General features: G+C 43.5%; 1 protein-coding gene and 1 pseudogene across 1 annotated transcript; one reads left to right on the top strand and one right to left on the bottom strand.

Moving 5' to 3' along the window:
* The first annotated feature begins 18,345 nt into the window (after positions 1 to 18,345).
* Positions 18,346 to 47,089, top strand: LOC136460728 (transcription termination factor MTERF2, chloroplastic-like; annotated as a pseudogene).
* An 11,974-nt stretch (positions 47,090 to 59,063) lies between these two features.
* Positions 59,064 to 63,535, bottom strand: LOC136458418 (glycerophosphocholine acyltransferase 1-like). The gene is made up of 8 exons (XM_066458356.1): positions 63,303 to 63,535; positions 63,102 to 63,185; positions 62,664 to 62,721; positions 62,477 to 62,577; positions 61,589 to 61,684; positions 61,425 to 61,518; positions 60,630 to 60,867; positions 59,064 to 59,690 (listed from the first exon to the last, which is right to left on the bottom strand). The coding sequence occupies exons 1-8, from the start codon at positions 63,381 to 63,383 to the stop codon at positions 59,315 to 59,317; spliced, it is 1,128 nt and encodes a 375-aa protein (XP_066314453.1). The 5' UTR covers positions 63,384 to 63,535; the 3' UTR covers positions 59,064 to 59,314.
* Between the last annotated feature and the right edge of the window lie 8,554 nt (positions 63,536 to 72,089).

Below are 72,089 nucleotides of genomic sequence, written 5' to 3'. Positions count from 1 at the left end.
ACTAACTAATCTCCTGATCAGACCATGAGGGATCGCGTAGACATCTAGGCTAGATAAGAAACACCACAAATATTGCTAGAAAAAATATGCATCATTTTTGTTGCAGAAGTCTCTCATATGAAATATAAGCCATCTAATTACAGAGCAAAATAGACTAGTACAAAATTAAATAACTAAGAATACTTAAAAGGGCCACAAAACAATATTAATCAAGAATGGATCACGTACCATACTAGCACATCAGAATCTTCTTGACTGTCAGCCGTAGGCCAAGAATGCCTTGAGCCACCGATACCAGCAATAGCAGGTGTCCACCAAGCCCTTGAGTTGACGTACCAGCCATGCCTGGTTGCTGAGCTGATGAACCTGCCATGCCTGGTTGTTGTATGCCACCACCGAACCAGTATGGTGCGGATGAAGGAGGCAAACACTACGGCGGGCGAGGCGGACACCATATGCTGGGTCTGAACATGGAAGGGATGGATGCTGGTTGAACGGGCTGAGTGCCCGGGGAATCTCCATAGGAGCTGGCGTAGAGGTTCTCTTCGATTTCTTACTCATCTCGCACAGGCAACGGCGGCGGCCGGTCAGTGTGGTGTCTAGGGTTTGGGAGAGAGGTCGATTGGGGAGGAATTGAGGCTTAAATCGTTCGATTTGGCACGCAAACAACCAATCTGGTGCGTGGGGAAGCAATTTGGCGGGAGAGCATGCCGATTTGGCACCAAGAGAGATGGTGTGGAGCACGGGATCAGGAAGGGGAGAGACGGGAGAGCAAAGCGTTGGCTTCTCGCTGATAGCGAGCTGGTAGATGGCTGCGAGAAATAAATTTTTTCTCAGACCATGAGCTGCAGGCGGGCGAGATGGGAAACGCTCACTCTGTAATCTATCTCCGACGTGGCCCTTTTCCGTGTCGATGTGGACTCCTCCTAGCCGGCTAAAAAATGTTATTATACTTGCTCTAATACCAATCGATCTGTGATTATGGTGGTGGCTAAGGAAGGAACTGTCTGGTGTGCTGCCAAGGCCAGGGATCTCAAGAACTTGGTCATGGGGCTAATCTAGGTCTCTCTCCCAGGTTTAATGTCTATGTGTGTTTATTATAATTACCTAGCATATGTAGCGCATAGTGTTTGGATGGTTTTCTCTGTATCCTTTCTCTTCCTTCTTTAAATGATGACACACACAGCTCTCTTGCGTGTTTGAGAAAAAAAAGGAAATACAACTTCACCTGTTAACTAAATTAATTAATGCAAATATGTGCCTGAACCATGACTTGGGCCTCTTGGTGGGTTTCAACTCTAGCTTGTCCCAACTTACTTGGGACTGAAAGGCTATGTTGTTATTGTTGTTGTTGTTGTTGATGATGTTGTGGACACTTTTGTCGGCAAGACATACACACCGCAAAAAGACCAAGCCAGCGTTGACAGCACCAAGTAGTTGAACAGCCACGCACTCTAGTTGGCAAGTTTGTTAATGTGGCAGAACTGCCCTAAATAACCCACTTACGGAAGAGCTCGTCTTTCACCAGACACTAAGCACCCCGTAAGCAAGCTACATCAGGCGATATCCGTCGGGCACACCCCAAGGGAGAGCCCAAAAGATCCACATTTTTCTCGAGGATCCAATAACGAGAACGAGTTACAATACTTATCCATTTCATACATCAGCAGTTCTTAAAAATTATATTATTATATTACCAAATGTCAGAGTGCGGAATAATAAACAGCGGAATGAAGATAAGCATCGAGAAAACAGCTAGCGATAGTAAGCAAGGATTCCATCTATGCCCACTAGAAGAATCCTCCACACAAAGGTACTCCTCATGTATTACCTGCAACAAGGGTAAATAAACCCTGAGTACACAATGTACTCGCAAGACTTATCCATCTGTGCCGATTAAGGACCGTACCATTGTTGGCACTTCTGACAAGATTGAATGCATGCCTATCACTTAGCTGGTCGGATAACTCATTCCGACCACGAAGCCGAGTAGCTCAACTCAGGCTGAGCCCCGTTCTGTTGTGCGCTCCTTGCGGGGGGCAATCAGACTGAGCCCAAGGGCAGGCTAGGCCTGAATGTCCTGGCATTTGGTGTCCCAGATTGTGCGGCGCTGTACGGACCCACAAAATGTGTACCTGAGTTATACCAAAGGTGACCTAAGGCGACTAATGATCTGGTCTGTCGGGGTTTGTGTTAGTAATAAATTCCCAGCTGGTTGAAATCGATTCGAATCGCCGCCTCTCCCAGATAGTGAGAAACTTGGCTAGTCCCAACATCGTAGTAATTGGATTATGGAATGTGATGGTTCGGATAAACATGGAATTACTATACCTGCTATGGTTACTATTGTATGCTATTAAAATGATATACCACATGTTTGGTAAAGGATAGTTGCTAATCTAGAGATGGATAGTTCTAATTAACTTGATGACAGAATTATAATTGTATAATTGAGTTAATCGCTTTTTATGCAAAATGTTGTCAAGCTACCTCCACTTATAAAGCCTTGCATACTCCTTGGAGTCAATTTTATTTCTGGTTTATGATAGGTAAGTCTAGCTGAGTACATTCGAGTACTTAGGGTTTATCCCACCATGTTGCAGGTAAGGTTTTGGCCTGCTGAAGATGGTGGTTAACCGCCGGTGGGCTCAGTAACTCTATATTTATTCTCATCTATATGCTTTTATCTAAGGATGTCACTTATGCTAGCAACATATTTGGAGCTTATATTAATGTAATCATTTGAAAGTTATGTTGTTTTCACTAATCGGTTTTGAAATCCAAACTTATACTATTATTTGTGAAACAATTTGTAATATTATTCCCGCTGCGACTCTACGTATGTAATGTGTATTTGCTTAATCACACGATCTTGGTTGTGATGTTGATTTACTGAGGTCCTGCGTGACACTCGGCGGACTACTGGGTTTATATAAGTGAGAGTATGCGCGTGTCAACGTGTTAGCGGGGACAGCCGTACTTGATCTTGTATAAATTAGGCGGTTCTGTCACAGCTGGTATCAGAGCGAGATTAAGCATAATACTGTCATGTACTTAGTTTTCAAAACAAAGTTTTGTTTTAAAAAGCCTATTTTGACTAAAATTTTAGCTACAGGCAAATTTGTCAAAACTAATTTACAACACTATGCTAGCGACATCCTCCTTTATGCCCAGTTAAGGACTATTAGGTGGCTATCTAAGTACTAACTTTGGGGGATGTACTTTATTGCAATTTTTACTTTCATCGTCCATACGGCGTGCTATAGTATGGATGCGCGTGTCAATGTGTTAGCGAGGACAGCCATACTTGATCTTGTATAAATTGGGCGGTTCTATCATACCGCAAAAAGACCAAGCCAGCGTCCACAGCACCAAGTAGCTGAACAGCCACGCACTCTAGTTGGCAAGTTTGTTAATGTGGCAGAACCGCCCTAAATAACCCACTTACGGAAGAGTCCGTCTTTCACCAGACACTAAGCACCCCGTAAGCAAGCTACATCAGGCGATATCCGTCGGGCACACCCCAAGGGAGAGCCCAAAAGATCCACATTTTTCTCGAGGATCCAATAACGAGAACGAGTTATAATACTTATCCATTTCATATATCAGCAGTTCTTAAAAATTACATTATTACATTACCAAATGTCAGAGTGTGGAATAATAAACAGCGGAATGAAGATAAACATCGAGAAAACAGCTAGCGATAGTAAGCAAGGATTCCATCTATGCCCACTAGAAGAATCCTCCACACAAAGGTACTCCTCATGTATTACCTACAACAAGGGTAAATAAACCCTGAGTACACAATGTACTCGCAAGACTTATCCGTCTAGTGGGAATAATTTCTCGACTCCAAGGGATATGCAAAGCTTCATGGTTTGCTGGTTTTCTTTTTGCAGAAAGCAATGCTAATAGTGAGTCCTTATTTATGTTATTATTACCAGCCGTATTAATTTATTATCTAGCCAGTCTATATTAGCACCTGTTCTACTTTTAAGCAAGAGTTGAGCAATCAGTTCCATTTCATCACCTTCATCTTTCAGTTCTTACTACGCTGCTAGAGTTAAGACAAGTCGTACTGACTCAGCGATGATTCACAAACCAATGTGCCCAGCTGGGTACCCCAAAAACACACGCCCCGCTTATACCCCTAGGCACAAGCAGGACTAACCTATCACCCTCTTGTCCTGGGTGTTCAGGTCTCCATTCAAACTTGGACTCCAAGGCCCCACTCCTGAGTCCTAGACTTAGTGCAGTGCAAGGACCTCCACCATCCCCACCTCCAATCAGTCGGTCCGGAAAGAGCTAGATACAAGACAAGAGAGCAACAAGTCTTCCCTACGCCCATACCCAAGTATGTGCTCGGGATAATAGATCTGTGACTTGCCTAGTGTCCATTGCAATGGCTAGTCCTTAAATGACACAGACAGGGAAAAAGTGTAACCAAGCTATGCCTCGTTGGCCACAGGACACAACCTCATATATATATTTAGTGATCACAAAATATGGGTTATGCACTAGGGCTTGCCTTGGGTAGGCGGTGGGTCAGCAAAGTCAGCACCAAAAGGCTCTGGCCTCCCTCCAGTATGAGGATCTCCTCCTCGTACTCCTCAATGACCTCTTCATAATCCTGTTCATCCATGGGCACGAACTCTATCAACTCATGATCTATATACATGAATAATGATGCAACACTTAGTAATACGGCAACAACAACTCTTAAAATAAAAATACATCTATCTAACTACTTGAAAGCTCTAGTTTGGTTTTGGTCAATTGATGAAACCCTAAGTGCTAACCTAGTTTATCAAGTGATCATGAGATAGGTAGCACACTCCAAGTGGTGAAGCAAATAAAGATCATAGCATGATGATGATGATACCATGATGATGATCAAGTGCTTGGACTTGGAAAGAAGAAAGAGAAAAACAAAAAGCTCAAGGCAAAGGTATAAACCATAGGAGCTATTTTGTTTTGGTGATCAAGACACTTAGAGAGTGTGATCACATTTAGGTTTGATAGCCATACTATTAAGAGGGGTGAAACTCGTATCGAAATGTGGTTATCAAAGTGCCACTAGATGCTCTAACTCATCGCATATGCATTTAGAATCTAGTGGAATGCTAACACCCTTGTGAAAATATGCTAACACATGTGCACAAGATGATACACTTGGTGGTTGGCACATTCAAGCAAGGGTGAAGAAGTTAGAAGTGAAAAGGAGTTAGTCTTGCTGGTCACAAGGTGACCAAACGCTGGTCTCTGAGGAACCAATGTGTCCGGTCAGTTGTAACAGCAAAGACGCTGGCGTCGGTCAAACAACCGGACGCTGGGTCGCTCAGTGACCAAATGCTGGTAGGGTGTGTTCGGTCGTATTGTTGAGCAGCGCAGAGAAAAGTCACTGAGTGATCGGACGCTTGTAGGGTCTGGTCAAGCATGACCAGATGTGTCCGGTCGAAGAAAGTCGTCTCTAGATGCTTACTAGAAACGACCGGATGCTGGGCTCAACGTTCGATCACATTGAGCTGCTGTGTTTGGTCAACAGATGACCGTTGAAATCTGACGAATAGTATTTGAAGCAGGGGACACGTGGCGTGAATCACGTGACCGGACCCTAAGGGCCAGCGTCCGGTCGATCGGATTGGAGCGTCCGGTCACCCCGCGCTGTGCCTAGTGAAGGGGTACAACGGCTCTATTTCGTAGGGGCTTCTATTTAAGCCCCATGGCCGGTTGAAGCTCACACTTTTGGCCATTTTAATTGACATAGCAACTTTGTGAGCTTAGCCAAAGCCCTCCCACTCATCTCCATTGATTCATCATCTTTGTGAGATTGGGAGAGAATCCAAGTGCATTGCTTGAGTGATTGCATCTAGAGGCACTTGGTGTTCGTGTTTCGTTGTGGGATTCGCTTGTTACTCTTGGTGGTTGCCGCCACCTAGATGGCTTGGAGCAGTGAGGATCGTCGAGCGGAGGGTGGTGATTGTCTCCGGCTCTGATCGTGGTGATTGTGAGGGGTTCTTGACCTTTCTCCAGCGAAGCGCCAAAAAGGTACTCTAGTAAATTGCTCATGGCTTGTGTGATCCTCATCTTGTGTTGGTTGTGCGGCACCCTATTGAGGGTTTGGCGTCTGAAGCCAATTAGCGCGTAAACCTCCAAGTGAGTGAATCACCACAACAAGGAGTAGCTTGCCAACAAGCAAGTGAACCTCGGTAAAAATCATTGTGTTCATCCTTTGATTCCGAGGTGATTGGTTTTCATTGTTATTCATCCTTGTGATTGATTGGTTCCTCCATCTACATGGCGGTATAACCTTGTTGATCACTCTCTTTACATTACCGCAAACTAGTTGTCAAGCTCTTTAGTGTAGCTAGTTGTGAGAGCTTGCTTGCTAGGTTGGTGTGGCTCTTTAGTTAGCCTTTGAGAGCTCACTAACATAGTGTAGTGTCATAGCTATTGTGTGAATAGATACTATCTAAACTAGAATTGTGGTAGGTGGCTTGCATTTTGAGTAGGCTAGCGCAACTCTTGCTTCGCCTCATAATTGTCTAACCTTTTGTTAAGTGTTGTTGTAGAAATTTTTATTAGGCTATTCATCCCCCCTCTAGCCATTAGGACCTTTCAAGTGGTATCAGAGCCGAGGTCACCCAATTTGAAAGGTCCAACTATCCCCCCTCTAGCCATATAGGTTGGGGTGGCTCAAATCAACAACACAAAGAAGCCACCCCAATTTGATGGCTCCAACTATCCCTATTGGAAGGCTAAGATAACAACTTATATCAAGTCAATCAATAGGAATGTTTGGAAAGTGGTAGAGACAAAGATTGAGATTAAAATGAAGAGGCTCCCACTACCGCCGAAGAAATACTACTCCAAAATAATGACATTGCTCTTAGTGCCATCCATGATGCTTTGGATGAAAGAACATTTGAGCAAATCAAGAACATTGAGATGGCTCATGAGGCTTGGAAGAAGTTGGAAGAATCATTTGAGGGCACTCAAGCCATGAAGGGTGCAAAGGCATACATTCTTAAAGAGAAGTTTGCAAGCTTCAAGATGAAGGAGGATGAGAGTGTGCCGGAAATGTTTCATAGGCTTCAAGTGCTTATCAATGATCTCAAAATACTTGGAGAAGAGGTGAAGGACAAGGACTTCTCCCACAAGTTCTTGAGATGCTTACCTTCAAGATTTGACACATTGGTCACTATTCTAGTAAGGAGTGGTTTGAACACCATGACACCAAACTAAGTGTTGGGTGACATCATGACCAATGATACATATAGAGATGAAGATGAGAAGGAAGAAAAGAAGGAGAAGAAAGATGAGAAGAAGGATGAGAAGAAGAAGAGTATGGCATTCAAGGCCACATCATCCAAGGGCAAAGCTAGGCAAGAAACATCTAGTGAAGAAGATGATTCATAGGATGATGATGATGATGATGAGAAGATGGCTCTCTTTGTCAAGAGATTTGGCAAGTTCATGGTGAAGAAGGGCTACCAAGCTAGAAGAAAGAAGTCTTCATCCAAGAACAAAGAAGAGTCAAGAAGGTGCTTCAAGTGTGGAAGCAAAGATCATCTTGTTGCTCAATGTCCATACAATAGCGACAATGATGATGACAAGAAGAAGAACAAGAAGAAGGACAAGAAGGAAAAGAAAGAGAAGGACAAGATGACCTTCAAGAAGAAGAAGGGTGGTTCATATGTGGTCACTTGGGATAGTGATGCTTCCTCAAGTGATGATGATGATGATAGTGATGATAACAAGACCACCAAGAAGAAGGTTCTTGCAAGCATTGCTATCAATGAGAAGCCTTCTCTCTTCGACTCTTCATCATGCTTCATGGGTAAGGCCACTAAGGTACAAACTTGTGATGATGAAAGTGATGAAGAACATGATGATGATAATGAAAATGAAAATGAAAATGAAAATGAAAATGAAAATGAAAATGAAAATGATAGTGATAGTGATGATGATGAACCTACTAAGGATGAATTATTTGACATGCTAGAAGATGCTAGAGAACACTTTGATATCAAGAGAAGGGAATGCAAAAGCTTGCGTAAGGAACTAAAAGCCCTTAAGCAAGCCTTTGATGAGCTCAATGCATCTCATGAGAGGCTAGAGGAAGCCAATGAGAAGCTTGGCAAAGCTCACAAAATGCTTGAAAAGGCTCATTCCTCTTTGCTTGATGAGCAAAATAAAAAGAAGCATGTTGAAACTTGCAATGTAGGTTTAACTTGTGACATAATTAATGAATCATTATCTATGCCTATCATTGTTCCTCCCACTAACCCTTCTTGTAGTACTTCTACCTCTACCTCATCTAGTAGTGATAGTTTCACTTGTGATGCCTCACTCATGGTTGAGAATGAAAATCTCAAGAAGGAGATCAACAAGCTCACTCACACTTTGGCTAAGTCCTATGGTGGTGAGGACCGCTTGCTTATGTGCTTGGGTTGCCAAAGAGCTTCTCTCTATAAAGAGGGATTGGGCTATACCCCTAAGAAAGGCAAGGCGGCCTTTGCTCCTCACAAGACTAGTTTTGTGAAGAACAATGGTCGGTTTTACACTAGTTGCAAGCAAGTTGGTTATAAAGAGCATGAATGCAAGAACAAAAGCAAAAATGCTAATGTATCCTCCCTTAATCTTGATTCATGCTATATGCTTACTAAGGGTACAAATGGTGTGAAGGCTAAGTTCATTGGTAAACCATGGATGGGCTCAAAGAAGAAAGCTATTTGGGTACCAAAGAGCTTAGTGACTAACCTTCAAGGACCCAAGCAAGTTTGGGTACCTAAAAAGAATTGATCTTCTTTTGTAGGTCAATTATAAAGCTAGAGGAAGGCATTGGGTTCTTGATAGTGGGTGCACTCAACACATGACCGGTGATGCAAGAATGTTCAACTCAATCAACACCATTGGCAATGATGGTTATGATAGTATCACATTTGGTGATAATGGCAAGGTCAAATGGCTTGGTAAGATTGCAATATCCAATGACATGAGCATATCTAATGTATTGCTAGTAGAGAGCTTGAACTTCAATTTGCTATCCATGGCTCAATTGTGTGATCTTGGATTCAAATGCATATTTGGGGTAGATGATGTAGAGATCCTAAGTGTAGATGGCTTTAACTTGATCTTCAAAGGCTTTAGATATGAGAATCTATACTTAGTTGATTTCAATGCCAGTGAAGCTAGATTATCTAAATGCTTGTTCACTAAGTCTAGCATGGGTTGGTTATGGCATAGAAAGCTTGGTCATGTTGGAATGAAACAATTGAATAGATTGGTTAAGCATGACTTAGTTAGAGGCTTGAAAGATGTTGTGTTTGAGAAGGATAAGCTTTGTAGCTCTTGTCAAGCCAGCAAACAAGTTGGAAACACCCATCCTAAGAAAAGCATGATGAGCACTAGTAAAGCATTTGAGTTATTGCATATGGACTTGTTTGGGCCAACACAATACACTAGCATTGGTGGAAATAAATATGGTTTTGTGATAGTGGATGACTACACTAGATACACTTGGGTATTCTTTCTAGTGGACAAAAGTGATGTGTTTGCAACATTCAAATCATTTGTTAAGGGCATTCACAATGAGTTTGAAACAACCATCAAGAGAGTTAGAAGTGACAATGGTAGTGTTGGTGTGGGACCCATGGGATACCCCGTAAGGAAGGGAGAAGATCTAGTCTAACTAGGATTCTTCCCCTGTAATCTTAGTAGTAGTAGTATTCTTTAATCCTACTAGGAACTATCATTGTAAACCGACTAGGATTCTAACCTCCTGACTATATAAAGGAGGGTAGGGTTCCTAGAGAAAAAAGACAATGGTACAACACAACACTTTACAATCAATCCAACACAAAGGCTAACGCCGACTGGACGTAGGGTTATTACTCAATCAAAGATCGAGGGCCCGAACCAGGATAAATTGACTGTCTCTTGCTTTAACCATTGAGTTCTGCATACGATGAAGCCCAAACAAACTGCCCCGGGTACCCCCATGGTAGGCTATCGGTGGTAAAACATCGACTGCTGGCGCGCTAGGTAGGGGCTTTTGGTGACTTTGCATCCGAGAGCTCGACGGACCTCGACAACATGATTTTTTCAAAGGGATCAACCTTCTTCTTCGGTTCATGGATCTATGAGGTAGGTGATGATGGCAAGCTCCAAGGCCATCTCCTCGATGATTTAGAGCATCATCAAGACCTTTCCATTTCAGTGACAACGACATATCAACTTGCTAGAAGATTCGCATAGCTCGCGATGTCCGATCCAACTCAGATTTCATGGCTTCAGGCATCCAATTCAAACTCAGGCTCCGCATCTGAGACAGAGTCTTATCCGAGTTCTTTTAGAAAACCGAGTTCTTTTCTAACAAGGCTCCAAAGCATGACATCAACCTATCAAGAATATAACTCGGGGTACACTCAGAGTACCTTAAAGAAGACGGGTCCTTTTCTGTTCGGTCTTGGCAACATGGCAACGTCTTATCGGGCACAGCTCGAAACATCTCTTAATCCAGTGCTTGGAATACCACTGACAGGAGCTTAGGAAGGTCTCATACTAACCGTAACATCTCAAACACTCAGAGTACCTTAAAGAAGACGGGTCCTTTTCTGTTCGGTCTTGGCAACATGGCAACGTCTTATCGGGCACAGCTCGAAACATCTCTTAATCCAGTGCTTGGAATACCACTGACAGGAGCTTAGGAAGGTCTCATACTAACCGTAACATCTCAAGACTGCATCATCCACTGCCTAGGTTATGTTCCTAAGGATAGTAATACCCAGCTAGTTAACACAATAACGACAATAGCTCTACCCTACCAAGGAGAATTGATCTACGACCTTGAAGCCTCTACTGAAGTTATCAACAACTCTGATAGTATGGAAACCAACGCCGATGACAGAACAACTCATGCTCAAGAAGTATTAATGATTCACCGTCCTCAATCACCTTTGGTCCCCCTAGAAGCGCCCAATGTCAGGTCTTCAGATGAATCTGAGTCCAACATATCACCATTTACCCAGGGGCATAATGGTGAGACCGAGAGTCAGAGGCAAGCCAGAGAGAGAAAGAACAAATTGAAACAAGGACGTCAGTGTCGTGCTAAGCAGCGCAAGGAAGCTTGGATCAGATATGAGTCAAACCTAGCCGAGTACAATAGAAGAAAATCAGAGTGAGAGGTCGAAGAAGGATGAGCGGTGAATACACCCTTCGATAAGATCCGAGAGGCACTAGAAGAACTCAGGGTGACTTCACATCCTAGTGAAAAACAAGAATAGCTCTGGGACTTCCTTCGATCAATAGTCCTAAGGACGCACGATGGAAGGGCCCGCTCAAGATTACCTGACAGGTCAACATCTCATGAGCAGGAAGATCAAAATCAAAAGAAGTCCACTTTCAAGAGACTTGGACCAAGTGGAAGTCATAACAGAGAAAGTATAAGAAACCATAATCAAAACGACCGAGTCGAACAACCAAGAAAGGCCAGAAGCAAAGCACCTACTCAGACAGCCACATAAAACTACTCTCACCAAGATGATAGTTGGCAAGAAGGGGGCGCTGAATCAGAATACACAGAAGCCAGAACACATGATAGATTCCTCTGTTTTGCAAACAGACTTGCTTCAATACGACTGCCTCACAAGTTCAAGCCATCCAACCACTCCAAGTATGATGGCAAGACCAAACCAAGGCAGTGGCTCAGGATTTACTTGTAATCGATTGAATTGGCCGGAGGAGATGATGACCTTGTTCTTTCCCATGGCCCTAGAAACCATGCCCCTTCAATGGTTTGACAAATTGAATCCAGGATCAATCAGAAATTGGGAAGACTTGCAAAGAGCTTTCTATGAAAATTTCACGAGTATCATTACACACCCAATCACCCACGTAGAGTTAAAAGGACTCAAGCAGAAAGGAGGTGAAAGTCTCAGAAATTACTATCGATGATTTGGCGAACTACGAGCTCAAGTACACGACATCACCCAACGAGAAGTAATCGAAGTTTTCTCTCATGGAATCGTGGCTAGGTGGCAATTTCAAGACTTTTGCAAAGAAAACCCAAGAAACAATGAAGAATTCGGATGAACAGTGGAAAAGATTATTACCGCAGAGGAAAAGACACGAGAAAGATTCCTGGATAGAAACGACCTAGACAAGCAAAATCATCAAAACAACAGATATCAAGAGAGAAAACGTGGACCAGACAACACCATAGCGGTGACTGACAAATCAAGGAAGTTTTCCAAGCCTAGAAGGTATGACGATATTGAAAACATGTGTTGCATCTTGCACCCCAAAGGAAATCACACCATCGGAGATTGCTACACCTTCAAAGATCGATACACAAGAAAAGATAGTAAGGAGAATACCAAAGAAGGCAATCAGAAAAAAGAAGAAGACAACCACGAAGACAAGGGATTCCAAAAATCTAGGGGGACAGTAGCAGTAATCTTTGTCAGGGTTCTAGATTCTAGAAGCAAATATCAAGAAAAGCTAGCGCTGCGAACCATCATGGCAGCAGAACCAGCCACTCCAAGATATCTCAACTGGTCATAGTATCCAATCCAATTTTCAAGAGAAGACCAATGGACTAGCATAGGAAACATAGGCCATTACCCATTGGTTCTAGATCCAACTATTGCTGGTATGACTGTCACAAAAGTACTAAGCGACGGGGGAGCTAGAATCAACATTATTTTCTCAGAAACTCTAAGGAAGATGGGACTACAACTCGCCGGGATGATTACACCAACAAGCACGCCTTTTTATGGAATAGTACCTGGCAAGGCTGCAATGTCACTTGGACAAATCACTCTAACGGTTACTTTTGGGAATCCCTCCAACTACCATACAGAGTTCATCAAGTTTGAAGTTGTAGACTTTGATTCGTCATATCACGCAATCCTCAGGCGCCCAACACTAGCAAAATTCATGGCGATACCGCATTATCTGTACCTGTTGCTTAAGATGCCAGGGCCTAATGGTGTCCTTTCTCTTCAGAGTGATTTGAAGCGTGCTTTTGACTACAATGTTCAGGCAATCCAAATTGCAGCAAAAGCATAGGACGCCGATGGAAGAAAAGAAATAGCCACGAGAAAGATTCTCGGATAGAAACAACCCAGACAAGCAAAATCATTGAAACAACAGATATCAAGAGAGAAAACATGGACCAGACAACACCGTAGCGGTGACTGACAAATCAAGGAAGTTTTCCAAGCCTAGAAGGCATGACGATATTGAAAACATGTGTTGCATCTTGCACCCCAAAGGAAATCTAAACATGTCAATATTGATGCCAAGAAGAAGATGTGGTTTATGAGAGGCCTGAATACCAAGCTACAAACAATGATGACAACTTGTACCAATGTCACTTACCATGAGGCAGTAAATATTGCAATTGCTTCAGAGGCAAAGTATCGGCAGCATAAGGAGCTAAAAAAGAAAAAGAGTATGCCGTCTGGATCTTTTGGGGGAAATCAGAAGAGGCAGAGGGTGATTTATCATCTAGTACACCATAATCGTCCTCCTTATCATCCATCGTAGTCTCAAGATGGGCAACAGTCAAATGTCCGTCCTGCTATAACCTACCCGAATTCAAAGTCGACCAATGTTCCTGGTGGCAATGCTCCAACGTCCTAGGGTCACAACTATCCATGTTACAATTGTGGAAGGACTGGTCATTTCTCCAGGGAATGTCCATATCCCAGGTAGGCTAATCAAAATTATCATAAGGCCCCTGCCAATCAACAATAGGGTCAGGCACCAAACAAGAACCCCAATCAGAATGCTCAGAAGGGCAAAGATGAGAGGAAGATAGGACGGGTGTTCTATATTCAAGCTGGAGAAATTCTAGAAGGGGAACCAGTGATGATGGGTATGTTTCCTGTTGCTAATCACCCTGCAGTTATACTTTTTGATTTTGGTGCATCGCATTCATTCATCAATAGAACATTTGTGGTAAAGCATGAAATTTCAATTGGGGCAACAAAGGAAAGTTTCTTTATACAGTCACCTGGGGGACGTCTGTATACTAAGGAAATGGTATACCAGGTACACATAAACCTAGGTGGGCATATTTTTTCCACTACCATGATTATCCTTAAGGATCAGGATATAGATATAATCTTGGGAATGAATTGGATGTATCAGCATAAGGCTGTTATAGATGCTCTGAATAGAACTTTAAGGGTAAGTTTGCCTGATAGTACTTCTTAACTTCTCATCCAACTTCCAACCTTAAGAAGATCAGTGGGCAAGATTTGTGCAACTACTATCAAAGAAATTAGAGATATCCCGATAGTGTGTGAATTTCTAGATGTGTTTCCTAAAGATTTACTCGGTCTACCATCTGATAGGGATGTATAGTTTAACATAGAGTTGCAACCTAGAATGGCTCTGATTTCTCGGAGAGCTTATAGGATGCCACCTAAGGAATTAGCCAAGTTGAAGACTCAGTTACAAGAATTGATTGAGAAGGGGTTTATCCAACCTAGTTCATCACCTTGGGGATATCCAGCAATTTTTGTAAAAAAGAAAGATGAGACCCTAAGGTTATGTGTTGACTATCGTCCGTTGAATGAAGTGACCATCAAGAATAAGTATCCATTACCTCAGATAGATTTGCTTTTTGATCAATTGGCCAGAGCCAAAGTTTTCTCCAAGATAGATTTGAGGTCAGGATATCACCAAATCAAGATAAAGCCTGAACATATTCCCAAAACGGCATTTACCACAAGATATGGATTATATGAATACCTGGTGATGTCTTTTGGTTTGACAAATGCTTCAGCTCATTTCATGTATCTGATGAATTTAGTATTCATGCCTGAGCTAGACAAGTTTGTAGTGGTGTTTATTGATGACATTCTAGTATATTCCAAGAATAAGAAAGAACATGCAGAATATCTCAGAATTGTTCTGACCCGCTTGAGAGAACATCAACTATATGCCAAGTTCAGCAAGTGTGATTTATGGCTTAAGGAAGTACAATTTCTTGGACATGTCTTATCAGCTGAAGGTGTTGCAGTTGATCCAAGCAAAGTAAAGGATGTGCTTGATTGGAAACTGCCAACCATAGTTCATCAAGTTTGGAGTTTTCTAGGATTGGCGGGGTACTACCGTCGGTTTATTCTAGATTTCTCTAAAATATCAAAGTCCATAATGGAATTGTTGAAAAACCAAGTCAAGTTTGTCTGGTCATCTGATTGTGAAGAGGCTTTCTAGACCTTGAAGAGATTGTTGACCACTGCACCAGTATTAGCCCAACCTGATATCGAAAAGCCATTTGATGTTTATTGTGATGCTTTAGGTATTGGTATTGGATGTGTGTTGATGCAAGAAGGCCGAGTCATTGCTTATGCATCTAGGCAACTTAAGCAACACGAAGAACACTATCCAACTCATGATCTAGAGTTAGCAGCTGTGGTGCATGCTCTGAAGATTTGGTGGCATTACCTGCCTGGTAATACATGCCATATGTATACAGACCATAAGAGCTTAAAGTATATCTTTACTCAGTCAGAGTTGAACATACGACAAAGAAGATGGTTAGAACTGATTAAAGATTATGACTTGGAAGTACATTATCACCCCGGTAAAGCAAATGTGGTTGCAGATGCCCTCAGTCACAAAAGTTATTGTAATTGTCTGGCAGTAAGAACAATGGGTTTGACTTTATGTCAAGAAATGGAGAAGTTGAATGTAGAAGTAATTCAACAAGGAAGTTTGACCAACATAATTATTGAAGCCACTGTTCAAGATCAAGCTATTGCTGCTCAGAAGGAAAGCAAGGGTATAGCCCATATTAAGGAAAGAGTTAAGAATGGAAAAGTGGAATGCTTTAGCATAGATGATGAAGGTGTGCTATGGTTCAAGCATCGCCTAGTGATACCAAAAGTTCCTGAGTTGCGGCAGTCAATTCTAGAAGAGGCACATGCTACTAGGTTATCTATCCATCCGGGAAGCAACAAGATGTACCATGACTTGAAGCAAAGATTCTGGTGGACTAAAATGAAAATAGAGATTGCTAGATATATAGCAAAGTGTGATACTTGTCAACAGGTGAAAGCTATACATTTGAGGTCTGCTGGTGAATTACAACCATTACCTATTCCATCTTGGAAGTGGGAGGACATAAGTATGGACTTTATTGTTGGTCTACCCAAGACATCAAAGTGATTTGACTCAGTATGGGTTATTGTAGATCGACTCACTAAGTCAGCACATTTTCTTCCTGTCAAGACTATATATCCTACGATCCAATATGCCAAGATGTACTTAGCAAGAATCATGAGCTTACATGGAGTACCAAAGACCATAGTGTCAGATAGGGGTTCACAGTTTGTCTCTAGCTTTTGGAAACACTTACATGCTTCGTTAGGTACCAAACTTCTATACAGTATAGCTTATCATCCCCAAACTGATGGTCAGACTGAAAGAGTCAATCAAGTACTTGAAGATATGTTAAGATGTTGTGTTCTTAACTATTCCAAAAAGTGGGATGAATGTCTGCCTTTGGCCGAGTTCTCATACAACAATAGTTATCAGGAAAGCATTAGAATGGCTCCATTTGAAGCACTCTATGGTCGTAGGTGCAGAACATCGATGAGTTGGTCTGAGCCTAGAGAAAGAAGATTCTTTGGGGTTGACCTTGTCAAAGAAATAGAAGACAAGGTTAAGCAAATACAAAGTAATTTGAAGATAGCTCAATCCTGACAAAAGAGTTATGCGGATAAACAACGTAGACCCTTGGTGTTTAACAAAGGAGATTTTGTATATCTGAAAGTATCACTAATGAAGGGAGTTACCCATTTTGGTGTTAAAGGCAAGTTGGCACCTCTATATATTGGACCATATCAAATTTTGGAGAGGTATGGAAAAGTGGCATATCGCTTGAAATTACTTGAACATCTTGTAGTTGTGCATGATGTGTTCCATGTTTCTCAATTGAAGAAGTGTCTCCGAGTGCCTGAGCAAAATGTTGAGGTTGAAGGAGTGGAACTTGAACCAGATTTGACTTATTCCGAATATCCTATCTGAGTTTTGGATCAGAAGGATTGTGTTACTCGAAGACGAACAATCAAGTTCTACAAAATACAATGGAATCAACATTCAGAAGAAGAAGCTACTTGGGAATCCGAAGATTACTTGTTAGAAAAATTTCCAGAGTTTCTTGCAGCAATATAGAATAATGTTAGTGCACTATGTTGTTACCAATCATATTTGTAAAGGAACCTCAGCTGTTTTATGGACAAGTTTTGGATGTTTTTGGACTGACACATTTCCTTTTTCATTACTTACTCTATGGCTTTGAATCTCGGGGTGACATTTCTTTTAGGGGGAAGGATTGTAACACCCCGGGTGTTTAAGTACTAAAACCTGATATGTCATCATACGCATTGCAAAGCATTTGGCATTTGGTCAAAACTTTGAGATGCATACACTAAAATAAATTTATATTTATGTGGTATGTGTTGAATTGTATTGTTTGACTCAAGTTCAAAGTTTGCTTGGATTTTTAAATTTTCGAGAAAACCCTGATTTTCAGCATTTAAATCCTACCCTGAAAACTCATTTCAAAATCTAAACATATTTTGGGGTTGAGCCCAAAAGCAAAAGTGTAGAGCTTGACAAGTTATACAAAGTTTGTTTTTGGAGTTTTTAAAGTTGTTATGAAAAATTTGGAGTAATTCTAAAAGGCGTAATTTGTTAAATTTCTCCTATTCGCATTCAAAAGTTTATTTCAAAATCTAGACCGAATTTGGGGGTGGTTATAAAAGCAAAGTTGTAGAACTTTTGATTTTGAACAACTTTTATTTTTGGAGATTTTTGAGTTGTTACAAAAATTTGGGAGTAATTTGAGTTTCAAACTAGATGGTAGTTCTGTAATTTTGATGAACAGTGTTCACCGCTCTTGCTACATGGCCGGCGACCGTCTTCGGTGTTCCAAGCGTGCGCGTGGCGACCTTGGCTTTGCGCTGGCGTGTAAAGACTCTACCATGGCTTCTCCTTGCTTCCTTGACCGTCCTATAAAGCTCTGGAGCAGTCACCGTTCTTCTTTTTCCCTTGCTCTGTTTTTCCCGTCGGCCTTGCTCATCTCCGGCGAGCTCGCACCATCGCGGTAGTGCTCCACCGTCGCAGCTAAAGTCAGTTCCTGCTCCGTCTCCTTCTTGCGCATCCACCCAACCAACTATGGTTGACTGATTTCGCTAGGAACTTGCTGACCACGCTCTTCTTCCTCACGGCCGGCAGCGTCGCCGTTGTGTTCGCCTCACCATGGCTAGAGCTCCACGGTATGCCTCTGCCCCTGCTGAGTCCTGCTTTAGCTTCACCACGATGCCGTGGTACTCTAGGACTCATTGATTTCTCATTTTGACCACCATAGCTACCGGAACATCGCCACCAACGACGATCTGCTCTGCCGTGCCTGCTCGAAACATCGACCAGTCTCTTCGTTGCTCCTCCGACCTAGCTCGTTGCTTAGTCGTGTTCAGGGTGAGGTGTTGAACCCTTTTGTGCTAAGTGTTTAACCTCTACCACGCTTGTGTCATCAGTGTAGCACCGCAGCACCGTCGTGGTCGCCATGATCGGCGAAGTGCTCGGTCCGGGCAGTAATCGGTCGCGTTTGTGCCACAAATCGATGCGCCGTGATGTAGTGGTCATGTTAGTGCCTTCGCCGTCGTTGTTGGTCTCGCCGTCGGTGAGGAATCACCGGTCAGCGCGTGTGTCGCCGGGGTCAATGCCCGAGGTTGAAGATGACAGATGGGACCCGGGTGTCAGCGACTGTGTAGTTCAAAATGGATTTTTCTATTTTCAGAAATGATTGAATAGTGATGCAATTTGTTATTTTTGTGTAGATTTATTTAGAGCTCCAAATATTATGAAAAGTTTTGTGTGACTTCTCTGTGATGTATAATATTTAGGAAAAATATGAAATGTTGTTTTTTAGTACTTTTTGAATGTGATAAAAATTGCTCAATTTATTAATAAATGGATTTCCATGATTTTTCTAGGCTTATTTAATTGTCCAAAAATTATGAAATTTGTTTTGCCATTTAGTTATCATGTAATGAACATTTACAAAAATTTTGAGGTCAATTGGAATAGGTTGATTTATTTCATAATTCTTAATTAATTAATTCTTAAAAGCAAATAGTAACCTTTAGTGATTTAGGTTTTGTTTGAATTTTTGATTGAGTGATGTCCTTGGGTCATTAGTTGGTAATGATCTTTGGCAATTGGTTTTAGTATTCCAAGAATGTTTAGTTAGTTTAATTGTAATGGTACCGCGAAGGAAAGTTGTATTCGAATTGTTAAATTTTGCATCATCATCAAGCATCATGTTTCGTATTCTGCATCATGTTAAACATGGTATTGCTACTACATGTAGTGAACGAAGGTGAACACGTGATAGTTAACCAAGTTACTGAGGAAGTTAGTCCGTCTGTTGAGGTCGGATCGAATACTTGTGAAACGTCGTAGGAACTGAACTTTTCCGTCAACGAAGGCAAGCCCCGGATGCATACATACAACCCTACCTTGTATTTTACAAATTGATTTTGCTTTTGCTTCTTTTTACTGCATTAAGTGATTAAGAGTCAAGTACAAACCTAATTGGTGCATTACCAACCTTGTTATTCCATATTTACCATATTACCAGTTTTAAATTCGTATATGCCTAGTTTTGCTTAGCTACGCGTAGAATGATGAAAGTCGGGTGATTATCTGCCACCTGCAAGTTTTAAATGGAACTTTGGTTAATTATGTTAGCATGTGATATGGGAATGTGGAGTAATAAATCTAGACCGGGCGGACTCGGTGTATGTGAGCCACAAGACATGGAGGTCTTGTGAGCGGGTTCTTTCCGCCTGTGTTGTTGAAGGCACATCCGTTGTTGAATTGCATGAGGTGAGACTTTGTAGTACTAACCACATACTCCGGTAAGCCTTAACTTGGCAATTCTAGTACGAGAATGGCTACTCGCACACTAGGAGTGGAGAGATGGCGGGAATAGCGTGTACCCACATGGCCATGGCTGGAATGGTGGAGTACTGTATTCTCGGGTGGCGTGGACCCATTCTTGTTTAGAGGATCCGAGGGTAGGTTGGTATATGTAGGTCGGGGACCTGCATATGTCGTGTGGTCTGGAATCCCTAGCTAGGTTTAATCGGTTCGAATCATCGTTGCTCCTCGGTTATGGAGACTTAACTCACTGTTCATCATCGTAGTATTAATAACTGGAACTTGAGAAAGGTTTGCGAAAGAGATTGATATGAAATTCATGATCTCATTACGGATCATGGCAGATTCATATGTGGTACTTATACAGTTTTACCTTTGAAGTAAAGAATTTTGTTAAAGAGCTTTTACACAAAAGAACTTTGATTATTTTTAAAGCCATACCTTGAATCCCATGAGCCGGCATTCCTGAATTCTATCAGTTTTATTTCGGTTAAGTCTTGTTGAGTACTTTTATACTCAGGGTTCGTTGACCCTTGTTGCAGGTGAGCCTCATGAGTAGATCTGTTTTGGATCATGCTGCATGACGGTTGTTCCTTGTGATGACGATGAGAAGTAAATGTGTGGCCCTTGGGTAGGGCAGTTTCACTGTATGTTTTGTATTATATTATAATGCCACTCCACTATTTCATTTTGTAATAATCATCGAACCTAGTTATAAGGTTTGAAACTACTGTTTTGTAAATTATGTTATTATAAGACTTCCGCTGTTTTTACTCTGATGTCGATATTTGAATAAATGTTGTAATATTGCAATGACTCTGTAATGTGATCCTACTCGGAAATCATGGATGATTCGGGGTTCCCTGAGGACACCCGACAGTCTTCTTAAGTTACTAGAAACATATGCACAGATGTCAAAGGTCGTCGGACAGTGACAGGTGCATGTGGGCCCTATAATTTAGGAGGTTCTGCCATAGATACCTCCAAGGATTAAGACACCACTACAATAGGATACCTAGCCTCAATCACTACAAGTCGGAGACCTAGTACTAAGAAGAATACAAAAAACTGACGGACGCCATAAACTACTCAGTCCATGGGAAGGTCCTTTTATCATCAAAAAAGTCACCGGACCAGGCACATACAAGTTGGTAACTAAAGACGGAAAGGAAGTCAACAATACATGGCACATCAGCCAGCTAAGAAGATTCTACGCATGAAAACAACTCAAGGGAAAATATATATACAAGCCACAAGAGATCAATGTTCATGATCAATAAAGATAGCGCTCATCAACAACATATGTACTATTATGACCTATCAATATTCATGATCAATAAAGATGGTTCTTTCTCGACAAACATATGTCTTATTATGGCTTTCCCCGAGTTGTTTCCAATGAGCATACCGACCGAGAGCAAAAGAGCTGAAAAGATACTTAAGCCCACCGATGAGGGTAGCTAACAAGCTAACATCTGAACCAAAAAGCAAAATGGCTGAAAAGACGCCTGAGCATACTGACCGAGAGCAAAAGAGATGAAAAGATGCTTAAGCCTGCCAATGAGGGTAGCTAACAAGCTAACACCCAAATCAAAAAGCAAAATGGCTAAAAAGACGCCTGAGCATACCGGCCGAGAGCAAAAGACCTGAAAAGATGCTTGAGCCCGCCGATGAGGGTAGCTAACAAGCTAACACCCGAACCAAAAAGCAAAATGGCTAAAAAGACGCCTGAGCATATCGGCCGAGAGCAAAAGAGCTGAAAAGATGCTTGAGCCTGCCGATGAGGGTAGCTAACAAGCTAACACCCGAACCAAAAAGCAAAATGGTTGAAAAGACGCCTAAGCATACCGGCCAAGAGCAAAAGAGCTGAAAAGATGCTTGAGCCCACCGATGAGGGTAGCTGACAAGCCAACAGCCGAACAAAAAGGCAAAATGGCTGAAAAGACGCTTGAGCATATCGACCGAGAGCAAAAGAGCTGAAAAAATGCTTGAGCCCACCGATGAGGGTAGCTAATAAGCTAACACCCGAACCAAAAAGCAAAATGGCTGAAAATACGCCTGAGCATACCGGCCAAGAGCAAAAGAGCTGAAAAGATGCTTGAGCCTGCCGATGAGGGTAGCTAACAAGCTAACACCCGAACCAAAAAGCAAAATCGCTGAAAATACGCCTAAGCATACTGGCCAAGAGCAAAACAGCCGGAAAGATGCTTGAGCCTGCCGATGAGGGTAGCTAATAAGCTAACACCCGAACCAAAAAGCAAAACAACTGAAACTAAGCCTGACCATAAATTAGAGCAATTTCAAGACAAGACCCTCCAGCTCCTTGTTCCAAATAGCAAGAGGCTCGGGGGCTACACTCAGAAGATCCCAAGAAGCGCTACATGGTCTCACTTAGGAAAGCACTCAGACGATGCTTGTACCTACTCGGCAGGGCCTGAAGGAACAAGACAAGGCTTCCAGAGCTCAACCATGAAGTGCTCGGGGGCTTGACGATCCTAGGATGTTTTTGCAACCAAGGAAAGGACTAGACGCCGACCATATCTCGAGTTAAGCCAAAAAGAAGAAGTTGAAGATACTCGAGATCGCCAGTCCTAAGTCTTTTTAGTACTAACAAGAACACAAAGTTTGCCAAGACAATGATCTATACCGAGTTGTTTACAAGGCATAGATGAAAGCCAAACAAGCACTCAACAAATCAAGGAAGTCTATCAAGACATCAATCTACATATACTAAGTTGTTTACAAGGCACAAACGAAAGCCAGAAAAGCACAATGATCTATACCGAGTTGTTTACAAGTCACAGATGAAAGCCAGACAAGCACTCGATAAATCAAGGAAGTCTATCAAGACATCAATCTACGTATACCGAGTTGTTTACAAGGCACAAATGAAAGCTATAAAAGCACTTGACAGATCAAGGAAGTTTGTCAAGACAATGATTTACCTTAACCAGGTTGTTTACAAGACAAAGAAATACAGACAAAGAAGACATCAACAAAAAATAAAAAATCTCCATTCAATCTTCAAGTATAGTGTTCTATTGCAGAAGCAAGAATACAAAGGTTGATTACATCATGCATTGTCATCAAGAGAAGAAATATCAATGTTAAGATTATCTACAATCTTCCTAGCTAAATCTTCGACCTCAGGCTCCAACTTCTCAACAGCATCCAGATACTCTTGACTCTCGGCTTCATCAGTAACCTTGGACAAAGGAAACTCTGGAGAAAGAACCCGGACCTGGGCAAGAACATTCCTAGTACATAGATGGGCACACCTCTTCATGAACTCTGAGAAACGGGTCGGCACTTGGGGAATAAACTGAGCCCAAGAATGACCATCATCTGCTGAAGTCCAAAGAAGGTCGGCTATAGACCGAAAAGACTTCCACAAAGCATTCCAGTTCTTAGTAGCCGTTACCAACTTGTTGGTCAAGACTTCAATGGTTTTTTGGGCCTGCACAAGATCCCTGTCAGCTCCACGCCTAATCAAATTAGCAAGCGCGAGTTCTTCTTCAGCTCGAGTAATTACCTCCTCAGCCTTATTATGGTTAGTACAAACAAGCGTCTTCATCTCCTTGATACCCTCTGAGATCTTTTGCTTTTCAACTTAGAGAGCTAGACCAAGCAATAAAAGACAAGTCAGCAGAAAGGCAAATTTGAACACAAAAGGAAACGAAAAAGAACTCGCAATACCATGGCACTCTTTCTTCATGGCCTCCACATTTTCCAAGGCCTCCTAGGTAGCTGCAACCCTCTGCTTTTCTGCCTCAATCACCCAGGCATGGAGAGCCTTCTCCTCCTTTTGATGCGTCTGACGCTCGGTTTCCAACTCGGCCCGATAGAGGTCAAGCTCTGCCTTTAGGGTACTCACCTCAGAAGACAACTTTTTCTCGGTTTCAGACAAGAAAAAGAAGCTGGTATGATCATGAGAAAAAGACTGAGCAAAAAGAGAGAGAGAGAAAAACAAGATATAAGGACCAAAGAAAGATGAACATCCAAAGAAAGAACTTCAGAAAAAACTTACCTAGAGCTTTTCCCCAAAAGAAGTCACAAAAGTCGCCAAGTTTCCCCAGGCAGCGGTCAGCTCCAACAATCGATGAGTGGCATCAAATTGCTACACCCTGTCATCAACCAAAGGTGGACCACCAGAAGCAAGAACGGGAGAGGGAGAAGCCGGTCGATGCAAAGAAGGCACGACCAGGGCAATCTCCTAGGAAGCCACGGCTAACCCCTCGGATGAATCTACCGCCATGGACATGGTTACCTTTGGAGTCAGCAAATCAGCGGCTGCGTACTCTGCCCCCTCATAGCCACCTTGATGACTGTGCGTTCTGAGTCCTGAAACTCAGTACACAAGGGCGCACCAGAGGTCCGAAGAGAAGTCGACTGAGGGTTTAGGGAAGATGAAGGCCTAAAAGTTGACAAGGAAACTCGCTAATAAGAATAAGAAAAGAGGAGAACAGAAGCAAAGAAATAAAACCATAATTCACTCACTCAACTATCTTCTTCTTCATAAAACCAAAAGAAGACCTCGTAGGGGGAACCACAGCAGCAAAAACATCACCACCACCCTACGATGGGAGTAGCATGGCCGGTACTGGAGCCCCAGAAGAACTCGAACCAGATGACCATTTACTATAAGGGAACAAAACCAAAGTCAAAACAAAAAGAGGGGTTCAACAACAGGAAAATAATAAAACAACTCACCGATGAGTAACAAGGGCGGCATCATCATCCTCTTCTTCCTCACTCTTGACCAAGGCCACCATAGCACTAGCTAAAAAAGGACAAAAATACTCGGTCAAAGATAAAAACAAACAACAAAAGGACAGAGCGTATTAATATGCTCACCTAAGAGCATGCTAGCTACAACTAGAGTACCTAGATGAGTACTCGACTGGAGAGACTTCTTGGCAGTAGATGGAGCAGAAGAACTATCCGCTCGCCCCCTCTTCTCGAAAGTACAAGGAGCTCGAGGAACTAGACAGGGAACATACTCTACGTATACATCAAGGTTTGCGGAAGAAACGCTAGGAAATATTGTGGTGGTCTGAAACTTACTGGTCAAGGATGCCCCAGCAAGACTACCCCCAGCCTCCACATTTGTAGGGAAATCATCAAGGGGAATTGGATCAGCAAAATTACACCCCAATTCCTATAAAAGAGTCAAACGATAAGACAAGGAAGATTAAGCAAAAGTGGCTACGACAAAAGACATTCAAAAGTACCCACATAAGAAAAGAACAACTCACAGCAGGGGGTGGGTTGTTAGCATTGTACTCAAGGACAACAAGCAGGACGATGCTTACTCCTTTCAACATCTTCTGAAGATGCTCGAGCACCTCCTCATCAGTCAACTCAAGGGTAGGGACCATACGAGAAGGGTCCTCCACCCTAGAGTACTCGAAACCATAGTTTTCTCGCTCCTTCAGAGGTTGAACTCAGCGGCAAAGAAAACTAGAAATAATCCCAAAGCCGGTCAAGCCTTGCTGTTTCAGAGTACAAATCCTCTCAAGAAACGGCTTGATCGCCTAGACCTCAGCCGTCGTCATAGGGTTCTTTTCCCATCGGTCATTAACCAAGGGACCAGATCTAGAATGAACGGATAGAGGAGGAATCAAGTTGGCGGCATAAAACTAGTCAGCACACCAATCCCTTACAAAATCAACCAGGTCATAGTCAAAGAATTTGCTCTTAAAACCCTGGCGAAACTGAATCCCGCAGCCACCAAGAACATTGGTGTCATCACGGCGGGGTTGTGGCTTCAGGCGAAAGAAGTAACGAAAGAGAGAAAGAGAAGGAGGAATTCCAAGGAAAGTTTCACAAAGATGAACAAAAACAGAAAGATGAAGGATAGCATTGGGAGCAAGATGGTTTAGGCTAATCCCAAAATAGTTGAGAAATCGGTGAAGAAAGGCAGAAGCAGGAAGACAGAGACCGGCATGGATAAAGGAGATGAAAAGAATAATCTCACCAGGACCTAGAGCAGGGACCCGATGCTCGCCTAGAGATCTCCAATCAGCAATATCCTTGCTCTGAATCAAACCATCACTAACAAGCTCGCAAAGCTGATCTTCAGTTGTCGTTGGAGCCGGCCAGATCTTCTGAGCAGCCCTCATGGCCATGAATTCTTGATTTTCAATAACGGAGAGCGATGCTTCCTTGTCGACAAAGATCGATTGGGACTTACTCGCCGACTTCTTCCTACCCATATAATAGCAAAAGCAATGGGGCACTAAGAATCGAGAAGACTCAGACGGTAGCGCTCAGATGACGACAGCAATGGCGATGGTGGAGTTTTGAAGGCTAGGGTTTCAAGGCAAAGGCAAGGTACCAAAGAAAAGGAGGAGAAAGGCCTTTAAATAGATTTTTCACCAGTAAAAACATGGCCCACCAGGCCTGTTTTAACATGGCATGGAGATGCAATAGTCTATTTACTAACACAACTAAAATGATGGACGACACAAATCCACACAATGGTACAGTTCAACGGGCAGATTTTAGACTTATCCATCCAGCACCACGATGGAGTTATCACATTACTACAAAAAGAACTCATCAGCCATGAAGCAACGAAAGGTTACCTCACAAGGGACGCAACAACCCGATCCTTATAGAAAGAACTCGGGAATCTCATAAACAACCGGGACATCAGCAGAATAAAGAATGACAGCTCAGAAGACAAGATTCTTTCTATTATAGTTCCAAAAAAGAGAAGATTACACATCTTACAAGACCCAATGAACTTGGTACTACGACAAGCGAGGTAGCAAAGAGGAACCCAGACACAGCTAGACTCTAGAATGACTACGTGTTCCAAATTGCTACTCAGTAGAACAAACCACACTCGGCTATACTGTTTTCTTCAAAGGATAGACGCAGTGCATCCAAGGCAGAAATCAACAGCACAGCAGGACAACATGGAGCAGAGAAGGCCCGCAGGCATCTGTCTACCCAAGTCTAATGTGATACTAGATATGGTGTTGATCTGCACCGGACAGTCTCAGGGCAGGCGACGAGGATCAACCCAAAACTACCAGATGAAGGAATGTATCCCACATCACAAGACTCCCTCCAACTACCGCCACGTACTTCCAAGTACAATGCTGCTACGGCATTAGCCTACCTCTAATCCCTATCACAAGACTCCCTCCAGCTATGGCAAGATACACAAGAACTACAAAACACGCCCAGGGGCTGCTCTACTTCAGTAACTATCATATTCATGACTATGGAGATTTCAGACCACGCAACAAAGTGCTCGATGAATCAAAATAGCACACTAGAAGGGTATTTATAGACCAAAAAAATGATGCACATAGACCGGGAGCACCAACAGAACAAACCTAACAAAGGACACAGTGAAAAGACAGAATTCAATGAAAGAGGACTTAGGCGTGAAGGAATAGTACTTAAGGATGAGCATATTCGAAAGGATATACCAACACTGTACAACCCGTGAACAAACAGCATTTATACTCAACTACCACCATGCAACTACACCTGACAAACAGCAAACTACCAGAGAATATGCCAAGACCCTGTATCCGAGTTCTTTTTGAATAAAATAACCTGGAAATGTGCTCAGGGGCTGCAACAGGAAAGGTTTTCAATTCTTCAAACAACCCAGAATCAAGACCCTCCAACTTTTTGTTCCAAATAGCAAGAGGCCCGGGGGCTAAACTCGATGAGTGCATTTTTTCCTTCAAAAAAGCGCACATCACACAGAAGACTTCCTCAAGACAGCAGTTTTTCAAACAACATAAGATTCAAGACCCTCCAACTTTTTGTTCTAAATAGCAAGAGGCTCGGGGGCTACACTCAATGAGTGCACTTTTTCCTTCAAAAAAGCGCACATCACTCAGAAGACTTATTCAAGACAGACCACTTCAAGACCACACGACAAAGTGCTCGATGAATCAAAACAGCACGGACATAGCTATATCCGAGCTCTTTTTGACAAAGAACCCGGGTATACGCTCAGGAGCCCTTCGATGAAGAATCAAAGCAAATTCAAGAGAAGACCCTCTAGCTCCTTGTGCCAAATAGCAAGAGGCTCATGGGCTACACCCAAATAGGATTACTTTTTTCTTCAAAAAGGTACACACCACGCGAAGATCTCATGAAGCGCTACACGGTTTCGCTTAGGAAAGCACTCGGACGACGCTTGTTCCTGCTCGACAAGACCGAAAGGAACAAGATGAGGCTTCCAAAGCTTAACCATGAAGTGCTTAGGGCCTTGTCAGTGCGGGACCCATGGGATACCCCGCAAGGAAGGGAGAAGATCTAGTCTAACTAGGATTCTTCCCCTATAATCTTAGTAGTAGTAGTATTCTGTAATCCTACTAGGAACTCTCATTGTAAACCAACTAGGATTCTGAACTCCTAACTATATAAAGGAGGGCAGGGTTCCTAGAGAAAAAAGACAATGGTACGACACAACACTTTATAATCAATCCAACGCAAAGGCTAACGCCGACTAGACGTAGGGTTATTACTCGATCAAAGATCGAGGGCCCAAACTAGGATAAATCGACTGTCTCTTGCGTTAACCGTCGAGTTCTACATATGCTAAAGCCCAAACAAACTGCCCTAGGTACCCTCGTGGTAGGCTATCAGTGGTAAAACATCGACAGGTAGTGAGTTCAAGAACACTAGAATTGATGAGTTATGTGATGAATGTGGAATTAGACATCAATTCTCGGCCAAGTACACTCCATAATCAAATAGCCTTGTTGAGAGGAAGAATAGAACACTCATTGATATGGCAAGGTCTATACTTAGTGAGTACTATGTGAGTCAATCTTTTTGGGCTGAAGCTATCAACACGGCTTGCTATTGTAGCAACCGCCTCTATTGTCACCATTGAAAGAGAAGACACCATATGCGCTCTTGAATGGTAGAAAGCCCAACATTATATATTTTCAGGTCTTTGGTTGCAAATGCTATATCTTGAAGAAAGGCACTAGATTGGGCAAGTTTGACAAGAAATGTGATGAAGGATTCCTACTTGGTTATTCCACTACAAGCAAAGCATATAGAGTTTGGAATTTGGATAGTGGTACTCTTGAGGAAGTTCATGATGTTGAATTTGATGAAACCAAGGGTTCACAAGTAGAGAATGAGAACTTGGAAGATGTTAGAGGCATTCAACTTTCAAATGCCATGAAGAACATGGATGTTGGTGAATTGAGGCCTAGGCAAGTAAATGATGATGAAGACGATCAAGTGCAAGTGCTCTCCAACTCAAATGTGCAAGATGATACAAATCAAGCTAGTGCAAGTGGCTCTCATCATAATGAACAAGATCAAGTGGCTAGTACATTATCTCAACCTAATGATCAAGCAAGTGCATGCAATCAAGTTCCATTGCTCCAACCAACAAATATTGCAAGGGATCATCCATTGGACACTATCATTGGTGATATTTCAAGAGGTGTGCAAACTAGATCAAGATTGGCATCATTTTATGAGCATTTCTCATTTGTGTCATCCATTGAACCAAAGAAGATAGATGAAGCTTTGAAGGATGTTGATTGGGTGAATGAAGCTTTGAAGGATGTTGATTGGGTGAATGCTATGCATGAAGAATTGAATAACTTCATAAGAAATCAAGTATGGGAATTAGTAGAGAGACCAAAGAGACACAATGTGATTGGAACCAAATGGCTCTTTAGAAACAAGCAAGATTAAGATGGGATAGTAGTAAGGAACAAAGCAAGATTAGTAGCACAAGGCTATACACAAGTTGAAGGTCTTGACTTTGGAGAAACATATGCCCCGGTTGCTAGATTGGAAGCAATTAGAATCTTGCTAGCCTATGCTTGTGCTCACAACATCAAGCTCTATCAAATGGATGTCAAGAGTGCATTTCTCAATGGCTAAATCAATGAAGAAGTATATGTTGAGCAACCTCCCGGTTTTGAAGATGATAAGAAGCCCAACCATGTGTATAAGTTGAAGAAAGCTTTGTATGGCTTGAAGCAAGCACCTAGAGCATGGTATGAGAGATTGAGGGACTTCCTACTCTCTAAAGGATTCATAATGGGCAAGGTTGATACTACTCTTTTCATCAAGAAGATTGGAAAAGACTTGTTTGTGTTACAAATCTATGTTGATGATATCTTGTGATGAGTTTGGAAAGATGATGGCTAATGAGTTTGAGATGTCCATGATTGGAGAGTTAAGTTACTTCCTTGGTCTTCAAATCAAGCAATTGAAAAATGGTACATTTGTGAGTCATGGCAAGTACATCAAGGACATGATCAAGAAGTTTGGCATGAGTGATAGCAAAGTCATTACCACACCAATGGGAACAAATGGCAACTTGGATAGTGATGCAAGTGGAAATATGGTGGATCAAAAGTTGTATCGGTCTATGATTGGAAGCCTACTGTATGTGACCGCATCAAGGCCGGATATCATGTTTAGTGTATGCATGTGTGCAAGATTTTAAGCCTCACTAAGAGAAAGTCATTTGAAGGCTACAAAAAGAATATTGAGGTACTTGAAGCATACACCAAATGTTGGTTTGTGGTATCCCAAAGGAGCAAAGTTTGAGCTAGTTGGTTACTCCGACTCGGATTATGCGGGATGCAAGGTTGAAAGGAAGAGCACCTCGGGCACATGTCAATTGTTGGGAAGATCACTTGTTTCATGGTCATCAAAGAAGTAAAATAGTGTTGCATTATCAACCGCCGAAGCTGAATACATATCCGCCGGTAGTTGTTGTGCACAAATACTTTGGATGAAGGCCACCTTGAGTGATTTTGGAATCAAGTTCAAGAAAGTGCTATTGCTATGTGACAATGAGAGTGCAATCAAGTTAACCAATAATCCGGTTCAACATGCAAGAACAAAGCACATTGATGTCCGCCACCATTTCATAAGAGATCACCAATAAAAAGGGGACATTTGCATTGAGAGTATAGGCACCGAAGATCAACTTGCCGATATATTCACCAAGCCATTGGATGAGAAAAGGTTTTGCAAGCTAAGGAATGAGTTGAACATATTGGATTTCTCAAATTTGTGTTGATGCACTCCCCACTTATATGACATGCCTCTCCTTTGAGCAATCCAAGGTAAAAGTTGATTGGCATGGCATACATCCTTGCTAAGGACATGTTTAGTGCATCTAGTCATCTCTCCATTTTATTAGGCTTATTCATGAATATCAAATAAATTTGATGATTGTATGGTACCACTATTGCTTCCATGCTTATTTTGATCTAGTGGTAGCATATGACATGTTTGTGGGCTTGTAAACCTAGTGTTTAATCTAGAAAATGAGCTTTAAGTGTTTAACTCAACATGGTACAAGATAACCCTTATTTGGAGGTGTGAAGAAGCTTGTCCTTGGATCAAACCGAGTTAAATATCTTTGGCAAATGATCTAGATTGAACCAAATTTAGGAAAATGATCCTCACCCCATTGATTGACATTGATAATCTCAAACTATGTACATTTTGAACCTTTGTGGTCATTGATGACAAAGAGGGAGAAAAACAAAGATACTAGTGTAAAAACAAAGATATTAGTGTTATGGGGAGAAAAACAAAGATAGTAAAAATATTATAGTTATGGGGAGAAATAGTGCACAAAGATAGTAAATAGACACCAAAGGGGAGAGAAATAAAGATATAAGTGATAGGGGGAGAATTTGACATATGGGGAGAGATATGACAAAGGAAAGGAATTAATTAAAATTTTTTAGCACACAAGTAGGGGGAGCAAGCTCATGAACTTGTATGGTGCATTCAAATGTGCATTTCATATATTTGCTTGCATGGCATAAGTTCTAAATTTAAAATATCCATGCTTGTGTGATGTATGCTAGTTATAAGATTGAATGATGAAATGAAATCACTAGATAACTTTCATTTCCATGTAAGTTTTTACAAGTGGTATCTTTTCAAAGTGTTGTTTCCAAGTGGTATCAAGCTAACCATGATGCTAAGGATGGTATAATGGTGCACTCCGATTGGTATCATGCTTCAAAGGTCTATCTTTTATACCTTAGCATCATTTGGTAGACATTGTCTCCTATATTTTCTATCCAAGCATATGTGCAAGCTACAATCCAAACTCTTAGCACATATGTAGGGGGAGCAATTGCTACCATTTGGGGTTCATAAAACTTGTCCATATCCTTTTACACATGGTAAATATGCTTGGGCAAGCAACATGGATTCAGTTGAATTTTAATTCATATCTTTGTGCAAGGGTTGTCATCAATTACCAAAAAGGGGGAGATTGAAAGCTCTAGTTTGGTTTTGGTGAATTGATGAAACCCTAAGTGCTAACCTAGTTTATCAAGTGATCATGAGATAGGTAGCACACTCCAAGTGGTGAAGCAAATGAAGATCATAGCATGATGATGATGATCAAGTGCTTGGACTTGGAAAGAAGAAAGAGAAAAACAAAAAGCTCAAGGCAAAGGTATAAACCATAGGAGCTATTTTGTTTTGGTGATCAAGACACTTAGAGAGTGTGATCACATTTAGGTTTGATAGCTATACTATTAAGAGGGGTGAAACTCGTATCGAAATGCGGTTATCAAAGTGCCACTAGATGCTCTAACTCATTGCATGTGCATTTAGGATCTAGTGGAATGCTAACACCCTTGAAAATATTTGTGAAAATATACTAACACATGTGCACAAGGTGATACACTTGGTGGTTGGCACATTTGAGCAAGGGTGAAGAAGTTAGAAGTGAAAAGGAGTTAGTCTCGCTGGTCACAAGGTGACCGAACGCTGGTCTCTAAGGAACCGACGCGTCCGGTCAGTTGTAATAGCAAAGATGCTGGCATCAGTCAAACGACCGGACGCTGGGTCGCTCAGCGACCGGACGCTGGTAGGGTGTGTCCGGTCGTGTTGTCGGGTAGCGCAGAGAAAAGTCACTGAGTGACTATATGCTTGCAGGGTCCGGTCAAGCACGTCCAGACGCGTCCGGTCAAAGAAAGACATCTCTGGATGCTTACTGGAAACGACCAGACGCTGGGGCTCAGTGTCTGGTCACATTGAGCTGTTGTGTCCAGTCAACAGATGATCGTTGAAATCTAATGAACAGTATTTGAAGCAGGGGACACATGGCATGAATCATGTGACCGGACGTTGAGGGCCAGCGTCCGGTCGATTGGACCAGAGCATCTGGTCGATCGGACCAGAGCATCCAGTCACCCCGCGCTGTGCCCAGTGAAGGGGTACAACGGCTCTATTTCCTAGGGGCTTCTATTTAAGCCCCATGGCCGGTTGAAGCTCACACTTTTGGCCATTTTCATTGACATAGCAACCTTGTGAGCTTAGCCAAAGCCCTCCCACACATCTCCATCATTGATTCATCATCTTTATGAGATTGGGAGAGAATCCAAGTGCATTGCTTGAGTGATTGCATCTAGAGGCACTTGGTGTTCATGTTTCGCTGTGGGATTCGCTTGTTACTCTTGGTGGTTGCCGCCACCTAGATGGCTTGGAGCAGCGAGGATCGTTGAGCGGAGGGTGGTGATTGTCTCCAGTTTCGATCGTGGTGATTGTGAGGGGTTCTTGACCTTTCCCCGGTGGAGCACCAAAAAGGTACTCTAGAGGATTGCTCGTGGCTTGTGTGATCCTCATCTTGTGTTGGTTGTGCAGCACCCTATTGAGGGTTTGGCGTGTGAAACCAATTAGCGCGTAAACCTCCAAGTGAGTGAATCGCCACAACAAGGAGTAGCTTGCCGGTAAGCAAGTGAACCTCGGTAAAAATCATTGTGTTCATCCTTTGATTCCGAGGTGATTGGTTTTTATTGTTATTCATCCTTGTGATTGATTGGTTCCTCCATATACATAGTGGTATAACCTTCTTGATCACTCTCTTTACATTAGCGCAAACTAGTTGTCAAGCTCTTTAGTGTAGCTAGTTGTGAGAGCTTGCTTGCTAGGTTGGTGTGGCTCTTTAGTTAGCCTTTGAGAGCTCACTAACATAGTGTAGTGTCATAGCTATTGTGTGAATAGATACTATCTAAATTAGAATTGTGGTAGGTGGCTTGCACTTTGAGTAGGCTAGCGCAACTCTTGCTTCGTCTCATAATTGTCTAACCTTTTGTTAAGTGTTGTTGTAGAAATTTTTATTAGGCTATTCACCCCCCTCTAGCCATTAGGACCTTTCACTACTAAGCTTGTGCTACCGACCAAGGTACTAAGTTACCTACTATTACCACTAACAAGTATGAAGCATGACATACATTACCATAGCAACTAAAGGTATTCTTACTCCTAATACCGATTTACCTATATATGATAAAACAGGGATAATAGCTACTCTATTTATCAACTTACTCTAGGGCTACAAAAATTACAGTGAGTACATAATAATCTAATGATCTTACTGTAAATTTTCATGGCTAAAGCTATCATCAATTTACCATAAAAATTTCTACAAATATTAAGCTAAGTAATACTAAGCTTTCTAAATCAAATTTATGAACCTATTAGTATCATAGCTAACTGTAAACTAACTACACTAACAGATAGATGGCATTTTTGTGAACCTAACAAATTTTGTTTCACTATTTTTGGACACCTACAAGATGTTCTACAAATTATCAAAGTTTAGCTCACAACTAAATTGAATAAGCGCTTGTTAATTCACTAGAAAATAAGAAACTAAACTTCACCACGTGACCCATCTCGTGGCTCAGCCCACTCTCGCAATACCCGCGCGCGCTCCCGTGCAGCACACCGGCGTGGCCTAGCATGGCATGGCCCACGTGTGACAGCGGCCCACGGAGGGAAGACCCACGCGCATGCCGCATTATGCAAAAGAGCCCTTAGCTTCCAATCAAATGGAACCATAGTCCATTCTACTATTCCCCTCTCTCACTGACTCTCACACTTAACCCCCTGGGTCACTTCGAATTCGTGTCACGAACTCCCTGGCTAGAAATAACAGAGGCTGTGGCCTCTCTGGCCAAACGTCGGCGAGCACAGACCTCCCCGGCACCAACCAGCACCACCATGACACTCTACGTGCAACGCGCAACAGATCGAGGTAACAAACACCATGAATGGTGCAGCACAAAGGCGTAGCCATGTGCCATGGCGGGGTCTAGCCATGGCAACACCGACGTCGGTGAATTTACCTAACTTAACGCCACTACCGCCACCCGGTATCCATCTACAGGCTAAGAGCAACAACATCGAAGTCCTAATTGAATCACTACCACTCCCAATCACGCTGGCCATGGGAACGGCATCTAATCTAGTTCGCTGGCGATAGCGAAAGCGTCCTGGGTGACCTAGACCCTAATCGGCTCAACCACGTACCCTAGGAGCAAGAGGGCCTCACTAGAGACATGATGGATGGGCTGGACAAAGTCACGAGGCTCGACAATGGGGTTGGCCATGTGCGCTAGGTGGTTCTAGTTCACGCGCGGTCGCGGTGAAGGCGTTCCCAGTGACCTGCTGCTCCGTCGACGAAACCGCTTCACGGGCGAGGCAAACAAGGCAAGAAGACGCAAAAGCCCTGCTCAATTGAGACAAAGGAGCAAGGAGCATCGCCCTGGCTGAGCACCTGCCTCGCCGTCCATGGCGGACCGCCATGGGGAAAACGTCCCACATTACCTCACTGGAGCACGAGAACTCATCGGGTCGACTCCATTCGTAGGCTAACTAATAGGTCTAGTTGGGTGCATGGTGAATTGGAAAGAGGTGGACTACACATGACCAATTTGATGGGCGATGTCGTTTGGCTTAATGGGGTCAACGGCGGCGAAAATCCAATTGAGGCCCCGGCACCATACGGATGCAACAGCAGTAGGCTTGGCACAACGCTAGACTTCCACGTGACCTCCAAACGTGCACACTTATGAAGATGGGCCAGGCTCTGCGGTTCAGCCTTGGCGCGGTTCGGCCGGCGCGGTGCCATTGCAGGCAATGGGATGGCGGCTTGTCATGGTGCGAATTTCTACTTAAGGAAAAGGACGGCAGTGCGATGAAAAAGACTCCATGATGTGCGTACGGGTCCAACACGGCGACACGGCGACGTATGAAAAAGACTCCCTTGATATTGAGCCTTTGGATCATCTTCTCCACCTTGTTGATAAGCTTGATTGATTCTTCATCAAGGTCAGAGGTGGAGGAGAAAGATTGATCATCATCACTTGAATCTTCATCATCATCATCATCCTCATCTTCTTCTTCTTCATCTTCACTTGAGGAGCTTGAGCTTGAGCTTTTCTCAACTTGCTTGTCCTTCATCTTCTTTTTCTCGCTACATGCGAGAGCTTTGCCTTTGCTTGATGAAGAGGCTTCTTCTTGACCCATCTTGCATGACATTTCAAATACCACTATCTTGCCAATGACTATGGCCGGGGTCATGGTGCTCAAGTTCTCCATGTTGTGAAGGATGGTGATGATGCTTGCATATTTCTTTTGTGGTAGCATGGAGATGATCTTCCTCACGATATCCGTATCATCTAGGTTTGTTAATCCTATTGAATGGAGCTCATTGATAATTAGATTCAAACGAGAATACATATCACGAACAAGCTCATCATCATTCATTGTAAAGGAATCATAATTTTATTTAGCTAGACAATATTTTTACTCACGGACATTAGAAGTGCCATCATGGACCTCTTGGAGTTTTAGCCAAATTTCATGTGCTGTATTTAAAATGGACACTTGGTTAAACATATCCATGCTAAAAGATTCAAATAAGCAATTCTTAGCTCTAGCATTGAAATGTATTTCCTTTTCTTCACTCTTTGTGGGTTTATCGGGATTCTTAATGGGTTTCATCCTGTTACGAGTGACTCTCCAAACTTCCAAATCAACCGCCTCAAGGTAGCAAGCCATTCTAACTTTATAATAGGGGAAGTTAGTGTCGTCAAAGTGTGGAGGACTAGAGGTATCCATCCCAACCACTCTAAATAGCGTCGGCTCAACAACAGTTAAGCCAAAGGTCCAAATTGAGCCAACCGGCTTCGATACCAATTGAAGGGGACCGTGACGGCTAAGATGGGGGGTGAATTAGGCAACTTAAAAATCTACTTCTAAATTATGGCCTCTTTTACTAACCTTAGCAAAACCTATGCAAAAGATAAACTATCTAAATGTGCAACTACGGTTTTGCTAATGTGTTGCTATCTCTATCGCAAAAGGAGTAATACAATCAATGTAAATGTGGAAGCTAAAGAGCAAGGTAGAGATATGCAAACTCCCATTGATGACTCCGATATTTTTACCGAGGTATCGAGAAGCGCTCAAGCTTCCCCTAGTCCTCGTTGGAGCCCCTCGCAAGGAATCCCTCGCAAGGGCCAAGCTCCTAGTCATGTAACTCCATGGATAGCCTCGGGCCTTTCCCACGCGCAAGTGGGTCTCTGACGTGCCTTCCGGCAGGCCTCTCCCGGATGCTCCCCGCCGTCATCACTATCAAGCTTCCGGCCAAAACGTCGCGGGCCTTGTTCCCTCTGGTACACGGTGGCGGCCACACCACCACAAACGTGGTTGATGTGATCTCGCAAGACTACAAGCCCCTCTGATGTACAACAATGGTGCGCGCAAGCACCGAGTGGTAAGAGGTATGCAAACCTCACTAAACACTAGGCCTAAACCTAGAGCAAGCGCATAAGCAGTGGTCTAATCAACCTAAGCACTTCGCAAAGCACCTATGCTAATCACCTAATGAAACACTAATCACTATGCAAGTGGAGATCACTAAAATGGTGTATCAACACCCTTGGTATGTTTCCTCAGCTCCCCACTTCTCAAATGGCTGGTTGGGGTTGTATTTATAAGCCCCACTGAGAAAGTAGCCGTTGGGGACGAAATCCCGCTTTTCTGCTACTGACTGGACGCTGAAGTCATCCTAGCCGGACGCGTCCGGTCATCCCGACTGTTAGAGCCGCGATCCACTGATCGGACGCTGCCAGCGTCCGGTCGTAGTTTTGCCGCTCTGGAACCTCTCTGTACTCAACCGGACTCTGTTGTCCTGCATCCGGTCGATTAGCCGCAGCGTCCGGTCCAGCGTCTGGTCGCTGCTGCTGACGCCTGTTGCCGAGCTTCTTGATCGGAGCGTCCGATTGCTTTCTGCCAGCGTCCGGTCCAGCGTCCAATCACTTTGGTGAGCTCATTTCTTTGTGATCTTGCGTCCGGCTTGGTTCCTATCTTCGTGCTTGGACTTTACTTATATCTTGGGTCTTCTCTTGTACTTCTAAGATCTTGCTTATGGTGTTGATCATCGGATCATCACATCGCCTTCATCCAAGTCATGTCTTGCATCCTATTGAACTACAAAACAATCACTTGCAAATTCATTAGTCCAATTTGGTTGTGTTGGTCATCAAACACCAAAATCCAAAGTAAATGGGCCAAGTGTCCATTTTCCTTACAGTCTTCTTACTCTTTTTTTAGTTTATGAAATGGCATGTGATTCATCACCATCTCATCTCTCAGAAACTAATGTAATTAGATCTTATTTGGATCACCTAGAGCTAAAGTTTAGGTAGACTAAAGCTTAGTTAGACTAAAGTTTAGATGGACCATTTTTAGTCCAGTGCTAAAAGTGAATTAAAAGTAAAAAAAGCTTTCTGGCCTAGACATAGACTCATGTGTACCTTTTATTCTAGAAGAATCCTCCACACAAAGGTACTCCTCATGCATTACCTGCAATATGGGTGAATAAACCCTGAGTACACAATGTACTCGCAAGACTTATCCGTCTAGTGGGAATAATTTCCTGACTCCAAGGGATATGCAAAGCTTCATGGTTTGCTGGTTTTCTTTTTGTAGAAAGCAATGCTAATAGTGAGTCCTTATTTATGTTATTATTACCAGCCGTATTAATTTATTATCTAGCCAGTCTATAATAGCACTTGTTCTACTTTTAAGCAAGAGTTGAGCAATTAGTTCCATTTCATCACCTTTATCTTTCAGTTCTTACTACGCTGCTAGAGTTAAGACAAGTCATACTGACTCAGCGGTGATTCACGAACCAATGTACCTAGCTAGGTACCCTAAAAACACATGCCCCGCTTGTACCCTAGGCACAAGTAGGACCAACCCATCACCCTCCTATCCTGGGTGTCTAGGTCCCTGTCCAAACATGGACTCCAAGCCCCCACTCCTGAGTCCTAGACTCAGTGCGGTGCAAGGACCTCCACCATCCCTGCCTCCAATCAGTCGGTCCAGAAAGAGCCAGATCCAAGACAAGAGAGCAACAAGTCTTCCCTGCGCCCATACCCAAGTATGTACTCAGGATAATAGATCTATGACTTGCCTAGCGTCCATTGCAACGGCCGGTCCTTAACTAACATAGACATGGAAAAAGTGTAACCAAGCTATGCCCTATTGGCCACAGGACACAACCTCATATATATATTTAGTGATCATAAAATATGGGTTATGCACCGGGGCTTGCCTTGGGCAGGCGGTGGGTCAGCAAAGTCAGCACCAAAAGGCTCTGGGGCTCCCTCTAGTATGAGGATCTCCTCCTCGTACTCCTCAATGACCTCTTCATAATCTTGTTCATCCACTGGCACGAACTCTACCAACTCGTGATCTATATGCATGAATAATGATGCAACACTTAGTAATACGGCAACAACAACTATTAAAATAAAAATACATCTATCTAACTACTTGAAAGCTCTAGTTTGGTTTTGGTGAATTGATGAAACCCTAAGTGCTAACCTAGTTTATCAAGTGATCATGAGATAGGTAGCACACTCCAAGTGGTGAAGCAAATGAAGATCATAGCATGATGATGATGATACCATGATGATGATCAAGTGCTTGGACTTGGAAAGAAGAAAGAGAAAAACAAAAAGCTCAAGGCAAAGGTATAAACCATAGGAGCTATTTTGTTTTAGTGATCAAGACACTTAGAGAGTGTGATCACATTAAGGTTTGATAGCCGTACTATTAAGAGGGGTGAAACTCGTATCAAAATACGGTTATCAAAGTGCCACTAGATGCTCTAACTCATTGCATATGCATTTAGGATCTTGTGGAATGCTAACACCCTTGTGAAAATATGCTAACACATGTGCATAAGGTGATACACTTGGTGGTTGGCACATTTGAGCAAGGGTGAAGAAGTTAGAAGTGAAAAGGAGTTAGTCTCGCTGGTCACAATGTGACCAGACGCTGGTCTCTAAGGAACCGACGTGTCCGGCCAGTTATAACAGCGAAGACGCTGGCGTCGGTCAAACGACCGGACGCTAGGTCGCTGAGCGACCGGACGCTGGCAGGGTGTGTCCGGTTGTGTTGTCGGGCAGCACAGAGAAAAGTCATTGAGTGACCGGACACTTGCAGGGTCCGATCAAGCACGACCTACTCCTCTCCGAGCCACTTCGCCGCCGATGACTACCTCTTCTCCACCTGCGGCATCACCCGAGAGCAAGCCACGAAAGCCGCCAAGTGTATCTCCCACTAGAAATCGTCCTCCAACGCCGACGCAGTGCTCTCCTTCCTCATCGGCCCGGCGCTCGGCCTCACCAAGGCCGACATCACGCTGCTCGTGGCCAAAGACCCGTGCATCCTCAACTACAGCATCGACAACACCCTGCGGGTCCGCGTGGACCGCTTCCGCAGCTACGGCTGTTAGGTTTGATCTCCCACCAGTTAGGCCCAACGACCTTTTGGGCCTTGTTCTCGCGCCTTGATCGGGGGCACCTAACCCTACATGGTTGGTGGGCCCCCGTCACACTGCGCTATAAATAAAGGTGGGGGCCGATAGGCTCTCAATACGAGGTTCACCTAAGCCGCCACTCCCCACCGATATTTCCCATCCCGATCCGAGAGGGGCGCAGCCAGTGACGGGAAGCCGCCACCGTCTCCACTGCGCCACCACTTCACTGCACCGACTCCTCTCTCCACCAAACATTGCTGCCGACGCGTAGATGGCATCAGCGAATGAGACCCTGGCCGGCGCTTCCACCACTCCGACTACTTTGACCACTACGGCCTTCGATGGTCTGCGACTTCATACTCCACCTATCTCTTTTCTCCCTTTTATGTCTCTGTAGTTCATGCATTAGGTTTTGTGTATATACTGTGATTCAAGAACATGTACCCCTACTTTACTGTGTACCCGATCTGTTGAATATGAATGAAATGAATCTAACATTGGTATCAGAGCCAGTTTTATTGAAAAGAAAGATCGAACGATTGAACCAATTTCCGATCGGAAAGAACATGAACGAGCCCTAACTCTAACCCTAACATGAATGGATGAATGGGGTCCTACCTGGGCCCTTATCCCACTGGCGGCATCCCCACCGCGTGGGACAAAGACCGAGCCATCGGCCCTCGCCGACGTGCCAAACTAGAACCCAAACCCTAGATCTAAATCCTTGTTTAGATAAGAGAAAAGCAGAGGACCCAGTGAGAGGTGAAAATGAATCTGACGCTGATTTCGCTGCTCGAAAGCATGATCATCCTAAAATAAGAATGAAATATGACCTTGAACATAGGCAATGGACTCTCTCCAACCGCAAGTGCCTGTTGGTGGCCAAGGCCACCATAGAAGAATAGATAAGGGGCTCAATCCCTGAATGTGCTACTACCACAGAATATCTTAAGAAAATCAAGAGTCAGTTTATTGGGTCTACCAAGGCCACAGCAAGTTCACTGATTAAGAAGCTTGTGAATGAGAAATTCACTGGTGGTAGCATAAGAGAGCACATTTTGAAGATGAACACTACGACATCTAAGCTAAAGAAAATGAATTTGAAGGAGGAGGATTTCTTGATTCATTTGATTTTTGCTTCTTTGCCAAAAGAATATGACACCTTCATTGTGAATTACAATATGCAGCCTGAAAGATGGGGCATAGAAAGACTCATCTCAATGTGTGCTCAAGAAGAGGAGAGGATAAAGTCCTCACAGGGTGAATCCGCTCATTTTGTGAAGGATAACAAAAGAAAGAACTTTAATGGCAAGAATTCTAAACAACAAGGGAAACCTAAGTGGGATAAGGCCTCTTCCTCCAATTCACAGAGAAAGAAACCCTAGGATTCTGAGAATCAGCAGTATGGTGGAGCTGAAAAAGCTCAGTGCAAGCACTACTTCAAGAAGGGACACTACAAGAGGGATTGTCCAGACTTCCTGAAATCTCTACTAAAGAAAGGTGATGAATTTATTACATTTGTAGATGAATCCCTATATTTATGTTATGATAAATCCACTTGGTGGGTTGATTCAGGTGCAACTACTCATGTTGTAAATTCCTTACAGGGGTTAAGTGGGACGAGAACCTTGCAAAGAGGAGAAAGAACTATTAAAGTTGCAAATGGAGTGCAAGCCAATGTTGAAGCCATTGGAGTTTTTTCTTTAGAATTGAATAATGGTTTTGTACTTAGACTTAAAGAAGTACTTTATGTTCCCTCTTTGCGTAGAAATTTAATAAGTGTTTCGAAACTTGATGATGATGGAATTGATTGCTATTTTGGTGGTGGCAAGTGTAAGATACTGGTTAATAATAAATGTGTTGGTCTCGCCTTCTGACAAGACAAGCTTTATTTATTATCTCTTGCTGAGAATGCGAACAATGTATGCGATGAGAATGTGAATGATTCCCCATCTGCGAATGTAACTAAGAAGCGGAAGAAAATTGATACTGTCTCTTCAAAATTATGGCATTGTCGCTTGGGCCATATTTCGAGGGGGAGAATAGAACGATTGGTTAAGGAATCAATTCTTCCGCACTTAGAATTTTTAGATTTAGAACAATGTGTTGATTGTATCAAAGGAAAGTATGTCAAGAAAATTAAGAAAGATGCCAAACGAAGCACAGAAATTTTAGAAATAATCCACATAGACATATGTGGTCCTTTTCCTGTGAAAAGTGTGGATGGTTATGATTCGTTTATAACATTCACAGACGACTACTCTTGTTATGGCAATATTTATCCAATTAAAGAAAGATTGGAAGCATTGGATAAATTCAAAATATTTAAAACTGAAGTTGAAAATCAGCACAATAAGAAAATCAAGATAGTACGATCAGACCGAGGTGGAGAGTACTATGGGCGACATACCCCATATGGCCAAATTCCTGGACCGTTTGCAAAGTTCCTACAAGAAAATGGCATTGTTGCTCAGTACTCCACACCGGGGGAGCTTCAACAGAATGGAGTGGCTGAAAGACGTAACCGTACCTTAATGGATATGGTAAGAAGCATGATGAGTTACTCCACATTACCGATTAGTTTATGGATGGAGACACTGGAAACCGTCATTCACATACTTAATCGAGTACCAAGTAAATCGGTGCCTAAAACACCGTATGAATTATGGACAGGAAGGGAACCCTCACTTAACCATTTGCGTGTGTGGGGTTGTCCGGCTGAGACAAAAGTGTTTAACCCAAATATAGGAAAGTTAGACTCCAAGACAGTCAGCTACCATTTTATTGGCTATCTAGAAAGATCGAAAGGATATCGCTTCTATTGTCCTGACAGACATACGAAGATTGTAGAAACAAGACACGCTGTGTTCTTAGAGGATAACATGATCAGGGGGAGCATGGTAGCACGAGAAATTAGCCTACAGGAGAAGCGGGTGCATGTACCCACTCCGATGGTTGAAGAACCATTCTTCACGCTACCTGCTGTTGTTGCGCCGATAGTGCAAGACACTATAGTGCCAACACCTGTTGCAAGTTCTCCTGTGGCGACAATGAATAAACATGAGGAACCTATCCTTGAGGAACCTATAGAACCAAATGTCACACATGAGGAAGAAAACCAACAGCCCAACGTGGAACAAGTGCCAGAAGCACCTAGAAGGTCTCAAAGAATAAGAAGATCAGCTATTACTGATGACTATGAAGTTTATGAGATAGAAGAATTTCAGATGGGGGATGATCCCACCTTATTTGAAGAAGCCATGAGAAGCGACCACTCATCAGAGTGGCTTAAGGCCATGGAAGATGAAATAAAGTTAATGAGTACCAATAAAGTTTGGGACTTAGAAATTATTCCTAAAGAAGCCAAAACAGTAGGCTGTAAATAGATCTACAAAACAAAATATGACTCCCAAGGGAATGTAGAAAGATTTAAAGCGCGACTTGTGGCGAAGGGCTTTACGCAAAGAGAAGGGATTGATTATAATGAGACGTTTTCTCCAGTCTTATGTAAAGATTCCTTCAGAATTATAATGGCACTTGTAGCCCACTATGATTTAGAGTTACATCAAATGGATGTAAGGACGACTTTCCTTAACGGGGATTTGGAAGAAAATGTTTATATGGCACAACCGAAAGGTTTTGTCGTAAAAGAAAAAGGAAATATGGTATGCCACCTAAAGAAATCAATCTACGGATTGAAGCAAGCTTCGAGACAGTGGTATTTGAAGTTTGATAGAACGATAAAAGATTTTGGGTTTAAGGAAAATGTTGAGGACAATTGCGTTTACGCAAAGTTCAAGAATGGAAAGTACATATTCCTAATTTTGTATGTGGATGATATCTTGCTTGCTAGTAGTGATATCAATCTACTAATGGAAACGAAGAAATTCTTGGCCTCAAACTTTGATATGAAAGATCTCGGTGAGGCCTCGTTCGTTTTGGGAATAGAGATTCACCGAGACAGAAGAAAGGGGGTTCTAGGATTATCGCAAAAGGCATACATAGAAAAGGTCCTGAATAAATTTAGTATGCATGCGTGTAGTTCTTCACCTGCACCTATAGTCAAGGGTGATAGATTTGGGGAACATCAGTGTCTCAAGAACCAATATGAAATTGACCGAATGAAAGTGGTACTGTATGCTTCGGTTGTTGAAAGTTTACAATATGCTCAAGTGTATACACGCTCTGACTTAGCTTTTGTTATCGGGTTACTTGGCAGATATCAAAAAAATTTAGGAATTGAACATTGGAAATTAGTGAAGAAAGTCCTGCGTTATTTGCAGGGTACGAAAGGCCTCATGCTTACGTATAGAAGATCTGATTCCCTACAAATAGAGGGGTATTCAGATTCTGATTATACGGGAGAAGAAAGAAAATCCACGTCAGGATATATATTTACTCTCGCAGGAGGGACTATATCGTGGAAAAACTCCAAACAAACCGTAACTACATCCTCGACAATGTATGCCGAGTTTGTAGCATGCTATGAGACAACGGGGCAGATGAATTGGCTGAAAAAATTCATACCCGGATTGAAAGTGATTGATAACATAAATGAACCTATGAGGTTGTATTGTGATAACAACCCAGCGATACAGTATGCTCACAACAATAGGTCAAGTGGTGCTGCCAAACACATTGACATAAAGTACTATGTTGTGAAAGATAAAGTTCGAGATAATATAATAAATCTTGAGCATATAAATACAGACAAAATGCTCGCGGATCCGCTCACAAAGGGCTTACCACCCAACGTGTTCAGAGAATACGTAGCTGGCATGGGTTTAAGGGAAAGCCTATGACTCCCGAACATATGAAGGGCCCAAGAGAGAATTTCATTCCAATACGAAGAGGGGTGTTGTGGCTGTTAGTCTAACGACACTGATTGCTGTGACGATGAGATAACTCTATGCACTAATCTGTAAAGGAATAGGATAGAAGCAAGAAAAATATGAATTGAAAGTTTTGAGTATGAAATTAAAGAACGAAGAACAGATGAGAGATCAAGGGGGAGAATGTTAGGTTTTATCTCCCACCAGTTAGGCCCAACAGCCTTTTGGGCCTTGTTCTCGCGTCCTGATCGGGGACGCCCAACCCTACACGGTTGGTGGGCCCCGTCACACTGCGCTATAAATAAAGGTAGGGGCCGACAGGCTCTCGATACGAGGTTCACCTGAGCCGCCACTCCCCACCGATATTCCCTATCCCGATCCGAGAGGGGCGCAGCCAGTGACGGGAAGCCGCCACCGTCTCCACTGCGCCACCACTTCACTGCACCGACTCCTCTCTCCACCGAACGTCACTGCCGGCGCACAGATGGCATCAGCGAACGAGACCCCGGCCGGCGCTTCCACCACTACGGCATTCGATGGTCTGCGACTTCATACTCCACCTATCCCTTTTCTCCCTTTTATGTCTCTGTAGTTCATGCATTAGGTTTTGTGTATATACTGTGATTCAAGAACATGCACCCCTACTTCACTGTGTACCCGATCTGGTGAATACGAATGAAATGAATCTAACAACGGCTTCTCCGGCGCGCAGATCAGCAGCTTCGTCCGCGTGGCCCCCTATTCATTCCGCACCTTCAACATCGACGAGAAGCTCGGCTTCTGGATGCCCTTCCTCGGCTCGCCCGACAAGTTCCTCCGCATCGTCAGGCGTAACTCCTACCTCGTAACCTCCGACCTCCACAAGGTGGTGAAGACCAACATCCGGCTGCTCCAGGAGTACGGTCTATCTGAACAGGAGATTGGCAAAATGTGCGTGTCCAACCCGAGGCTGCTCACCGGCAACCCGGACAGCACCAGGGCCATCCTCGTGCGTGCTGATGAGATGGGCGTGCCCCGCAACACGCTTTTGTTCAGGCAGGCTGTGACCGCCGTGGCGGGCCTCGCCCCGGAGACCATGGCCTCTAAGCTCAAGATGATGGCCAAGATTCTCGGGTGCTCAGACGCTGAGGTTGCCAGAATGGTGCAGAGGAACCCGTTGGTGCTGGTGCGCTCCAGGGAGAGGATTCAGCGCATCTGTGAGTTCCTGACCAAAGTGGTCGGCGTGGATACCAAGTACATTCAGGGCTTGCCCACAATCCTGATGTACAGTCTGGAACGCCGGCTGGTGCCCCGGCATTACGTCATGAAGGTGCTCCAGGAGAAAGGATTGATCCGAAAAGATCAGAGCTTCTACACGATGGTCTCGCTTAGTGATAGCGTGTTCTGCTCAAGGTATGTACATCCTCATAAGGATGTTCTTCCTAGCCTTGCCGATGCATATGCATCTGCTTGCAATGTGAAAATAGCCACCTGAGGCACGCAATGAAATGATTCCAGCAAACTGGCTATATATGGGAAGCAACTGCAGTTGCATTTCATTCTCAATACATTCAGATACCTTGATGTGTACTCTTCAAGGCTGCAGCTCTGTACTTGGCTCATAGCTTCAGAATTGCAGAACCTCAGTAGGCTAAGCTTAGGAAATTTTGTTGACCAAAGCATCATGATGTCATTTTCATATACCTTGTTTTGGATTCTGATTATCAATGTTATCATGTTTCAACTCATGCTTCTGGAGTTCTGTTCTGGTACGCAGAAATGAATTCGCCACGCGTTGCCGCAGGTATTGTGAGGGTGATCTAAGATGATTGGTAATCAGATATCTGAAGCTGGTAAGAGAAGATAAAGATTTAAATAACATTCACTATCCATCCTTGAAAGATTGCAAAAGGCATGTGTGAGTTGGAATACCAAAATCCAGTAGGAGTTGGGTAACTTCTCTATTGACTTTATGAAGACATATGACAAATGTCAAACGAAAACATAATGTCATTTATATGAGCTGAATAGACGATCTTGTGATCTATACGAACATGCAACCATTTAGTAGAATAAAATGATGGCATGCTGACATGCATCTCTTAGTCAATGCTACAAACCAAGCTCTAGAAACAGAAGTATGAGAAATAATATGTGTGCAGAAACACGGTAGAGGCCAAGAAGTATGCATGACACTGTCCCAGCTAGCTTCAAAGCCTATAACTGTGTAATGGGTACCTCACGGGCATGAATGAAGTAAGCCTCTGGTTCGAGATTTGCGATAATCATGGTGGGAACACGCTAGATCGGTGCCTCAATGGAAAGTACCCCTGCTAATTGGACTAACTTTGGATAATTGATTAAGAAGCTTCCATGGACGTGGATTTGTGAGAGAGTGGTGTGGGGTTCAAGCTAGTGGCAGCTCCTAAATTATAACTAAATTGTCAAGGTAGCGGAAGAGGTGAAGTGGGGAGAGAAATCGGAAGAGTGGTGGCATTAGAAAGCTCGAGCGTGCGTACCGCACACAGATGAACCACAACAACTTGGCCGGGTAGGGTGTGCTTACAAGAGGAGCACTTGCAGAAGGCATTAGGTGGGATTATGGTTCAAACAACTAACGGTAAGGGTGGAGATTGCTAGTTAATATCGGACGGTGGAAACAGTGATGACGTGACAATGTGGAAGCAGAGAAATAGTATTAATGGGGTTTTGGTTTACAAGAGATATAGATGGATATTTGCATCACATGCAAACAATTTACTCCACATGATCACTTCTTGGAGGCTGCGGCACACCAGCAGCGTAGTACTCGTATGTGTCATGGTTCCTGTCGATGGTCACTACCCTACCTAGGGACGTACGGCAGCGTCTCCATGCCATGGTCGTGCACCACGAACAGGAGGTAGAACCCACCAGTCACTGCAGCGCCGGCCATGCTCCAGACCATGACGGCGAACGGGGCGATCGCGGCGACGCGGTGGGCGAACATGCCCGTCAGGGCCGAGGACAGCGCCCAGGCCAGGGCCTTGAGCGCGCCCCGGCGGCGTCTCGCCGCCCGCTCGTGTGCCCGGACTGTCACGTGGAGAGCGGCGAGGAGCAAAGCTGCTGCCGTGACGAACATCGCCGCCGAGTGGTCGCCGCGGCGGAGCGAGCGGCGCATCGCGACGCACGAGCTGAGCACAAACAGCGCGATGCTGAGGACGGTGCCGACGTGGTGCCTCGTGAGTGTCACAGCCATGCTTGCTAGTTGCTAGGGAATACCAACCGCCAGCTATATATCTCTCCAGTGTTCCACAGCACACGGAATAGCCGAATAGGATGATAGGAAACGAAAATCATCAAGCCTGAATAACGGTGCTATTTATACAGACATTATGCTAAATGGCTAAGCTTTGCTTTGCACGGAGGTCCGACGACGAAATTGCACAGACGCTCATATTGCACGGCGCACGCGGCACGCTAGCTGTTATCCTAACTGACGTACCACAGATTAATGCGTGCCTCCGTTGAAGTCACTTCTACAAGCAAAGCGAAAGAACAAGCCGAGAAACTTCACCGATCCATGGCTATGTTTCGTGGGACGGGGCATTGTTGCTACGTCTTATTTACAAGGGCTAATTGCTAGCTATTTAAAAAATAGCTAAAATTAGCTCTAATATATCCAAATAGAGAGCTAATTTGTGGCAAGAACTGAGCTAGGCTCGGGTGGCTAGCTAGCCAGGTGTGCAGGCTGCCGCCACTGAATCGAACTCCCGCCTCTCACCAGGATTTATTCCCGTTATTAATATGTAGCCTCTCTCGCGTGGAGCCACAAAGAGGTTGCGACGTGCCCATCGCCTACGGAGCCATGGATGGTCCCAGTGATCTCTATAAGGACGTGGTCTTCTGATCTGTGTGTAGTTGTAGGTCTAATTTGTACACGTGTGGTGTGTGTGGACTGTGCGTGTGTAGTGTGGACGTGTGTTTGTGCAGGGGCGGATCCAGAACGGGGCTGCGCCCCGGGCTGAGCTGCTGATTCACGTTCAAAACAGTCTGATCTTGATTCCTATGCCTCTTTTTGTCTAATTAAGATCATAGTTTTTTAGGCTAAACACCACATATGTTACAGGGGCTACATGGACTCACCCCGAGCTACAGCCCGGGCCCTGAATCCGCCCCTGTGTTTGTGTATGAACGGATACTACAGCTGTACTCAGATGAGAAGCTTAAAAAAAGAGTTAATAGGTGGCCTAATTTTTTATTAGAAATGCTATACAACACACACGTGTTTTAGAAAAAAAAAATACATGGATTTTGTTGTACCTCTCTCCCTCTCTTTTCTTCTGTTTCCTAGCTCGCCGTCGAACAGCAGGTCCCCGGCGTCCGCCTTCGCCAGGACGCCCTTGATGCAGTTGCCCAGGTAGCCGTCCCCCACCGGCGGGTCCAGGCGCGCGCAGGTCCGCCAGGAACATCAGGTACGTGTCTCGTTGGATTTGATCTCACCACCACGCATTGAATTTGAATTGAATTCGTAGCAAATCAGGATCGAACACGAACTGCAGGTAGATGAATCTCCGCGGCCGGCCGGGTATATAAAAAAAGTGATACTTCACGCGTCTATCTACGTGAAAAAACTGATTTATCCTTTTGTCCTTGTATAAAAAAAAATTATTTCTTGTGATACGTGGATCTGTGATCTTATGATTTATGATTGTCTGAAAGTAGAAGGAGGATGGAGGCCATTGGATTTTAATTCTATGATGCAAAAAAAATTCATGTGTTGAAACTACATAAAACACATGGTTGTTTGGTAGACAGACTCAATTTTTATTCAAGCTTTTAACTAGTTATTAGTCAACTGGCTAGTCAACCTTAATTAGTGACTAGTCCTAACTTATCCAAACATACACATAGATGAAAACCACTGAAAATCAATAATTACTATAGAACTCAATAATCCTCATGAAACCATGTCAGCAAATCAGCCCAATCGTTTGATCATAGAGTCTCAGTATCATCTGTCCATCCACGTGTATGTTTCCTCCACTCACTTTACATCCTGTTCTTTTGTTGCATCCGTTGACAAGGACAAGGATCGTGTCCAGTAAATCTAAATGTCAAGAAAAAAACAGTCACCAAAGCAAATTACTCTTGAATCGCTTAATCAAGAAACAGTAGAAGAATTGTGACCACCAAATGTCAAGAAAAACAACGATCACCCAAGCAATAACTTTATGCTAGTTGGATCCTTGTGATAGAAACTTTTCATCAAAGTTCAAATTCTCGACTTGATATAGGTGTTTATATTTTTCTGAATTTATTTTAGAATTTTAACAGTGTTATCCTTTCAGTGGTAGGCGACATTTTCATCGACAGCGAGACGCCTATGATGACTTCATCAATCTCGAGTTCTGTTAGCTCGGTCTTTCAAAGACCCTTATAGGGATATGGTGTATGTGTGTGTGAGAGAGAAGAGAGAGTGCATCCAAAGGGGTGAGCGTGTTTGGTTTGGGGATGTCCTAGGATGGGATGGTTTCATCCTTGACTTTGGATGGGATGTTCCTATTCTGTGTTTGGTTATTAAGAGGGATATGTCCATCTCTGTTGTCTATTTGGTTGGAGTGATCAAACTAAATATAAATAGGATGGATAGAGTTTTCACACCATCAGTCAGCTAAATGGGATGGATAGAGTTTTCATACCATCAGTCATTGTCTATTGTGGAGCCCATTCATCATTCTCTCATCCACCTCTCTTTCTGCCTCCTACCCCGCTCTTTCTTCTTCCATATCGGACCATCGAGGACCTCAGCCACATCATGCACTGCACCACCGGAGTAGCAGCAAAAACCCTAGCAACAAGTGAGCGAGCACCGAAGCACCGAGCATGCCATGCAAAGATGGAAAACTCAGCGCCAACAGATAGTGTCTTGATACTTATATATATATATATATATATATATATATATATATATATATATATATATATATATATATATATATATATATATATATATATATATATATATATATATGATGTTGGACACGTGTCTTAGTAGCGCAATCTGATGGACGATGCTGGTTCAATACAAATGGCATAGCAGTACGATGTCAGCCCCTTCTCTGCCGTTTGCTCAGTTCGCTTTTGGGGCAGACGCATGCAATTGGGACCATCGCTGCGTGTCTAGAGTTCAGAATCATTTCTGAAAGGACAAAGAGGCCATCGGTGCGCCAAATTTTCATGTACTTTCGGGCAAAAAAAAAATGACGTGCATTATGAGGTCGGACTAGGACCACTACACTACGTAGCGATGCAGAGTTTTATAGGGTGACCCACTGACCCGGTACCCAAAACGTTTCTTCATCCTCCTCACGCGTCTCCGTTTCTTGTCCTGCACTCGTAGTGTTCTTTGGTGGGACAAGTAGACAGAGTGGGTTGGGTTGATAGGGTTAGTGTTTGGGTCTAGTATTTGCATGCCTAACACTATGGCATGCACGCACAGGGTTGGCCGGTCTTGCATGCTACAGCCTGCTATCCAGAGGTAGTCGATATGAAGTAGCCTGTCATTACGCGGCGTGCTTCTGCTGCCTGTATGCTTCATTCGCCATCCAAACTTTGCAGTGGCCGTAGTCTGCAACCCCTCGAAGGACTGCTGCATGCAGTCTACCACGGCACATCATCCTGATTCCCCCCCACAACCACAAGCATCCTGAATTATGGCTAATGATCTGAGTAATGCAGACTGCTAAATACTGTTCAAACATGTAGTAAGATCAAAGAAACATGAAAGGTGTTGCTGCATGTTCACAGGTTCTGGCGTCTACTTAGATTTTCTTTATTTTGAAGGCTCTAGACTTCAGAATCATTTCTTCAAAGGACAAAGAGGCCATGGGTGGATTGCTGAACAAATGTGTTGAAGGTCCCTGACAACCACGTGGCTTTGCAGCTTTTAGATGTCCTTGTGTGGTGCTCAGACACTCCATTCTCGTCTATCTCACATTTTGTTTGCACAAAGAGTTCAAAATTCTTTAAGCTTCAAATCCTAATATCTACTTCACCACGAGTCCATGATACAAAATCGGAACGCACAGCCTCCAAAAACATCTGAACAAATTCGAAGGCCAGCGAAAATTTTCAATTTCGGCTAGACACGACCAAGCATTCTGCATGTTCCTGATTCGACGACACCATAAAGGCCTGGGCTGCGTTTCGTCCATTATAAAAAAAAAATGAATACTCTGCTAGCAAATCCAGAAATCCTAAAACGCACCCCCGTGTGGTGCCAGGGGGAGGGCATCCGCTAGGTGGCTGTGCATGCATGCTGGGAGCCTGGGACCAGAGTGCGGATGATAGTCTGGGTCTACTGAAAAAGAAAATCGAAAATAAACAAACCATCTATACGTCCATTGAATTGGTCTCGCTTCCATTGAATTGGTGCAAGTGCGGATGGAAATTTTGTGCTACTCTGCAGCGTGTAGCAAAGGACGAAACGACGTGGTCCTGCATTTTCCCAAATGAGAAAAAAGCTGGGAAGGAAGACCGGAGCCAGAGCTGTCTGAACATTCTAGTGGATGGGTAGCTACCGCACCCAGGGTGGCAGTTACCCTCCGTTTCATCTGAGTGTGGGTGTCTGTTTGGTTTGTCTAGTAACTACTAAATTTAGTAGCTTTTAGTCATTTTAGTAACTTTTTAACCAAACGCTATGACTAAAAGCTACTCTGCTAAAGTTTAGTAGCTCGAACCAAACACCTTAGCCAGCTGGTTTCATCAAACCAGCCTTCCACCAACCTAGTCCAGCCACCAGCCCGCTTGCCCACCCTGTGCTCCACCCGCCGGCCCACTAGGCCCAACCTTCCTGGGCCATATATAATCCTCCAAACCCTAATCCCCATCCACCCGGAGCGCGGGCCGCCGCCCGTGGAGCGCAGCGGCCACCCCCGGAGTGCGCGTCGCCGCGCCTCGGACCACGCGCGGGGACGCTGACGGCGGCTTGGAGCTCGCGGCCGTCACCCAGCAACCCGCCCCCGGCCCTCCCCGACCGGTGACGGCGCGGCCCGACCCTCCCCGACCGGCGACGGTGCGGCCCGCCCCTCCACCGACCGTTGACGGCGCGGCTCCACCCCTCCCCGACCAGCCGCGGTGACGGTGCGGCCCTGCCCCTCCCCGACCCGTGGCAGCGTGGCCCGCCCCTCCTCGAGCCGCGGCGGCACGGCCCCGCCCCTCCACTGTCCGCTGATGGCGCGGCTCCTCCCTTCCCCTCCCCCGATCTGCTAGGGTATAATGAAGATCTTCAAACGTAATGGATACAAACTTTATATAGGTGATATGTTCAAATAGCATAGAACTATGGGAGTGTAGGATAGGAAAAGAAAAATGTATAATATCATCCGAAATTTTCGGTTCAAAATAGTAGTACGACCCTTTGTCTCAAATTATAGTTTGTTTTGGATTTTCTAGATATATAGTTTTTTTTACGTACCTAAATATACGATATATTTAGATTTATAGTAGAAGTTATGTATCTAGAAAAACCAAAATGACCTCCAAATTGAATCGGATAGAGTAGTAAATTGCTAAAACGGTCGAAAACGATGCAAACCGTTATCATTTACATAAATGTTGTTTTCGTTTTCATCTGTCTTACCCAAACACAGTAAAATATAAAAATTGAGCCCTAATAAATCATATGTTTCATTTCTGTTCTCATCCTTACATGATTTGTTTGAGTGATCTTATCCGTAGGTAGGAGGATGCAGTCACATAAAACAGGTTTGATGTCTTCAACCCTCCATGGGTTCGTCGACCCGACCTAGGTTCACGGGTTCATTTAGGTACCATGCATTCCGCGATGCCCGTACCTCGACCGCGTAACCCAGAAACTTTATGACTATTGGAGTATGTAACAAGGCCGCAGCCCGTGGGTGAGTGTGGTTCACGAGCGAGGGCCCCGGACTCAGCCGCACAACATGGATATAGCACGAGACATGAGTCTACATTAAATTTTCATAGGGCATAAGACTCGGTGATCAGCCAGAACAGCAACCAAAGAAGGCAATACCAACGAATCACACAACGTATTTATTAGCACTATATATGTGGTAACAAGGACTCAAGGATCTGTTTGAAGTAGCTACTTTTACTACTACTACTACTACAGTTCAGGTTCAGCTGTATGACAGTAACGACGCGCACTACGCTCGTCGTGCATCGCGGTCACCAGCGACGGCGTCAGTGTCATCCCGACCATGCAGAAAGAGGCAGAAGAACCCTCCGGCTATCGTGGCGCCGGCCATTGTCCAGACCAGGCAAGCCATGGCTGGTGCGGCCTGCGCGAGCGCGGCGGCGACACGGTGCGCGAAAATAGCCGTGAGCGCCGCGGACTGAGCCCACGCCGCGGCCTTGAACAGGCCCCGGCGCCTCTCCTCGCGCGCTCGCTCGTGCGCGCGGACCGTGGCGAGGAGAGCGGTCACAAGCACGGTGGCGGCCGCAACGAACGCTGCCACCCAGGCGTGGCCGCGCACTAGAGCGCGGCGCAAGGCGACGCCCGAGTTGAGCAGGAACAGCGCCAACGCTAGGGCGGCCAGCGCGGATGACGGTGGCACTGTGCACACCCACATGGTGATCACACGGTTCCGACCGGAGGAGGCTGTGCTGTGGTCTCTCGGAATCGGAAATGGAAAAGGTAACAGATGGTATGGAACAGTAGTAAAAGAAAATCAAAATTAAGGAAAACTAAAAAGCTCTTGGCATGCAAACGTTGCCATGTTTATATATAGCGGAGCAGCTTGACCAAAGCTGCTTGGGTCTTCTAAAAAATGTGGAACATATCCACGCTTGGAATTCACTGGGCATTACTTGAAGAAAACAAGCCAATGCTGTAACTATCCTGTGATGCATCTAACTGTTCTCGATGAACCAATAACTGGTCGAGCAAGGATTCTGTGCCCAATCGCCGCGTACGTAACACGTTGAGTATAGCGGTGAAGCGAGGCTTGCAAGCGATAACAAAGAAGCTGGTACGCAACTTGTTCCAGAATCCAGTACCGTGCTTCTTCTGCACACCATTTTTTACCAGCCAAAAAACATACAATAAGCTTACCAATTGACTTGGTCCCAGTCAACACAGGTGGTCACCCTTTGCATTTACAGGGCATCTTCCAGGAATCTTTTCTTGCACGCAGCAAATACGCCTGATTCTTCATCAAGCATCATCATGACACCATAGTCTGTATCAGGGTATGGCGTCATCAAAACACCATCATCATCTCTTATTATCAAAGCAGGAGACTTCGTCAACCAGGCTATCCACGTCACCTCAAATCCTTCAGCCGTTCGATTCTACGATCGACGCTCCAGATTCGCTCGACCGAACGCTACAGCGCCGAGCCCCCTCTGCGGAAATATCGCCGTCTCTCCCCTCCTCGTCCCAGATCGCAAAAAAAGAAAGAAGCCTCCCTTCGTCTCCCTCTCTCGGTCTCTCCCGAGGCCGCGGCCCTTCCTCACGCGAAATGCACCTCCGCCGCCTCGGCCCCGTCGTCCCTTCCTCTCTCCCTCTCGATCTCAGCGGCGGCCGGCCGATTGGGCCGCCAGGTCTCACCCTCCCCATCCCCTTTCTTTGCTTTGCTTTTCCTCGTTGCCGCATCTTCGTGCGCTCCGTCCGTCCTCGTCGTTCGCCCCGCCGCCGGGCCTCTTCCTTCTCCCATTCAGTTTGCGTGGTAGGTTGCGGTCGTCTTCGCCTTCCTTCCCGTCTACGATTTCTTTTACTGTTGCTCGTCGATCCTTTCTTGGGCGCCGTGGTTTCATCCTTCTCCATCCGTTGCTTGCTTTCTCGTTTCTATGGTTCCGTTTTGCCCTGCGCCTTTGTCCTCTCTTGAGTTCCCGCCGGTTCTTCGCGGTGCTCCTGCCTCTCCACGTCTATTTTGGCCTCCGCCCGCCGTGTTTCCCCTGCGTTTTTGCTGGGCTTGCCCTTGTCTTGTTCGACGCTTTGTTTGCTTGATTCTTTGCGTTCCCTTTTTTTGCTTACGCATTTTCCCCTTCGTGCTCCACATGCGACGCCATGTTCACTGCTCTGTTGATGTTTGCCTTGATTGACAGGTTCGGTGCCGTCGGTTCAACGGCGCGGAGCGGTTATGTAGGTAATTTATTGTGGCGCCGGCGTCATCCCAGAACGTCCCTCGGTGTCAGGGTTCAGTTTCTTACTCCCTGTTGATGCCTTTGCTTGCAGCGTGTATGGCCACAGGTGTGCCGTCCGCTGCGCTCGTCTGCCTATCACCGGCACGCCTTGTATCTGTTCCGCGTCTGCTGTACGAGTAATCGCAGTTCCCTACTCTTTACAAGAGACACGCTTAGCTATGGGTTTTGGTCTGTTTGTGCACGGCTGCACATGTTGCGTGCGTGCCCTGTATGCTCACCTATGGTTGCCCTTTGCGCAAGGCCACAGGTGCTTCCCATTTGTTAAGGTGGTATCATTAATTTGGTGGCCTTCAGTGTTGTTTTTGATCCATAGGTTCTGCTTCCATTCGTCTGTATGCTAATGCCGTTCGATGTAGTTGTGTATTTGCTGGCGCCTTAGTGTGTACATCCACACCGTCTGTTCTCATGTGTTTGTTCCCCTTTTGCTAGCTGTTCTCTTTCGTTACCCCTTGTCTGTCAGAATATCGGCTTAGTGCTCTTCCTCCAGGTGGTACCGGTACTGCTACTCATGTGAGGTTCATTTTGTTCATGCATTTTGATGCTCATAGAGTCAAAGAAATGTGTGCTGCTGCTGCCATGAATGCACCCGTATCTTGATGTGTGCTTCAGATGTCTGTTCATATCATCTGCCTGTCGTGTGTTGATCAGCCTTACTCCGAACCAATGTTTGCGGAATGTTATCAGCTAGTTTCTCTTTACGTTGTGCCACTGCCTTCTGATTTGTGAATTGATTGTATGAGCTGGATGCGTACTATATGATTTGCATTTCATGGACCTAATTTTGAGCAACATGTGTAGTAGCTTTATTTAGGTTTCATTGCTTGATTGTAGTAGAGTTACAACTTCGAAATAGAAGATTGACACTATTAGACTGAATTGTAATCTACCTATTTGAAGTCACGAGCATAACATTATTTGGCTGTGCAGCCGGATACGACCATGGAGAAGGTGCGTCGGGCAAGTCAGTTGCACGCCACCTTTTCTGGGTCTGGGTGGTCCTTCCTGCTGCTTCTTGCAGGGGCACACGCGGGCATCTTCAGCCACCTGTCACGTGGGGAGAGCGGGAGCAGCACACGGCCTGACTTGAGGAAGAAGATCCAAGGAGTATGTCATTCCCTGAATCTAAATCAATTGGTGCTCCTTTCCTGACAATTTCTGCACCTTAGTATCCTTTCTGATCGACCTATGATCAAAAACACTATTACATTACCTTATTTTCCCCTCCACTGAATTGCTACAGTTAATCCTTTAGCTTAACCTGGAGGCATGATGTAAAACAATCTTGATTCGCATAGTTCAACCGTTGATTTATTATATATATAGCAACATACATATTCATAATAGTTGCAGAGCTATTGATTATGCATGTTAATGTGTAACATGCCAACGGGTCATCTAAAATTAAGATGGGCAAAAAGTAGGATAACTGCAATAGGGGGATTTTAGGTGATAAATTTTTGTATAGGCAATCGAGAATGTTGCATCGCTTGTAGTTTTAGTCAGGTATGTTGTTTTCTTTTGAATTCACAGTGATCAGCATGAATCTACACACTCCTTCCATTTATTGTAGTAGACAATAAGAAATAATCTACTAGTTCTTTGTTGCCGTATAGTTTTGTTTTTTTTAAGGGAATGTCTAAATGACTTTTAAGGGCATATCTTTTGTCATATTGTGTTACTATGCACTTTCTTTTGGCACAGAAACAATCTGCACTGCTAGGTTCCATTAATTTTCATTCCTAGACTCATATAATTTGGTCAAGGCGTTTACTGATGTTCTATTTAAACAACTGATTAGTACATGAGGTCAAGTTTGCTGCAGGTCAATGTCATAAAGGACAAATGACAAGAAGTTGGAGATCCAAGCACCACAACATTAACTTTTTGTTTTATTATACATGAGATAGCACAGAAATGAGATGCCGTTCCTGTCAGTCTCAGGATCCCTTATGACGTTTCTTTTAGTTTTTTTGATGGCTCGATATGTTTCCAAAATTCCGTTTTACATCCTGTTTCACCACCATATATGTACGCTCTTTTTTCGACATGTTACCGGTTTCAATTTTCCTTTGCAGAACTTTCAGGTGTACATGTGTACACCTATATCCTTTACTGGGTCTGCCCTTGTATCCATGACAGGATGACGACGAGGATAGCGTACTCCAGGGAGTTTCTCCTATCGTTTGGCGAGTTGGAACATTCCAAGAAGCTGCCCCCTGACTTTGATACACGGCTTCTTAGGTCATTTCACCTTATTTTCTATTGCTTACGCCTTTTTCCCAGCGGCCAGTGGGATTTCTGTTTGACGACCTTTGTCTTTCAATTTTTGTACATGACATATCTACATTAAACTCCTAATATTGCTTCCATGCAAAGATTAAACATATTTTTTACTTATGCCTTAACCAGCTGATTTGCCCGCGCGCGCGATGGCACGCGTAATGAACTAGTCTTCTTCAAGCAAACAATGCAAAAGCTTCACGCAATTCACAGCGGCCACAGCGAAAACAAACTCCTACAGAAAACGAAAACATCCCAACTTATGTTTGCCCAAGGCCACGACAAGCATGGGCACGCATCATCTCTCACCCCATATCGTTCAGCCTAAACCTATAGATGTCACAACTCACAACTTAAGCAGAGCTAATAAAGAAAAAAAAATCCAACACAAAGAACACTCAGTAAAAACAAAGGTTGCATCAGTAAACAGCAAAATCTAATCTTACATCCAGCTTTAATTTCCTCACTCCTGGATTTGCTCCTCAGATGGGTGCTGGTGGTGGTTACCCAGTGTACCATCATCACCTGACGCACCCTGTGTCGAGCTCCCCTGTTCGATGGGCTTCATGTCCAGTTTCTTCTGCTGCTTCTGTACTACTTGTCGAGGCATCACCTCCAAGATGAAGCTGCCACCATTCCATGTCGACGCGCACACCTTGAGTATCAGGAACACCACGTGCATCCGGTAGGACAGGAATATAGGGACAGTCAGGGCCATTGTTGCCACTGTGAACAGCGCCTGGAGCAGTATGTACATGACCTGCCGGTTCCGGTCACCCAGCAGTCCGCTCAGCCTCCACCAGATGTTGTTAGCTTTCTGTGCTTTCTTTGAGAGCTCCCTGACAAACAGTTCATAAGATAAACATTAGGCTCTATTTTGGGATCAAGGATATTCGAGAATCGAGAATACCAACAGTTATTTGAACCCGTAGGAATTAGGAAACAAGGACTCATGAACCCAGGAAATGCAAGTGGGCAAAACGCAAAACAGGTGCAAACTTAAGGTACACACCATGAGAAGAGTTCTTGTATACAAATTCAAAGTCTATCTCAACCATCAAAACTACATTAATGTAAATGAGACAGTCATTACTGCGAGGAACTATATTTTTTCCTTGTTGCTTGGGAGGCGACAAGCAATTCAGAGAAGGCCTCAACACTACCCTTGTTGCTTGGGAGCTGTGCAAGCATTGTTGCGACTGACTTTTTATCCAGTAATAGCACTCCCCATTGTGATTATGGTAGTTAGGATGGTGGCTGAAGAAGGAACTGTCCATGTTCTGTCAAGGCCAGGGATCTCAGGAACTTGGTCATGGGGCTCATCTAGGTTTCCCTCCCTGGTTTAATGTCTTTTGCGTGTTTATTTTAATTACCTAGCATATGTAAATTTGTGGTGTGTGCGTGTGTACGTGCGCATAGTGTTTGGATGGTTTTCTTTGTATCCTTTTTCTTCCCTTCTTTCAATGATGATACACAGATTTCTAGCGTGTTTAAGAAAACAAAAGAAATGCAACTTCACCTGTGATTAACGAGATTAATTAGTTCTAATATCATTATTCACTGGTGACCAAGTGACACATGCAGTAAGTGTGTCAGGGGCAAACACAAGCCCATCTTCCCTCCCTTGCTATTTCATAACCCTACCCTTTTGGGTATTCAGTTCATTTCTCTCAGTACAAAGCAAGAGGGCATGCAACAATACAGATGCATAGCAAGCAAAACGAAGTACTCCAGTACATATAGTGCATGCTAGACCTTAATAAAATGCAAACATGTACCTGTAGGATGTCATGACTTCAGGGTCCCTTAACAACCTCTGTCGACGCAGCACGTTAACTATGAGGAAATACATAAGTTGCCACAGGGTGTAAGCAGCTAGTGGAACAAAAAAGAGCCATGTCCACAGATATGATTTATCCTCCACATATGGCCATGTATCTCTGGCATCTCTTCCTTCTGGGTGCATGGCAGCAAATGTTTGTGGATTCCACCACCGGATAGTGAATAGAACAATCCCTGCAGAGGCACTCAATCAATCATGAAGCCCGACCAATATTCAGAAACAAAATGCAATTGATAAAGAACAGAACTACATAATCCTAGTATACCAAGGACCTATAGGAAATTTGATAAGGCATCAAGTATATCCCTTCTGTAGTTCAACTGAATCTTAACAGGCCCAATTGCACATTTTTGTTGAATTCATCAGATTAAGTGTCAATAATTTTGTGTTCCTCATTGTTTCATATTTTGGCATCACCATTCCATTTGTAGTTTCCTTCAAACTTTCAGAGATAAAGGAAGAAGGAAGTTCAGCCTGACAAAAATGGCATGTGTGGGTTAAAGAATCATGAACGAGAACACTAACATCACATACTAATTAACAAAGCAAAGAAATAATTCAAATTCAAATAATGTAAAGTCCCCATAGATAACTCACACAACAGGTCAAACTCAAATATGTCAATAAACTGAAATGGTTACATAGTTTCACTAGACCAAAATGATGTTTACCTGAAAAAGTAAAATGCTGTATGTATTGAATCCAGATATTCATGTCTGAGACCACTTACCAGGTAAGAGATGTATCAGGACACTAACAAGTTTGTCAAATGAACTAAAAACCAAGCTGCAACGCCACACAATTAATGCCCAAGCAAGTGGACCCTGTGAGGATTTAAAATGATTAAATACATCCTGGACAAGCTCTGGAAATAAACAAGGGTATTTTTCATACCTCTGCAAACGAGAAGCAAACCATGAAAAGTTTTTCATCCTTTGGATAGAAGAGAATCATTACAAGGAGAAAGGTGTTGGCATAGTAGCAAAAGTCCTGCAGAAAAGAGAGAAAAAAAATAAACCTCAAGGTTTACACACAAGATGATGGCTTTAGAAATGGAGAAAATCCCATCAAAAGAACACAAAACTGTTGCCTAGCAAACTTATATTTGTGACAACATTCAAACTGTAAAATGAAACAGAACCTAGAATATTGACCTAGATATAATGTAGGCACACTATTTATCAGGTAAATCAGGTAAAGGGCTATTCCTGGTGCACTAAAAAATATCATCGACACTCCACATCATTAGAATGGAGTGGCTCCTCTTTTAAATTTTAAAGGATAAAGACATGAGATATGTGACAATAGGTCTACCGCTTACACACATAGCCACATAGGAATATTGTGCAACTGCAAGATGTTGGCACAATGTCATACAACAATCGGCCTATTCGCTAGTTGGTTTCTGGGCTGATAAGCCCGGCTGGTGCTGGTTTGTTATGAGACGAAAACACTATTGGCTGGCTGATAAGCCCTGGCTGAAACCAACAAGCGAACAGGCTGAATATATCACCCACTCATCATACTAATATGTGCTATTTACAACTATTTATCCTTTCATTCAACAAAGCTTTCTATTGTGAGATTTGTGGTGCGAATAACAACTAAATTTAAAGTAAAGTAAGACACTGAAACTAACAACCTTAAGTTATGAACTAAGTAAAATTCTGAGGAAGCACGACACTGAAACTAACAACCTTAAGTTATGAACTAAGTAAAATTATGAGGAAGCACATTTCTGGTACTTGACGCATTTCCAATGTGAGACAATAATGGACTCACCAGGAGATAGTAATGCCATTTCTTGTAGCGGTAGTAAATCCAGCGGAGCGGAACGAATATGACATAGAACAGGCAATACACATATGGCACATCCTGTGGTCCTGCAAGCAACACCAGAGCCAACAAGAATCTTATGATGCACAATATGCAACACCCAACCAAATAGATCAATGCAGCAGTAGCTTACTGGCACCCAAGAGATAGCAAAATCCCCCAAATCCAAGAACACCCAGCAAGTGTGTGACCTGCACATTTAAAACGAGTAGCACCATATGAGAACATTCCCTACACCCAATCCAGCGGATCCAATTATTACCACAATCTCCGCAGTACAGTACGAACAATAAATGCACAAAGTGCGTGCAGGTACTTATTCCTTTCCGCTAAAATGCTTGATAAAAATCTATCGCCAATATTTTCCCGTACTCATCGAACAGTAACATCACACAATGCCCACCAAAATTGGCTGCGGACTGGATTGGTTACGGAAAACGCAGGCCAATAATAATTCCCTTAGATTCCGATAAAAAAAGGAGCACGGGAGCGGCAAGATTGGTGAACATCATCAACTGCAGAAGAAATGCAGCGATAAAGGGATTAAACGGAGGCAGAGTGGGGAAATGACCTTAAAGATGAAGCGCTCGTGCTGCTCGGCCTTGGTGGCGATCTTGACGGCCTGCTTGGACAGAATCGCCTTCGCCTGATCCCTCTGCACACCACGGAACCCGCCGGACAAGATCAGGACTCATAAATAAAAGCAGCCAAAAGCAAATCCAAGAAAGTAAAATCGAAAATCAAACGACAGGGCAGCGGCGCGGCGGCATACTCTCCGGCGGACGTCGGCTGCACCGTTGGCGACCAGCGGCGCGCCCGCGGCCGCCGCGTCGTCCTCCACCTCCGACGCCATCCCTTCCCAACAAGGCAAGAACCTTCGAGACGCGACCTTTGTTCTCCTCCTATCCTCTACGCCACCTTTCTTTTATTTTTATTTATTATTTATTTATTGCTACGAAATTTTCTCGCTTTCCTTTCCTTTGCTCCCCTGGATTTATAATGTCCTTTATATAATATAATCACACAACACCCATCGAGCTTAATTGCCTTTTAATCTGATCCCATCCAATTTTCTTCTGTCTTTTCCCGTGAACTCAGTCAGAGCTGCGTGGCGTTTTGGGCTCCCCGTCAATAATTGGTGGAAACGCGACATCAGAACACGTGTGCCGTCGCCATTGTGGGCTTGTGGTTTTTTTTTTATTTGATAAGGGCTTCGGCTTTTATTTAGGGATGTCACTTGTTGCCATGTGTGAAAAAAAAACAGACACCCAGGCACCCAGCCCTGCGGGCTGCGGCTGACGGAGACGGAAAGAATAAGCTCAAAATCCGACACTGCTACAGTCTCCCTCCTTCTGAGCACTTCCTCAACAATCACTAACCCAGATCAGTGCGAATGAGCTCTAAAATTTTCTTCGAAATTTCTAAGAAACTCTACACAGCCTTTGATCGGTCACAGGTAAAAATCACATGTTTGATATCTTTAGCATCATTTTTGCACACTGGGCACCCTCCAATGTTGCTGATATGCCGATTAGTTAGGACAGTCATACATGGAATGAAACCGTGCAGTGCTCTCCATCCAAAAATCTTGATTTTACCTGGTAGGTCCAATTTCCATAAACGTTTCCATGCTTGGCTTCTACTCGCACCAGTTGCTTGCAAAGTGTGAATTCTTGGACCGATCTTACTTTTCCACTGACAGTGGTAAGCTGACTTCACAGAAAACAACCCGTTCCTATTATAGTGCCATGCCACACAATCTTCTCTCTCCAAGGTGTGGAATCTCCGATTTACATCGATTGGCCAGAAAATTGACTTAACCAAATCGACGTCCCATGTTGCATCCACAAGGTTGATGAGCTCGTCGACTGTAGTTATGATGTTGTTGCCTTTGACCGTTTGGACCTTCAAGTTGTGACTTCCAGGAATCCAGTTGTCTTCCCAAATATTAATCTGAGTTCCATCACCAACTCTCCAAATATAACCCTGTTTAAAACATTCAAGCCCAGATAAGAGACTTTGCCATGTATAAGAACTCCCACTTTTCATCCTTGCCTTCAACAATTTACCATCTGGATAATACCGAGCTCTGAGTACTCTAGCACAAAGAGAATCTGACTCACACAGTAGTCTCCAGATTTGCTTAGCTAACATCGCTAGATTAAATGACTGCAAATCTCTGAACCCCATACCTCCTTTTCCTTTTGGAACACAACTTCCACCATTCTTGCCAATGGATCCTTTTATGATCATCCTCATCACCCCACCAGATTTGCGAGATAGCATTTGTTATTCCTTTGCATATATTTTTTAGAATTTTAAACACCATCATCACATATACCGGTAAAGCTTAAGCAATTGATTTAATAAGAATCTCCTTACCACCCATGCTTAGCAATTTTTCCTTCCATCCATTAATTCTTGAATTCACCCTGTCTATTAGATGTCTAAAACAATCACTTCGATCTGCTCCCACCAATGCCGGTAGACCGAGATATTTATCACATGAGGTCTCTATCATTATATTTAGAGACTCACAAACCTCCAACTTTCTATTTACCTCTGTATTATTAGAGAAGTAAATGCTAGATTTTGCCTCGCTTATTTTCTGACCTGAATTCACACATTTTCCCTGTCCACATGCATAAGAATGAGAGAATCATATGCAAATAAAAGGTGTGAGATAGTAGGGGCTTCTCTACAGACTTTCACCCCCTCTATCTCACCTCTCTCCTTAGCTCCTTTTAACATGCACGATAACCCCTCTGCTACAATCAGGAAGAGGTAAGGTGATAGTGGATCATCTTGCCTCAACCCCCTTGTTGGCGTGATCATATCAGTTTCAGTAGAATTAAAATGAACTTTATACTTTACTGATGTCACACATGCCATGATCAATTTCACCCATCTCCTGTCAAAGCCCATTTTGATCATAATCCTTTCTAGAAAATTCCATTCAACTCTGTCATAAGCTTTATGCATATCTAGCTTGACAGCACACATGCCCCTTTTCCCATTCTTTTTCTTCATCGTATGTATGCATTCATAAGCCAACAAAATGTTATCTGTGATTAATCTGCCTGGGACGAATGCACTTTGGTGGTGGCTAATAATATCAAGTAAAATTACCTTCAGTCTACTTGATAACATTTTTGAAATTACCTTGTAAACCACATTGCAAAGCGATATTGGACGGAATTGAGCCACCATCTCCAAGTTGTCAATCTTTGGGATTAAGACAATGGTAGTATCATTCCATCCATCTGGAACAAAAGCATTATTAATCGCAGCAAGGACTTCCTCCACCAAATCATCGGCCAACATATTCCAGAACCGTTTGAAAAAAACCGCATGGAGGCCATCGGGTCCTAGGGCTTTCAAATCCCCAATACTGAACAAAGCTTTCTTCACCTCCTCACTAGAAAAAGACGTCATGAGAAATTGATCCATGTCAGTTGTAACTCTACGGTTTACATCTAACAAAACAGCAAGGTCCACCTCTTGGGTTCCGATGAAAACAGTTATACAAAATAATGTTGAACCATCTCTCTCGTCTTCTCAATATCTTCATGCTTTACTCCGTGATCATCAACTAACGCACGTACCATATTCCTTCTTTTGCGATGAGATGCAAAGTGATGAAAAAAATTTGTATTTCTATCACCGTGCTTGAGCCAATTTGCTCTTGCTCTTTGCACCCAAATAATTTCTTCTTGTTCCAAAAGTAGTTTCAACCGGAGTTGGACCTCCTTTTGTGCAGTTATTGACTCATCCATCATTGGTGCACGTCTCCAAATTTCTAGCTCCTTTTTCAGCTTCTTCATACGCTGAGCCAACTTCTTAAGGACCTCACAGTCCCATGTATGCAGATCTGCATGGACTGCATTGGCTTTCTCCATCAACTTAGGCCCATGGCCTAGCGACGAAGTTCTCGCCCATGCTAATTGAACAAATTTCTTCTACGGTCTCCTCTTTCAGCCATCTTGCCTCAAATCATTTCGGGCTCCTGTGTAATTGCTCATTTGCACCGCCAAGGAAGTCCATATTTACAATGAGCGGGCGGTGATCTGATTTCACCATCTCGCTGTTTACCAACCTTGCGTTAGGAAACATAATATTCCACTTAGGATTCACAACGCCTCTATCAAGGCGTTCTCTGATTTTCCCCCTTCGCCAGGTGAAAATGTCTCCGGTATAACCAATGTCCGCAAGAGCATCTTGGAACGCTTGTATATGTCCCTGAGGGCGTGCACGCCCCCCTTCCTTCTCATAATGAAATAAAATCTTGTTAAAATCACCCAAGGCCAGCCAGGGGAGCGAACTGCTGGTGCCCCCCCCCATGTTTGGTCCTTATGATTCCAACTCGGCTCTCCATATACTGCAGTTAGCCTCCATTCATCTCCATCCCTGACTACCACATCAATAAAGTACTTAAAAACATCATTCAGTTGAATTACCACCTCCTTCCTCCACAACAACAAAAGCCCGCCACTGTGACCATCACTCTCGTGGATGATGTAATGATCACAACCCAAACGTCTCTTCAAAGTTTCTGCCTTTGCCTTCCCCAGATGCGTCAGGAAAAACACATCTGGTTGCTCCCGCTTCTGGATTTCCAGAAGCGCCCGAACTGCTCGGGAGCTAGCTAGCCCCTGGCAGTTCCATGCTAAGAGTTTCATTGCGCCCGGTCACCCTCTTTGTCAGAGGGCCCCGATCCAAATAAAGGGTTATTTGTAACATCGCCAACTTTCTTGCTTCTCCTCGGTCTCTTCTTTTCTTGCTCCTTCAGAGGGCTCGTTGTCGGCAACGGCGGAGTGGAGCTCTCCAAAAGGTTCACCTGCTTTGCCACCAGACCTCTCCCATCTATCTCCATAACCTCTCTTGTTTGCGAGGATCTAGATAAAAAAATGTTTCTTTTTTTGTTTTTTCCTCTATCTGGTGCATTTGGAGCTCGCAGTGCTCGTCTTTTTTCGATCCCTGGAAATTTTGTTCCATATTTGAAGACGAGTTGTTCGAGGAAAACAAAGTTTGTTTTGCACTAACTTTTATTACTTTGCCCTATATGATGGTAGAGACAAACAAAAGAATAGATGGCACCCAAAAAAAATGGAAAAACCTTTTCTTTGTCCATGCCGTGTAAAAGTGAAATGGGTCTAGATTCAGACCATTTTTTTAAAATTCAGCCATCTCCCTAAGTCCCTATCACGTAAACCATACACCACCTCACTATTACGTTTTTTAGACTCTGACAATTTTTCTTAGATTCAGCCACCTCCCTAAATCCTTATCACGTGAACCATACATCTACATATTCATGAAGACATTTGAACTGGATGAACATATCACCGGAAGAATAAATAAATAGTAAAAAAAACCCCCACCATCCATCATGAGTCACTCGAACTTGGATGGACAAGATAGTTGGTTCGTGTAACCAAGCTAAGATGGTCTTTTTTGAATTAAAAAAAAGTATTATCTTAACATGCCAATGCCATTTTCGCGTTGTTTCTGAACAAACACAACTACAAAACTAGCAAATACCAACAGAATCCTGTTAAGCTTTTTTATTTAATTTTTATTTTATTGAAGGATTAGTTTTTTTCCGTCTAGAAACCTTGCCTGATCTTCAGCTCAATGAGCTTCTGAGATGGTGACCGTTCCATCTGGCTGGATGCACGGCCGCATGGATGGCACAAAACCTGGAATATTCCCTTGACGCTACAGGGGTCGCTGCTTACGATTTTTTTTTTTTTTTTTTGGTCTCACTCCGTTTGGATCCTACTTTCCTCTACAACGAGAATCTAAATGAGAATGGGTCCCGACCAGTAGAGATGCACAGTCGGGTCTGTCCCATAGACCTATAGACTTAATTTTGCGAATTTTACAAAATTTAAGTCTATTTATATGGTTTTTTAGACGAAAGAAGAATTATATTAAATTATTGCTGAGTATATTATTATTCCCTCCGTTGTAAATTATAAATCGCTTTGACTTTTTAGTACATTCATTTTGCTATGTATCTAGATATACGTTAGATCTACATGTATAGTAAAATAGATATACCTAAGAAATTAAAGCGACGTATAATTTAAAATGGAGGGAGTATGTTACAAGCACTCTGTAATGCAATGCGTATACCAAAAACCGTTCTTCATCTACATTGTACCCATGCTCCAATTCTCAATCCCAAACATGCATGACTATTCATATGGATGGTCATACGGGCAAACACTCAGCAAAAAAAAGGCTGAGAACATGTGCATAATGAACGACGGCCAACATTCCTGTGTCTTCCTTCTGCCACCGAAGAATAAGGAAAACCGGTCCAAATCTTCCCAACCCAATACTAATAGTCGACTTGACGGGCAGAATTATTCTCACTAGTCCTTCATCATGGTTAGATCTAACCACAACAAAATGGAGAAGAGACCGAAGAAAATAATTCCACAATGGCAACATCATCTTCACCTTGATGTCGCCGTTCGGAAACCTAATTCTCCATGTTGTCATGCTGAGGAAGTTGCTGACGTCATAGTTGTCGCCCTAATCTTCATCAGAGTTACCATGAAGAAACCAAATTCACCCCACCTCCTCGCCGTCGTCGGAAAAGAAATGAGAAGGATGAAACAAATCCCCCATACCAAAAAAAACTTGCATGGAGAGATCCTAACCCTAACAGGATTCAATCTACTAAAAAAATATTAGAGAGATGGATCCAAACCCTAACAGTATATGCATGGTGAGTTGTCGGAGAAGGAAGGGAGGGGGACCAGCTGTTATGACTGGCGTCCAATACTCCAGGCGCTGGCCTGTTGGCGGTCACTATCGATCAAATCCGACCGCCAATTAATGTCCAAAATGAAAGAAATAAACAAACTTATGACACATATGCATATACTATTAACATATTTCCACATGTATTGGCTACTTAGTATTTTACATGATATACACATGTAATACATGGGAAAGTATCAAAAAGGCGCAACACAGGACAGCGTAAAGCAGAAAAGCGCAAAGGAGCCAAGCAAAAGCCCATCCAAAAGCCAATTCTGGGCCGAGCACCAACATGGACAAGGTCTAGGCCCACCCAGAAACCGACCACGTGAAGGTGGTAGTGAGGCGAGCCCACCAGGGTGCGGCCGCACCCTCATTTGCCGCCTCTCGGGCCCACGCTTCTCTGGTGGTTGCATGCCGCCATGCATAGGCGATTCCTAGTGGTTTCCTTCCACTACAAGGTTTTACCCCTGATGCAACGGCCTAAAAGCGTTGCAATATACCAAAAATGGTTGCGAAAGACAAAATTGCAATGGAAAATTTTCGTTGGCAGGCGTTGCCATAATAACCGTGGGGAAAGGTTTGCCCAACGACTCTCTTTGGTGTTGCAATAGATTTTCCCCTATTGCAACACCAGAAATACCTATTGCCACAAACCCAAAGTGTGGCAATAGGTGCACTAGCAATGATATTTGGTGTTGCAATAGACCTTATTGCCACACATCAATAGCATTGCAATAGATGGACCCTCTATTGCCACGCTATCTCGGTGGTTGTTATAGGTGGAACCGTCTATTGCCACGATAAATATTTGGTTGCTAGAGGTAGCTTCTCTATTGCAACGATCAATACTGGTTGCTATAGGTGGAACCGTCTATTGCCATGATAAATATTTGATTGCTAGAGGTAGCCTCTCTATTGCAACACTAAACATTGTGCTTGCTATAGGTGTATCCGTCTATTACCACGGTAAATGTTTGGTTGCTAGAGGTTGCCTCTCTATTGCAACGATCAATACTGATTGCTATTGTTGGACCCTCTATTGCCACACTAACTATTGTGTTGCTACAGTTTGGAGACTCTATTGCAACGCCCACTATTCCGTTGGTATGATATTTTTGCAACACCGTTTGTTTGTTGCTATATCATATATTGCAACGCCAAATTATTTTGTTGATAGTCCATATTGCAACGCTTTGTTTGCTTCAAACAATAATTGCATGTCGAACAATATATGATGAAAGAAGCATTTAGACATCCATTAATCCAAAATATGCTTTGTTCGTACAACTCATTAATGAAACCACATCCAATGTCAAACTTAGTTGATAACACACGCACAACAACTGAAACACATAAGGTATTTGACGCACAGTAGCTACTTTGAACAGTTCAAAATGTAATAAGCTATGTGTAGCACTATAGCAAAGGTTGGCTTGACATTGATCGTCCATCAGTTGTGCGCTCCACTCAAACTCTATCTTGCTCCTGAAACAATCATTAACATTGGTATATTCAGCAAACAGAAACTTAGTATTCAGCTAAGTGTCATTTCACTCTACAGTAACAGGAACTAGCCAACTAAATCTGATAGTATAATGCCCGTGCTAACGCAACGGATTTATCTTGGAGACGAACATGAAACCAACCAATATTTATTCATATTATATTTAATTAGTTCCCAAGTATAAAGAAATCTCTACTAATTGAGGACGTCTCACCTTCTAGCAGGACATTTGCATTGTTTGTCTTCTTAGGTTTATTATATTGAGGGATTGCCATAACCTCCTCGTCAACAAGCTTAATGTCTTCGTCTTTTTCTACATCAAATCTTTTTGGGACCTTGTCTTGGATCTGCACTTCGTCTTCATCCATAATACTGATCTGCATATGTAATAAAAATATTGTGCTCTATAGCCCCATTAAGCTACATCTAAAAACTGGCTCAGTTAACAATATCATTGGTGTTCATCCACGCCACTTTTTTTTTTGTCAATAAACCATAACTATATAAAAACATGATATACATGTGTGCAAGATGTACTACAAAATAACTAGGCTTTGCTGCGGTGCATGGGTATATATGGAAGGAAAAAATGCATTCAAAAGTTAGATTAGCACATTAGGAAGAGGAAATTTTGTAGTAAGCAATAGGTACGTGCAAATTAATTTGAGAGAGGAAGATGTTAGAGGTCAAATAAAATTTAGAGGATGGTTTATATAGGCCAAAACAATCAGGCCGATAGCAATTGTAGAGGTCAGAAGCACAACTGTTCATCGTAGAAGGCAAATACAAAATACACATACTACACATAGATACATTTGGCCTATTCCTGGCACCACATTTTGTTGTAGGAAGCAAAGGCATGGAGCTAACTGGAGCAGTTTTTTCGCGAAGGACCATCACGAACAGAACCATGGTTTGGCATCTACAAACATATAGGAAAAGGAATGTAAGAAAAGAACACAGTTCGCCTTTTTAATTTGAGGCATATAGTAAAAGCCCGTTAGCATAGTTTCATAAATATTAGTTAATGGTACCATGCATTTTTTTATGCAATCCTACTTCTGGCTAAGTGAGCGGTATAATATGTATTGAGTGAAAATTGAAAACAAAATAAGACTTTTGAATGATGTTGGCTTTGAACGACTAAGACAATTCTTGACCTTTTTTGCGCATGCAAGTGGCGACAGCTAGATTTGTTAAATATCTTGCTGGTACAGACTATGGTGAGCTTATTTATATTTCCCTGTTGTGTTTGAGTGGTTGTACACTGAAAAGGGG

Source organism: Miscanthus floridulus, chromosome 6 (assembly GCF_019320115.1).
Source record: "Miscanthus floridulus cultivar M001 chromosome 6, ASM1932011v1, whole genome shotgun sequence".
Classification (NCBI taxonomy): domain Eukaryota; kingdom Viridiplantae; phylum Streptophyta; class Magnoliopsida; order Poales; family Poaceae; genus Miscanthus; species Miscanthus floridulus.
Note: the sequence above shows the minus strand (reverse complement) of the source record. Positions and strands in the feature narration are given on the sequence as shown.

Excerpts from the sequence above, each read along its gene's own strand:
- LOC136458418 (XM_066458356.1), bottom strand. The coding sequence starts at position 63,383 with ATGGCGTCGGAGGTGGAGGACGACGCGGCGGCCGCGGGCGCGCCGCTG. Across the intron at positions 61,685-62,476 it reads AATGGCATTACTATCTCCTG|GACTTTTGCTACTATGCCAA; the intron begins GTGAGTCCATTA and ends TCTTTTCTGCAG. Across the intron at positions 61,519-61,588 it reads TTTGCTTCTCGTTTGCAGAG|GGTCCACTTGCTTGGGCATT; the intron begins GTATGAAAAATA and ends AAATCCTCACAG.